Source organism: Microtus oregoni, unplaced genomic scaffold (assembly GCF_018167655.1).
Source record: "Microtus oregoni isolate MIOR12 unplaced genomic scaffold, Mior012 000017F_ref0000208, whole genome shotgun sequence".
In the NCBI taxonomy this organism is placed as follows: domain Eukaryota; kingdom Metazoa; phylum Chordata; class Mammalia; order Rodentia; family Cricetidae; genus Microtus; species Microtus oregoni.
This window is the reverse complement of record NW_024543076.1, coordinates 22,947,800-23,018,900: the sequence shown is the minus strand read 5'-3', so window position 1 is coordinate 23,018,900 and position 71,101 is coordinate 22,947,800. Positions and strand designations below refer to the sequence as shown.

The window sequence follows — 71,101 nt, the reverse complement described above, 5'->3', positions numbered from 1 at the left end:
GTCATATGCTGGCCCTTTTTTTAGTTTTGGGGAGAACCTTCACACAGACTTCCATAATGGTTGCATTAGTTTACATCTCCCGAGTAGTGTGAAAGGGTTCCCCCATATTCTCACCAGCATTTGATATCTTTTTCTTGATAAGAGTTAGTCTCAGTCCTGTGAGATGGAACCCCTAAGACGGTATAGCTCTCTGAAGGCTGAGGATGCCGAACACTTTTTCAAATAGTTATAGGACATTTGTACAGGAAATAGTGTTTGAGAAACCATGTGTAGGATGTGAAGAGGGAGTCTGTGAGTTTAGTGGGAAAAGAAGTGAATCTTAGAAAATGTCTCACTGGTTGAAAGATTCATTTCCCTCATTTGAGAAATGAATTGATACAAAGATGAAATGAGATAATAAAGATTGAATTACTTGAATGTTCTGAGGTAAAACTGATTCTCTCTCTTGTATGGAATATTAACCAACATAAAAATTATAGAGTCCCAAATCACCAATTAAATTTATTACACAAATTGATTTTCCAAACAGGGGAAACAACATGTGTACAAATACCTATAGATGCCAAAGCCAGTACCCTGGGACCAGATTTCAGCACGTTAGCCTTAAATCATTTAGAAAACCCATTCTATCAGCTCCCTGAGTATCTTCTTCTCTTCACATCATCTTGATTGCTGAGACGTTTCTTTCTCCTGCTCTCTGAAAACCACAAAGAAGCTTATAAAACGCGACAGCCCACACGGACTCACTCCTCATTGGAGTGACTGTTAGCATACCTGAAAGCTTTGTATAGCTCTCTCTTGTGTTCCTCTGTGGCCCAATGCCCCCAAGTTAATCTGAATCCGACCTGGTCCTGTCTCCATTTTCCTTAAGGCAATAATAGAGGAATGAACTTCTCAGTGTCAGACATAAATTGTATCTTCCTGCTTCTTTTTCAGTAGATGTATAAAAAAAAAAATTTAAAGAAACCTTTGACCTTCACTGTCTCAGGTACAGCCATCTGTTGTCGCATCTCATTATGTCCCCCGTCGCACAATGCATTTCCAAGCACAGCTTTCCAGTCTACATCTGAGTGCCTCCCATTTGGACACAAACTGTGGCAGAACCTTAGATTTTAAACAATACACTGCTTAGGGTAACTTCAGGAACATTATTGCACCGGCAGCATGAAAGATGGGAAGTGCGCATCTGCATTCATGTCTGCACTAACAAACTAGGAAGAAGTGCACATGAATAGGGAAAGGTGAAGACAGGATATTCAGATAACTTATACATTTCATTTTAAACCAAATTTAAATTTATTCAACCTACATAAAAAAACCTTTGTCATTATCTGTTTAACTCAAATAATCAAATCTCCCTTTGGTGATATGACTTGTACATTTTTCAATAAACTTGTCTGTTAGGTTTTTGATCTATTTACATAACACGTCTAAGTTTAAATAACATGTTGTACTGAAAATGAAATCAATGTCTTTAAAAGGGCTATCCATCCAATTTTGGTCCCTTTTTATAGGACCCTTGGATGGTTTCCAAGTCAAAGGCATTAACAAGTTGTCTGTGGCACGTTTTCCCCTAATTTGAATTAAACCCTAGTTGCAGATGACAGAAGCTCGCCTTTCATATTTTATAGAAGGTCGCCCAGCTCCTAGCGAGCAAGCCGGGAGCTCCTTCTGGAACTAAACACTTGGGCTGCGCCGTCTGTTGAGTCCTCCCTGTGTTTCTCACACCTGGGTGGTCAAGGGTCACATATGACCTCGGCCGTGCGGGTGCCTCTGCCTTCTTCCCTTCGGTGGCAGATGGCGAGAGCGTAGGGCACTGGTGCTCAGCTCCCCGTCGCAGCCAGGCAGGGCCCGGAACCGAGACAAGCCGGGCTGCGACCCCTCGCCTGTCAAGGGTCCCTGGGGTTTTTCAGAGCGCTTTTGCTCCAGAGGTTCCTGGGCTGTGCTCTCAAAGGAGGTGAAACTCCCATTCCATTGCCCAACCCTGAAACTCCTGTTCTGGGGAAACCGAAGCTGAATCACTGAAACTGCACGGAGAGAGGCTCTGGCACCCGGTACCCGGGGCCGTACACCGTAGCAAGGCTTCCGAAGTACCGCGGCCGCCGCCCGGGCTCCAGCGCACTGCTGGTCCGCCACCAATAGCAGGCCTGTCTGCAAGGGATGAGCCAATGGAAGCTATAGAAATAAGGACAATGACCGCCCATTCGGCTCAACTCCGCCAACTCCACAAGCTCAGCAGCGCTAACCATTCTCTTGCTTGGAGCTCAGAATCACTAAAAGCTTTTTCCCCACCACAACCAGACCTACAGCTCTAGTCTTGGCTTTCCTCTGGACTAAAGCGTGCGCGTGCTCGCCTCTTCCCTGCACTTCTGCTTAAACTCAACCCTCATAGACCAGCCAAGCTTTTCAAATCTTAGTAACTGGAAACGAAAACAACATTCACTTCTCGCCATCAGCCATTGAAACTGGTTTCTGGGCTTACAGTGGAAACCAAACAAGAAGTCTGAAAATGTTTCTTCAGGTTTAGAAAGCCTCTATTTACGGAAAATGTTGTGGCTTCTCCCAAAGCTAGAAGAACAAAACTAATGTCCTGCACAAGCTGTCACTACTTAGAAAACCTGGCTCCAGCCCTTCTCTTTGTGGCGAAATCTTAAGTGATAGCAGATATCAGCTTACTAGAGTAGAAGTGAGAGCTTTCTGTGCACCAGGCATGATGCTAAGTACGAGCATCACCTTAGAGTGCTCAAAACTACCGTATTTTACCCTGTGTTACAAATGAAGAAACAGTAGCAACAGAGGGTCTGGGCCAAAATGCGACGCTAATAAGTGCCAGCGGCAACATCAAACCCCAGTTATATCTGACCTATTTAAGTTAGCAAAACTTTTAAATATTCAACTTAAGTAATGCTAAACAACCTGGAGCCTTTCGCTTTAGAAAGACGTGAATCGGCCTCCTCTTCTTCTTTTTATTCATTTATATTTCATACCATGGCACAGAATATTCTGTTAAAAATCTAGGAAGTATTCAGTACCTTTGGCGTTGCTCTCAATGAGTTAAGGTCACCAATATATTGAGTAAAAGGGAGTAAGAAGAAAGGGACGGATGCTTGAATTCCATAACTAGGGAGTCTGAGGCACAAGGATTCCCTAAGTTCAAAGCCAGTCTAAGGCACACAGAAAAATCTTGTCTCAAGAAAACTTTTCTGAGAAAAACTAAGAAAGCTTCATTTAGCTGACTGTGTTTGCTGGTTGGACTTGGATGGAGAGATAAACAATGGCATTAATTATCTCTGGAGTTAGGATGCAGAGCATGAACAAAGAACGGGGCTGACTTAGTTTATGGAGAATTACAAACAATCTCCAATTAAGAACTTTGAAAATCTATGTTTAGTTTTTATTTTTAATGTTATAATCTAGTCTAAAAGGGAGAAACGGGTGGCTGGAGCTTTGTTTTACCAAATCAATATCAATCCTTAATGTATTTCATTTAACTAATTCACCGTGTATTTCATTTAACCAAACAATTCTTGTTTGTTTGCTGACTATTTTTCCACCAAACAGAAGTTACAGTAACTAGTACTGATCTAGGAAATGAAGTGCAGGCTATAATTTTATAACTAATAGAATATTTTCCCCCATGTTTTAAATCTGGACTTCTAATTTTCCCTTGAGGACTTAGAAGATCTGATGTCAGGAAAAAAAAAAATTCTTTCAACCTTCTGTCCGAGGATGTATCTGCTTTTGAGTGACCACTATTACAAAGGACAAAACCACAAAGGACAAAACATGGTAGCTAAGCAAGTGGTGGAAAACTGATTTAGAGAGCTTAGGTTCCTTTCTAGTCAAGCGTATCAGGACCATCCCTGAACCTTCTTCCTTGAGGAAAGAAATTCAAGGAGCCCAGAAGAGTTCCTCAACAAAAGTGTATTACCATTATGTTCACAAAACTAATCTCTGCCTCCCTGTCTCTATATCTCTCTGTCTCTGTCTCTTTGTGTGTATCATCCCCTCTTTATGCTTTCTCTTGGACAACAAGACAATCTCTAGTCAGCTAACACTGAAAGACTATAATTCCCAGCACACATCTTTGCATCTCCTCATAAAAGTAATCTTTTGGAAGATCACCACTAATAGAAATCAAATGTTCTTGGCTGTGATGAAAAAAAAAAGTTTCTGCCATTACCTAGTGACCAAGAGGCAGTGTTTCCAGCTGGAGACAGCACTGGGGACTTGCAAAGCATTCAGGATTCAGGATTCAAAGGACAAGATTGGGTGACTGTGGCCATGAGAACCCTGCAAATTGTCTAAACTAACCTCTGAGAAAACAGCTGCAGGCCTGGGCCCTCAGTGCACCTGCCTTTAACTAAGGGCCTAATTCCCTGTTTCTAAAAGTGGGGGGGATTCTTTCTAGAATGTATATCTAACATCACTTTTTAAAAATAGCAAATACAGTCACTGCTAACAATTTTGCCATTCTAATTACTGTCTGTACACTGTGATCAAATTATATTTCCTCTTCTGTAAAATGGGGCCAAAACTAACAGCACAAAGTTGCTGGAAGAAGAACAAGGGGGAGGGAGACCTAAGCACCTCCAAAAAACAGGTCCTCTTCTAGTGTTTGTTGAATTAATACTAAAATGCATGACTCATAAAATGCTTAGAGCAAATTTCCTTTTATAGTTCCAAGGTAAACTCTGTCAAAATGGTAGACAACAAGAAATACTGATTCTGGTTCCATGATTCTTTGTGACAAGGAAATATTTGTATATATGTAAAGGTTATTTTTTTTTGTTCGTGTTTGCTTTTCCTTGAAAGTCCTTGAAGTGAACATAATACACTTAGCATAGTTAACAATGGTTTAGAAACCAATGGGCTTTGCCTGCTCTCTGTAAACCCCGATTAACATTAATTCTGTGAATAATGTAAATCTTCTCTGACTTATCTTGTGAAGTTTCCTCAGTGGTTGTTTTCGAATTGAACTACTTCTTCCAAGGGTCCTCTGAAGTTGCCAAGTAATCGAACTCTCGTCTGTATCTTTATTAGTCTTAAAGATTGCACAAGATGGAAACAAGAGCAAAGTACTGTATCCACTATAGATCACTCATTATAAAACAACATACACATCTGGATTCTACCAAATAGGATATTCTTTAAAATTTATATATTGCGTGCTCTTAGATTCATGCGTTATTTTACATTTATCATTATTCTCTCATAAATAATTGCAACTTGACCAATTTGTGTATCCACTACCACAGTATACACAATGTGGCAAGGAGTGGTCTTTGACAGGAGAACGGCTTTTAAAAAAAAAAAAACGGAAACAAGTATGTGGGTGTCACAGCTACTGTTTGGCCTACGAGGTGAAATACTAACAAAATTGACCCTAAACATCTTTCCAAAAGGCACGATTTCCTCCACAGAAAAGAACGTTTTCAAAAACGTGTGGCAGATAAAATCATCACCTTTGAGGGCACTGAGATGCTTATATTGATGTGATCCTGAACCCCAAGACCAGAATGCCTGCAGGGAGAGGGTCTATGCCAGAGTCTAGAGGCCTGAATTACGGAGACACACGCCCAAAGGGCTGTTCGTTGACTGTTTTTCAGCCCATCCTTAAACGTTGCTCCATTCCAGAACTGGAGAAGCTCACTGTTCCAAATCCAGTACCCTCCCCAGAATAAGGACAGTATCAGCAAAGTCTTTCCTGTCACCACCTCTCTCTACTTTGTCCACACCCCTCCCTTTCCACCGAAGCGTTAGGAGTCGCGCTCGCCTCGGCCCCCAGCCTCGGGGTCGCTCTGGTCATCCGTGAAGCAGACGTCCACATCACTGTCCTCGCTCTTGGGATCCCCAGGCTCCAGGGCATAGCCCGGCTCCGCGCCCGGGCCGTCGCCCGCCTTGGCGATCAGGCTCTGGCCCGGGTGGCGGGATTTGACGTGACGCTCCAGATCCCGGCGGCGCACCAACACCTTGCCGCAGAACTCGCAGCGATAGGGCGTATTGCCCTCCGCGTGCAGTCGGATGTGCTTGTTGAGATTGCTAGGGTCGCCGAAGGGCCGCAAGCACACTTTGCACTTGAGCGGCTTGTAGCCCGTGTGCGTCCGCATGTGGATCTTGAGCCCATACTTGCGCGAGTACAGCTTGCCGCAGTAGAGGCACAAGTGGCCCGTCTTGGGCTTGCCTGCTGCGCCCCCGCCGCCGCTGCCTGTCGCTGCCACGACGGCCGAAGGCAGAGTCCCCGAGTCCAGGCGGGCGCGACCCTTACCGGCCGCCATCTCGGAAAGCTGCTGCGTGTGCATGGCGATCTCGCGGTCGATACTGGCCAAGGAGCCCAGCTCCGCCGGGCCGATCGCCGCCGCCGCGGGCCCGCTCAAATAGGAGATGGACTCGGGGTATTTGAGAAGCCCGCCCAAGTGCAGCTTGAGCGGGTAATAGGCGGCAGGGGGGCCGTAGAGCAGGTCTCCGCCGTACACCGTAAAGGCCGGCATGACGGCGGGCAGGGGGCTGCAATCGCCGCTGGTGTAGGCTTTGAGCCCGCCCGCGGCGTCGAGGGGCGGCAGCGCGCAACGCTCCAGGGGGAGCCCGGGTGCAGGGAGAGCAGCGTAGCGCGGGGTGGGCAGCGCAGCAGCTGCGGGCGGGGCGCGCTCCACGTGCTTAAAGGCGGACACCTCCTCCGTGTGACCCGCCAGCAGGGGGAAGGCTCGCAGTGCCCCGGGACACGCCAGGCCGGGTGGCGGCGGGTCTCCCGCGAGCAGACACTTGGGGTGGTGGTGGTGGTGGTGGTGGTGAGCGTGGTGGTGATGGTGGTGGTGGCCAGTAGGGCTCTCCCCACTATTGGGGCGCCCGCCGGCCCGACCCCCACCCAGCAGCCGGCCCAGTGCCAGGCCGGGCCCCTTACTGCCGCCCTCTTCCCGGTAGGGGTCGCCCTGCGTGGCTGCCCGGGCTAGGCCAGCGGGTTTGAAAGCCGAACGCACGCCGGGGTAAAATGCCAAGCCGCTGCCGCCGGCTGCGGAGCCGCCCACGATGCCCAGGAAGTGACTGTGTGCGCGGGCCACCCCGCTCCCTTCCAGGGTGCGATCTGGCTGCTCCTTGCTCTTCCTGGGAGTTCCCCACTTGCTCGGGGACGGTGAAGTGGCCGTGGGCGCCAGGGAAACCTCCCGCTTGATGCTCTCCCGCGCTCCGCAAGCCGGGGCGAGTTGAGGGGCCTGTGCTTGGGGCCTCAAAGCACCTGCCTGGAGGGGTGCGGTCAAGTCCGGGGCGGTGGGTTTCGGAGGGAGGCCAAGGGCTTCTGCGGCCGGGCCAGCGCCGGGTCTGGCCGCGTGCTCCTGATGCAGGAAGGCGCGGCCGCTGCCGCCGCTGAGCACGCAGTGGAAACGCAGGTGTGCCTTGAGACTGTTAGGGTATCGAAACGTCCTCCAGCAATACCAGCAGATGTAGCGCTCCTCTCCTGGGCAAGAGACAGTGGGAAAGTAACCCTGTGAGAAGCAAGGGAGCCAGAAGGAAAGCGCGCCCGGGCACCAGGCAAAGTCCAGGTTTTGACCCATGGTGCTGCAGAAGCGGGGATGGGGGTGAGGGTCTTAGGGCTGACAGATAAAGTTCAGTAACCCTATCAAAACCCTCCCAAAGCGTGTAAATGGCCAACCCTTGTCACCTCTATCCTCAAAGGCCTACTCAAACAGCAAACCAGGTAATTGGGGCTGTCCAATGAAGACTTCCTCCAAACCCTCGTAGTAAATACCCTTTGGAAGAGAAGGGCACAGGAAAACTGACTGGGAAGGGCAGAGAGCAGCTGTTGCCTTAAATCAAGTGTTGAAGCTGTGCTGTGCCTGTGCCCATCTGTTGGCGTTTACAGAATAGGTGGCGTATGTCAAGGAGTTGGATAAACTGAACAAAGGCCAATCTAATAGTCGTGAGCGCCTCATTACCAGGCGAGACAATATCCTGTATGTATGGGCCATATGTAATCATTCCTTTTCATATAACAATGTCTTTTGTGGCGGCTCTCCGCCCTTTCTACCCCCTCCCAGACTTAAACACTCGCCTGAGGTTTTCCTGGAGCGTGACCAAATGAATCCCCACATAAGGATTGTGATTTGCTACTCTTCAAAATTATATGCGTCCTCATTTCTTTTAGTAACTTTATCGGACTGCATTGAAGAAAAAAAAAGTTCTACGTTTTGATATCCTACGATGGATGATTATATCCTGAGAAGGATGGTGTAGCGTTATCTTCTCAGTTCTACCTGAAAGTTAACTAACTCCTAGATAGGTGCAGAGATACAAACCCGGGCGAGATATATTTCACTTAGTAATTATATAAAAATGAGAAAGGTACTCTGCTTTTAAAAGTGCAGAGTTCTCTACCGTAAGTGTTATGCTGGTGTGTGTGTGTAGTTAGTGTCAATTCTTTGTGTCTCTCCCACTGTAAGTCTTGACTTACCAGGGTCATTGAACACAATCCAGAGACAGATGTGTGGCATAGCTACTAATCAGGTACTAAAAGCTAATTTCTATGTACCACTGTGCACACAAATGCAGTCCTGCAGTTTGTTGTGTTTTTAAGTGATTGATTGATAAAATTAATGATGTCTGTGAGAAAGAAGTTGATTGGGCCACATGGAAAACCCGAAGTACACGGTAGATTTCTTAAGGTTTACTGGAAAAGTTCCATTCTCCCTCTTTATATCCACTCAGCTCCTGCTTTTAAGACATTCCTAAAGAGCTTGTCATGGTGGCACAAGACTTTAATCTCAGCCCTTGGAAAGCAGAGGCAGACAGATCTTTGTAAGCTGGAGATCAGCTTGCTCTACATAGTAAGTTTCAGTCCAGGGAGGGCTCTCTCAAAGGAGGGGAGCAGTTTATTCCAGTAGAGGTCAAAGGAGAGCTGGGAGAAATAGGGGGACAGACGATTTGCTTATACTACTCTATTCCAGGTGTTTCTCAAAGACTTACACAAGAGCATGGCAATATTCCTGCTGCCTGCGTAAAACACCTATGTAAAACAACTCTTAGAAAAAGAGGAGGACGGTCCCTTGGTTTTCTTGGAGTGTTTGAAGTTCAGCTGCTCCTTTACATCCTCTCTTCAAGAGTTTTCAGTCTGCTCCAGAATGGCTCTGCCAATGCAAAGCCAAGGACACTTTGTTCTTAAAATGAAGGGCAGTAACCCAATCTTTCTGTGAAACTGAAACTAACTGAAGTTAGCTGGTATTGGAAAAAGAGATGTTATCCCTGATCATTTCTTCCTCTTCCCAAAACGTAGGGCAAGTGTGTGTGTGTGTGTGTGTGTGTGTGTGTGTGTGTGTATCCCAGCTTATCTTCATCAACAGGTCCTGCAGATCCTAAGGTTCAACTCTCACCAAGTGAGTCCCTCTTCATAAATGACTTTGCTCCTCCCTTTCATGCAATTTTAAAGATTTCAGACATGCCAATCTAGAAATGTCAGGTTCAAAATAGGCTATAACCTTCCCCAACAGTAAAATGATGGATTTTTTTATTATCAGTTGCCATATGGCATTTGTAAAAGTAGTTGGCTGAAATAAAATACATGGGTTAAACAAGCAGCCTTTCCCTGTTTGGTTGTCCCTATGGGAAATGTTCTGTGTAGAAGTGGCTGGCACAATTTGTTGTAGAGTGGCAAGCTTGAGACTTCCCTTACAGACAGCTGTGCTTATTCCTGGAAGGACTTGACAAAAGATTCTGATAATGTAGTTCAAGGAACAAACTATATTAGGATAATTCTTATGAATACTAGACATAAAAAATCTATTTTAAAACAAATAGAATTGATTTACAGAAAACAGTGGTACTTTGAAGTGAAATGACTCGTTTCTCTAAATAACCTGTCCAGCCCAAGAATTGTTTCCAAATAGCTACACTTTTATCAATATTTACCTGTTTCTGAAGGGACGCAGTGGAGTAGCCATTCTGGAGGAAATTGTGTTAAAGTATTTTGGAACACTTTTGTTGTTGTTGTCTATAAGTAAATAGCTTCTTGGGAAAATTATAAACAAGCTAAAACAATTAAGGAGTAGGGGGAAGGGCAGAGGAAGCCGAATGGAGTAAGAGAAGGGAGTCTCAGAACCTTAACTACTTTAGCCTTCTTCCCACAGGAAGTGTCCTTCAGTGCTGTGTGGGGAGGGTTTGAAATGTGGTCCTCTCTAGCGGCTACCCCTTAATTTGCATTAACTGGCTCTTGGCTTGGAAGGAATCAAATAAATCTGAGAAGAAACTGGGATACATCCCAGATTCAATTTAAGTAGACTTAGTAGGGGGAAACGGATAAATACCATTTTAAGCAAGAACTTTAGTACCTGCCAAGGGACCAGCTGCTAGTGCCATGATGCTTCTAAAATGTTATCAAATACACTGCTGTCCTGTAAAACTAACAGAGAAAGAGCACCTTTGTACCTTTTTAAAAGTATTCTAGGTTTAAGTTTTGAGGTCTAGAACTCAAGATGTATTTGTTGTGGCATATTAAGTCTCCTCTATTGGTTCTTCACTAAGTAAATGCTTGTCATTCGGGGTACGTAATGGGAAAGAAAGAAACCATGAAGTTCCTAAGGAGTATTCCGCTGCAGTTGAGGACAAGATTACTACCCACTTTTGTTACCACTTGCTAATAGTTTTAAGGCAGCAATTCCCTCTTTGCCTGTGTAAGGAGCATGAATTCCGCTTCCATGGAGCGGAACAGAAAGGTTCTTCAGGTCTGGGATCACCTCCCACTACCCAGGAGAAGAGTTGAACTCTACACTTGCTCACCCTCACTGTTGGGGAGACCTTCTCAGAGGCAATACCTTTCTCATCATGTGTCGGGGTCGCAGTTGTGGGGATGTCAAACCACTGAGCCAAAGAGTTAGAATACCACACAGTCAGCTCTTCCCCTGGCTGGACATCTCGTAATGCTCGATAGAAGATCTAGGATGCAATAATAATAATAATAATAATAATAATAATAATAATAATAAAGCAATAACAATAATAGTAGTAATAATAAGGTTCTCTGTTATTTCCTGGTGCTTGAGAATAGAGGTTTAAATGCTGACATTGTGGCCCTGGAGAAGCTACTGGGTAGCTTTGAATCTCATCCTTCTTCCTTTAAATGGCAAACCAAAAGTATCTTCCTTGCAGGGTCATTGGCACGTTTAAAAGGAGAACTCTTGCCTTTCAAAGTTCTTTACTTACAAAATGCCCGGCTGCCTTAGGGACCATTAGTGGATGCAATTGGAATTGACAAGGATGAGGGTCACTGACAGTACCTGTCCTCCAGGTAAGTCTGCAACAGCTTCCAGAGTCTGTTCCTGGGGGTTCCTGGCTGCCCGGATTAACCCTATCCACTCCAGAGGGGAGCCCCCTGACTCGTCCACCAGCTCCCCTCTCACCATGCGCACCTGCAATACAAGCAATGGTCATTTCCCCACATGCCACAGCCAGGCTCACAACCCAGAGGGAAGACTGTACTCCGCCCCACCCAACTTCGGAAAATGCTCTTTGACCCAACCTCTACGAGCTGTTGGGAGAATAATTCCTCAGTGCCTCAGTTTAGAGGATGGAGAAAAGAGAAAGGTTGAATGTTAGTCAGCACCACAACCATCACCACAACCACACACCTTGGAAACACCAGCTGAAAAAGGCATTCTCTGAGAGCTCCCGGAGGCGTACAGTCATAAAACACTCGCCCACCTCTCTCTATGCGCGCGGTTCTAGGATCCTTAACACCGGGAGGGAAGTGGTTCCAAGTTCAAGCCCGTTCTGAAGCCTGTTTCTCAGCCTCCCCATTCTATAGAACTGCTCGTAGGTGCAAGAGAACTCCGCGGTGAAACGCTCAGAACAAAGCCAGCGCAGAGAAATTTTGCCTGCAGCTAGCAGGCCATTTAAAAGCAATTAAATTGCGTTTAAAGAGAGAGGCGTGGTTAGCTACAAAACCGGCTGAAGAGCGGAATGAGAGACCAGAGGCTTTCTGGCACCTGGAGTAAGGTGCAGACCCTGCTCCTCAGACACGGAAGATACTTCTTGCAAAAAAGCTCTAGGCGCTGGCTAAAACCGCGGTCTTTCCTTTTTAAACAAGCTTTTGACTTAATTTCCCGGTCCTGCCTGCCAGTCCTTGACTGCTAAGGCATCCCCCCACCCTCTGCGGGCAAGAGTCTTTAAATTCCCCCTCTAATCAGGGGTCAAGACTGTGGGGGTGGGGGAGAGGAAGCGGTCAGCTTTGAAAAGTTGTCCCTGCTGATCTCGGACTCTGAGAATCAGCTGCAAGGGTCCCAACTGGGTGTCCCCTCGAGGGTGGGGCTCAGCTACCTCTCAAACGGCATCAAGATTAATCACCACAAGACTCATCCTCTCTCCATTTCCTACCCAAAACCAAAAGTAAATAAATGGGAACTTGGTATATTCCGAGAACTAATAGCCTCACAAGAACTGTCTCCTCCGAGAAAAGGGATTGACTTGTTTAAAACAAAATTTAAGCCTCAAATGAGTAAACAGAACCGCGGAAAAAGTCCTTCCCATCCGATGCCTCCAGAGAAAAGGGTATGTTTGCCCAAAGAAGCAAGAGCCCAGGTGAGAGTTAGGAACCTTTACCACCTTGCTGAGGACACCCCAAGAGCGCTGGGGAAAACTATCAGTTCCCACAGGCCCCCATCCCTACAGATCCTGGCGCACCGATCTAGAGTCTTGTTTCCACTCAGCTCTGTCCTCCCTTCAACCCACCCGACGTCCAGCTCAGTTATGAGACTTTCTAAGGCTAATCGGATAATTCTACTCTGCAGAATTAGCAGGTATCCCTTTTCTCCGCTTTTCCTCTCTATCCCTTTTCTGGGTCGGAGCAACGGGAGGCGAACCGCAAGGGACGGAAATCCAGAATGGCCCAGTACCTTTTTCTTGGGCCCTGGTTCCCTGCGATCTGACAGGTACTTGCCCAACTTGAAGGTGCCAGGCACGGGCCCCAGGCGCAAGCCAGCCGGGATGCAGCAGTCAGCGTTCACGCTGGTGGCCGGAGTGCGTGAAGTTCCATGCATTGTTGCCACCGCCGCCTGGCAGACGCTGGGGCTCGCGGGGTCCTCCACGAGGAGAGAGTGACAGAACCAGGAGCAGCCTCATGCGACGAAGGAGCCGCACCCCGACGTGCGTCTTCTGCCCGCAGAGTGACGCGGGCGGGCATGCACTGCGCCTTTTCAATCCGGGCGGGCGCCTTTTGGCACAGCGAGCGTAAGGGCGCGGAGTTTGGTGAGAGAGTTGCGCTGTGAAGCAGCTGCAGAGTCCCACCCGAGAGGGTCACATGGAGTGGTTCCCTCAGCCCCCTGCATAATCGAGGCCTCTGAATGGCTAGCACACAATGGTCCAGGCGACCTTCCCATTCCTAAAAATCCAATTTGTCAAGGGCGAAGAAAAGGCGCTGGTGAATCAAAGGTCCGGCGGGACCATTAATCCTCAGCATGGGGTATTGTCCCTGAGACAGTTACGATATTTTAAGTGACAAATCCACTGTATAATTTCTCCATAAATTTTACTTCCTTTTATTGTTCGCCGACAAACCAGTTTTGGAAAATAAGTGACTACTTTAAGTCTACTTGGCTGATTCCTTTGAGCCTTGGTCTACTTCAAAGATTCTTAATTCTCTCCCCTTGGCTTTATTGTAAAGGAGATTAAACAAAGAGATGGAGACTGTTTGGAGGACTTGTTAACTTCTATTGATTTCTGGCGTGTGCCATACAGAAATTAGGCAGGTACTTGATGGGAAAACACCAGAAAATACCTACACTTTTCAAATAACGACCATAGTTCCATTTCAGGGATTGGGTTCAGGCCAGTCCACCATTCAGAACCACGTTGGCTGTTCCCTCTACCCGGATTTGCCCCAAAATATGAAACCACCGGAACAATTTGAGAGGGAGAAGCCAGCTGAGCATCACTGCCGCTCTTCACACTCAGGGCCGTGAATTTTCTCTGAGGGTAGGAAGCAGCCACAAAGCTTCCGTAGGAGCTGCGCTCTGTGGATCCAACTGTGGCCTTGAAGAGGAGGAAGTTCTCTGCAGGGCTGTTAATCACTTATTCCCCGCCGCCTCCCCCCCCCCCCCCCCCCACACACACACACCGGCCTGCGACTCATCAATTCAAACCTTGTTTTTTAAGTTTAAAACCGGGAGAAAGTCCTGGCACTTACTTCTCCAGAACCAAAAGGCTGGATTTTTACTTATGTTTAAAGCAAACAAAACAACAAACAAACAAAAAAGACCGCAATCTCTCAGCAGGGTGAGAAGAGCCATAGCAGGCATTTGGGTCAACTTGGGGCACCTTTCCGCAAATCCCACGCTGCCACCACTGAAGTCACCAGGAAACTCCTGCAGTGGCTCCAGTGATGTGTCCTCACTCCCACCCCATTCCCACCCCCTACCCCATCATAGAAAATAGAACAGAGGACCCTGTGCAGCACGCTCATTAGTGCCTTGCCCAAGAAGATGCAGTTGTGCTGTCTAGATCAGAAGTGACACTGGCTAACAGGATGTCCGGACAATCGAAAAGGGCCTTTAAAGTCGCCTCCTAAGCTGCTATCTGTTGGAAACCTGTATTTACAACCTAGGCAGGGCCAGAAAACTAATTCAAGCCCCGAGACAGCTTCGGTGTGAATTATTCAGAGCCTCAGTCTCCAGATCTGCAAAGTGGAGCGGCTGGGTGCTAAGGGTCGCTTGCCACGCCATCCACTATTCCCCCCCCCCCCCCCCCCCCCCGAGCATGTTGGGAAAGTCACAAACCTCGTTGCTTGCATCAATGGGAAAGCCAGGCCAGGTCAAAGGTCTCAAGTCTACGCAAATCAAGACAAGACCATGCTGAACACAAAGAAAACAGACTCGGTACCCAGTCCACAGCCTAGGGAGCTATGCCTCCTTGGGACACCAGAAAGTCTCTTGGTGGGCTTTAAGCAGCTGTGCTCATGTGACTGTGCGTTTTGCCCGGAACTATTTTCTAAGACAGCAAACTCTCAGTTTCACGCTCAACCTTCCAATTGCTCCCCTCCAGAGATAGAAGAGGGCCTTTGATCCCAGGGCCCATGAATGGCAAAACCGGGGAAGGGAGAGGGAGGGGGCCTGAGGAAGCCTCTCCGATGAGTCCAGGGCAATAAATTTTAAGCCATGAACATGCCCCTCTAACCTCTGGCCTGGCAGCTCCGGATGACACCCAGTTTAACTTACCAGCACTGAGAACGAGAAGGGGGCGAGCTCAGGGCCTGGGTTCGGGACGCCTCCCTAGCCCTTCTTAACCAGTGAAAAAGCGTGAACGACACGCGAACAATTTTATCAATAGGACCATGTAAAGGCCGACTGTGAGGAAAGTTATTTATTAATATAGCCAATTGTGGCTGGTTCCCAGCCCCGCGAGAAGAAAGAGACTGCGCCAAAGGCATTCACACCAGCTCGCCGAGTTTTATTCTGTCCTGTGGCTCAGAGTTGCAGTTCCCCAAGTGAAATAAATTGTCCACAAAGGAGAAAAGGAACACATTTTCTTTTATTTTTCTTCCCCTAAAAAGCAAGGGTGAAACCAATCTAATGTGCCCAGTGGAGCAAGATGGGCCGTGAAAGGCTGGGTGTTAAAAGTAAAAGCGGGCTGTGCAGCAAATGGGATGGAAAATTAAATGAAATTAAATAGCTTGAACGGCCGTATTGTCCCTTATTAAAAAGACACATTAATTACATGGTCTCAGCCTTATTCAAAGACAATGTTGAGACTCAATCAAAACATTCCACTCAGCTTTTTTATCGACTTAAAATGGGCGTCCAGAGGCCCTGTTAAAGCGAAATCCCTCCTACACGGAGGTGCATGGAGAGCGTGGTTTGGGGCGGTCCTGCAGCCTGCCCAGCAAGGCTGGCACTCGGCTCCCGCGTCGGTTAACAGGTTGCCTAGGGAGGCTCGCTCTCACAGGGCTGCAGCGGGCGGGAAAGGAGGGTTATTCGACCTGGCCCGCAGCTTCCACCCGGCTACTGGCCGGCTTAGCTCGGCCACCCTGCGATCCTCCTGGCAGGAAAGAGCAGACCTAGGCCTTCCTGGACGAGCACGGTGGTTCGTCTCGGATCACGCTTTTGGGGACGGTCAGTCTCGGTTCTCGGGGTCCCCTGGGAGGCTGACCTGGCTGCCCCGCGTAGGTCCAGGAGTCAGGTCCCCGCTATTGCGCCACACAGTCCTCATCCGAGATGGAGAGAGCCCCGGCTGGCCTGCGCAGGCCCGAGCCGCCAGACTCAGCGGTTGCCAGCGGTCCAGCGCTGGCCCGGGAAGCGCCCCCTGCGGGTGTCTGTGCCGGCCGAGCGGCCGGGTCAGAGCAGACCAGCTGCTCTGCCCCCGAGGCGCGGGTGGGACATTAAGGCCGGTTCTGAATAGGGAGACTGCGACCGGCTCTGGGAACGCCACCAGATGACGCGCCAGCGAAGAGGCCTTTTCCCCCTTAATTACGCGGACGATGGGTGCGCGGCGGCCAGAAGACTTCAAACTTGTAGTCAAGGACGCAGCCCTGACACCGATGGTGGGTTTTGTGGTGCCTTTTTTTGGTTTTGTTTTCTTTTTTTTGTTTTGTTTTGTTTTGTTTTGTTTTTTGGGGTTTTTTTTTTTAAGTCTGCCATTGGAAACGACTCAATAAAAGTATTCAGAGTCCCTCTCAAGTTGCCTTTTAACCAGAGTTCTCCAACTTATTTCTTAGTTCTTTCGGTTGACATGGTGCAAAGAAAAGTCAGCGAGCGTGCTGCTGAATTGCAATGTCTTGGGGCACCTCCATATTCACGCTTCTCTGCCGGCCTCTGCCCGAGGAGCCCGCGCTCAATTCGATTTTCCTTGCTATTGGGCACATTTAGGAGAGCCTCTATTTGTGAAGTTCATTTCTAGGCAAATGTATTCAAGAGCTGATGGGAATGAATAGGACCGTGTGTCAGCCGCCCCTAATTGGGATTAAAGCACTTAGGAGCATATGCAGAGACTGACAGAAATTCTCAGGTTGCATTGTCTTCAGACTTCCACCCGCTCGGACGCTCCTCCTCCAAGGGAGATTTATAAAGATTGCGGGGAGAAACTGAGGAAAGAAAGACGAAAGGAAAAGAGCCAGGCTAATAGCTCAGGATGGGGCTGCAGCTCAGCTAGTGGAGCTGGCGGCTTCGCAGAAAAGAGGCTGCAGGATAATTGAATGCGGGCGGGGGAGCAGGTCCGAACTCTAATCTGAAAGGTGGAGAGTTAAAAGGCGAAATAAAGATGTTCTTGAAGCTCCCAAACGCCCCTTCCTTTTTTCTTTCCCCTGAAGAACCTGCCTTTATTTCTCTTCATCTCTGCTGCCATTCTGCACCCCAAAGCACATACCCTCCCTCGAAGAAATTTTACACAGGTTGATACTTGAAACGGAGAAGTATCCTCGCATAGGAAATAAAAATAACTTCTGCATGTTGAAAATTTCATGCTCAAATAATCCTGGAAAAGTTTCCTGGTGAGTGTGTCAAATATATGTAAGTGTGTCAAAATACAAACACAGTGAGTTCTCCTGTACATACAAATAGTGTTTGGATATGTAGTCCACCTGTAAATCTCAGTCCAGAAGTAAACAGTGAGGTTTGGGGCTGAGGTGACAAATCCTTTGAAAAACTGGGATCTGGAATGGAGCTGAGACTGAGACAGTTTTCTAAACAGAGCAATGGCAGCCTCCTTAAGCATCCTCCCCCAGGAGCAGAGAGGCCTGAAAGACAAACCAAACACTAAACAAGAGTGAGGATTTCCAGTGTTACCAGGATTGTTTGGTTTCGGAGTTGTTTGGCTCACCTGGAAGCACTGGTTTCTTAGAGGACTCCGAGACTGGGTGTCAGGACACAGAATCAGAGGGAGATTTCTCATCACATCCTTTGCGGTAACGTTTTGGATTTGATAAGGTAGGCATATACAAGAATATAGTTCCAGTTAAAAGTTATTGTTCAGTCATAAAGAAAACTCTTCATGAGTGTAAGGGGGAAAGAAATAGAGGCGGGATGAGGCTCTGGAGGGGACAGTAACCAGTAGCTTCTGTGACAAACTTCTATTCAACACTGACTCTCACGCTGATTCCAGGGATCTTACTAACCACACAAAACCCAGAATCCCCAAGTCCTGAAGAAGCTGTAGTGGAAAGCTGTGCTCACCAACTATGATGGGGATCACATGCCACAAGAACAAGCTCCAGGAGTGACTGGACATTTTCCTTTGCAGTTCCTCAGCAGAACTAAAAGCTTCTTTTCTTCCCAGGGCAGCTCACCTCATAATTACATTGCACAAGTTTGTGTCCTATAGAAAGTAGGTCTTCCTTGAATCCGATTTTTCTTTTGTTTGTTGTTGTCATTACTCCTTATTCTTTTTTTTTAAAAAAGTTATTGCATTTTATTATCTGCTTTGTGTGTGTGTGTGTGTGTGTGTGTGTGTCTGTGTAAGTGTGTGTCTGTGTGGGGGTGTGGTGTATGCACATGCCAGGGCACAGCTGTGTAGATCAGAGGACAGCTTACAGAGTGAGTCAGTTCTCTTCAAACATGTGAGTTCACAGGATCAACCTCAGGGCATTAGGCTCAAACCTTCTCGCCAGCCCTCTTTGCATCTTTTGATTGGCATAACCTAATTGTACCAAGTAATGAGCTTTGCCGTGGAATGTTGATAAATTCTTGTCTTACTTTTAACATATTCATCCTACTTATTATTACCTACTATTGTCTAACTTCCTTGGAAAGTGGTACATAATGGAAAGAAGCTAACTGTGCAGGCAGATTTATAGGTAAACTATGAATAATGGAAGTTCACCAGATATTCTTTACAGTGGTAATAGGAGCAAAGCAATAGAAACCACCAGCTATATCACAATCAATAACCAAACTCAACTGCATTAGCTCCATCGCCCCAAAACAATGAACAACCTCACCACCAGTATCTAGCACCTTACTGATCATGGCCTTGTCTCATGCATGGCTCCATCACATGTGTTATCCATGTTCGTATTCTTGTATCCGTAAGCAATTGATATGCTTAGATTCCTGAAATTCTGTTTGAATGTTATATTTTCATTACACTGTAGGGGTTCACATTCAGATAATATTTCAGATAGATGGAATCATGATGTAAAACTTGGATGAGATTATAAAAATGAAAATTTATGCAAATGCATGGAAACATTTTTTTTTCCTTTCTAAATAGCTTTATAAAGGTACAGTGCTCTGGGGGGAGGTACAAGAGATCAAGCCTTGGGGTCACATGTGCTCCACTACTGAACTAAACTTGTAGTCCCTGGGATATATATAATATCCCACATTATAAATTTACTCATTTAAATTCACATTTTTAGTATATCCCCGGACATGTGCAACCACTGTAATTTTCTATTTTTAGAAAGTCTCTATTCCCAAGTGCAAGAACATGTATCCTAGGCAGTCACCAATGTATTTTCTATACCCAAAGATTTGCTTTTTCTAGACATTTCATGTATCCAGCTCGTACAGTATGTGACTGGACTACATCGTTTTAGCATCATGCTATAGGACTTTGTCTTAGTTCACTTTCTACAGACTGATATCTTTATTGAGAGAGAGAGAGACAGAGACAGAGAAATAGAACGAGAGAGTGTGTGTGAGAGAAAGAGAGAGAGAGAGAGAGAGAGAGAGATTTGGGCTCAGATTCTGAAAACAATGAATTTCATGATAAGTTCACTGTATCTGGTGTGATGTAAGGGTTCTTCAGAATTCCAAAGAAGCCCAGAACATCACATGGTGAGCTAGAACACGGTGGTCAGCCTGGACTCTCTTCCTCTTACAAAATTTATAAAATTATATTATGGCAACCCTACTCTCATGATCTCACCTAATCTTTTCCTTTAATTGAAAATAGATTCTTTTCATACAGTATATTCGGATCATAGTTTATCCTACCCAACTCCTCCAAGATGCTCCAAACCTCTCGAAATCCACACAATTTCTTTCCTTCATTAGAGATACAGGCATCTAAAAAATAATAGTAAAGTAAAATAAAATAAAAACAAACAAAAATGAATAGGACAAAACAAACAAATAGGAAAAAAAAGAGCCAAAGAAAAAGCACAAGAGATAATATAGATGCATAGGTGCACACATTTGCACACAGAGAAATTCCATAAAGACACAAAATCAAAAAACAAACAAAATGTATAAGCAAAAGATCTGTAAAAGTGCAGACAAAACAGGAAGGGGGGAAAAGCTCCAAAAATATTAGAGTTTGCTTTTTGAGGACCAACTACTGCTGGGCATGGGCCCTGCCTTTAACTGTGGTTTGTAAACCCAGTGAGATGCCCTTGGAGAAAACTAATTTTTCATTTCTGAGGAGTTGTCAACTGAAGATAGCTTCTGGATTAGGAATGGCGGCTTGTGTCCCCTTCCCCTCTCAGTGCTGAGACTGTGCCTGACTTGAACCTGTGCAGGTCTTGTGTGCTGTCACAGTCTCTGTGAGTTCATATGTGACTCCCTCCTGTTGTGTTCGGAAGACACTGTTTCACTGGAGTTGGCCATCACCTGTGACTTACAATCTTTAGGTTTCCTCCAAGTCAACTCAGGTTGGAGGAAAATATTAACTTTACATCCCCTCAAAAATATCACCTAAAAGAAGAGCTTTAGGAAATGTTGGACTCCCCTAAACTCCAATAGTTGACTCTTGATTCCCTTAAGTCAGAAATGACAGTGCTCTTCTTGTTTATGAGTAGAGTAGTTGTGTCCTTGTCTGGCCCAAAAGGCATGAGAACAAGCTTTTGCGGATGTGCATTGCTCTTTTTATACTAAATCTCAATCTTATGATTTTGCCAGTAAAGACTCAGGAGTCAGATGTTGGGGTGAAAACATGTTAGCTCGGAAAGGCAGAGGAGCAACCAGTTGACCTTTTTCCTTAGCTGGCATCTCAGAAAGAGCTTCCTTTCTGCCATCCCAAAACAAATGATCACCAGACTCAAAGTCCCTCCTCCCTACTTCCTGTGAGTTTCTCTAGTCAATTTCCAGACTCCGCATAGCTCTCTACGGCTACTTCATGCCAACCAGTTGTTGACTCTGCTTCTTGGCCCAAGGTTGATTTTATTTAATTGATGCAAACTCAGGGCCCACAGTGTAATCAAATATCCTGCAACAGAACATGGCCAGTACTTTCCTTTATTTTTGAAAAGAATGTTCAGGGGATGAGGGAAGCATAATTGTGACATATGCTATCCTATTGACCATATCAGGTAGGAAGGAGTCTTACATTCCCTAATCACCCCGTGGGCATCCTTCATGGCACTCTGGGCTCAAAAATGATAGCCTTCCCAGATAGAGGAGAATCAACTATTCTCCAAAAGGATTCATGAATAACTGTGGTCCCTGCTAGAACACACAAATAAATTCCAAAGAAATAACCATTATTTTCTTTCTTTGAATGTTATATGAAAACATTGTTTCTAAATAGCATTGGTCATCATAAAGGACCAAACCCGAAGACAGACATCAGAATGTAGGAGTGTCCAAATACTCGTGATTGGACCATTCTGAGCCTCTAATTTAATCAATTTTACAGCAGATACACCTTTATATAAATAGTATTTCAGGTGGTAAGTTTTTTTATTTAAATTTATTTATTTATTTATTAAGGATTTCTGCCTCGTCCCCACAACCGCTTCCCATTTCCCTCCCCCTCCCCCGATCAAGTCCCCCTCCCTCATCTGCTCGAAGAGCAATCAGGGTTCCCTGACCTGTGGGAAGCCCAAGGACTACCCACCTCTATCCAGGTCTCGTAAGGTGAGCATCCAAACTGCCTAGGCTCCCACAAAGCCAGTACGTGCAGTAGGATCAAAAACCCACTGCAATTGTTCTTGAATTCTCAGTATTCCTCATTGTCCGCTATGTTCAGCTAGTCCGGATTTATCCCATGCTTTTTCAGACCTAGGCCAGCTGGCCTTGGTGAGATCCCAATAGAACATCCCCATTGTCTTAGTGTGTGGGTGCACCCCTCGTGGTCCTGAGTTCCTTGCTCGTGCTCTCTCTCCTTCTGCTCCTGATTTGGACCTTGAGATTTCTGTCCGGTGCTCCCATGTGGGTCTCTGTCTCTGTCTCCTTTCATCGCCTGATGAAGGTTAATATTCATGAGGATGCCTATGTGTTTGTCTTTGGATTCACCTTCTTATTTAGCTTCTCTAGGAACATGAATTATAAGCTCAATGTCCTTTATTTATGGCTAGAAACCAAATATGAGTGAGTACATCCCATGTTCCTCTTTTTGGGTCTGGCTTACCTCACTCAGGATAGTGTTTTCTATTTCCATCCATTTGTATGCAAAATTCAAGAAGTCCTTGTTTTTTACTGCTGAGTAATACTCTAATATGTATATATTCCATACTTTCTTCATCCATTCTTCCCTTGAAGGGCATCTAGGTTGTTTCCAGGTTCTGGCTATTACAAACAATGCTGCCATGAACATAGTTGAGCATATACTTTTGTTGTATGATAGGGCCTCTCTTGGGTATATTCCCAAGAGTGGTATTGCTGGATCCAGGGGTAGGTTGATCCCGAATTTCCTGAGAAACCGAAACACTGCTTTCCAGAGTGGTTGCACAAGTTTGCATTCCCACCAGCAATGGATGAGTGTACCCCTTTCTCCACAACCTCTCCAGCAAAGGCTATCATTGGTGTTTTTTATTTTAGCCATTCTGACAGGTGTAAGATGGTATCTTAAAGTTGTCTTGATTTGCATTTCCCTGATCGCTAAGGAAGTTGAGCATGACCTTAAGTAGGTGGTAAGTTTCTTTAGTTGGTTGGTTGGTTGGTATTTATTTTTTGTGGGGGAAGTTCAAGACACAGTCTCACTGTGAAGCTCTGGCTGTCCTAGAACTCATTATGTATACCAGTCTGACCTAGAACTCAGAGATCTGTCTGCCTCTTCCTCCCAAATGCTGGTATTAAAGGCATTTACCACCATGCACCGGGTTCTTCAGGTAATAAGTTCTATGAAGCAGAATAAAGCAAGGCCAATACTGAGGAGGGTGCTGTTTTATATGGGGTGGTTAAAAAAACGATCTCGCTAATGTTATTTGATTGGAAGGAAGGAAGAAGACAGTCATGTAAAACGTTGGGGGGTGTATTAATGCCCTGTCCTAGCTAGTCTGATGTCAGCTTGGCATTCAAACTAGAGTTATTGGAAAGGAGGGAACCTCAGTTAAGAAAATGCCTCCATAAGATCTGGCTATGACACATTTTTAAAATTAGTGATGGACGGAGGGGAGCCCAGCCCATTGTGAGTGGTGGTGTTATTCCTGATGGTCCTGGGTTCTATGAGAAAGGAGGCTAAGCCTGGTGGTCGTGCATACCTTTAATCCCCACACTCAGGAAACAGCGACAGGCTGATTTCTACAAGTTCGAGGCCAGCCTGGTCTGCGGAGAGATTCCCAGGACAGCCAGAGCTACACAGAGAAACCTTGTCTTGAAAATAAACAAGCAACCAAAAAAAAAAAAAAAAACCCAGAAAGAAAAAAACAGGCTAAGCAAGTCATGAGAAGCAAGTCAGTAAGCAGCACTCCTCCATGGCCTCTGCATTAGCTTCTGTCTCCAGTTTATTGCCCTGTTTGACTTCCTGTCCTGACTTCTTTTTTTTTCTTTTTACTTTTATCTGCATTTATTTCATGTTGAATTTATTCCTGTGCCATAAGTTTTTGTTTCTTCAGTTTCTTCTGGGATATCTTTTTCTTCTGTGCAATCTCCTCTTCTGGCTTTGGAACAATCTGTTCCTTTTCAGTGAGGATCATCTTGATGTGGCAGGGGAGATCATGTATGGGTTAATCCGGCCATGAGCTCTGTAAGTTCGTCGGCGCATCTTAGGTGCCTTGTTCACCTGGATGTGCTCAATGACCAGAGAGTCCACATCTAAACCCTTCAGTTCAGCATTGCTCTCTGCATTTTTCAGCATGTGCAGCAAAAATTCTGCACTCCTTTTTGGCCACCGACCCTGTGTCCAGCCCCACTGTTTGGCCTGGGCGCACCTACCGACTCCACCATTGTACTGTCGGAATGGCACACACTGCTTCTTCAAAGTGACATCTTTCAGATACTTGGTGGCTTTTCGGATATGCATACCCTTGATGGCCTGGGCCGTTTCACGGGTGTTCTTAAAGTGAACCCGAAGGTTTGATCCTCTCAATTTGCATGATTTTGTAGGGTTTTCTGGGTCAAGAGAGTAGTGAACCATCTTCACGGGTCACCTCTGGCCGCTTACAGGAAGAGGCCTGTCCTGACTTCTTCAATAAAGAACAGTCATGTGGAAGAAGAAGCCAAATAAAGCCTTTCCTTCCCCAACTTGGTTTTGGTCATGGTGTTTGGTCACAGCAATAGAAACCCTAACAAAGACATGCCCCAAGGTAGATGTACACCTTGTAGTTTCAAAGTTTAGCAGGAAGGTCAAAGTGAGTGGAACAGAGAATGTGAGGTGTATATGAGGATGGAGGTAGATGATAGCAGAGAGAAAACAGTGATGTCTCATTGTGTAGGTTCTTCTGAATTATACTAAAGACTATAGACATGTGTGTTTCACTAGTCCAAGTTCTCATAGAGATGTTGGGTAAGACGATCAGGTAGGAGACAGTGACTTTAATATCTTTAATATGAGATTTTTCTATATAGGGAACTAAAAGAAATAGGATGATAACTAGAAAGAGACATAGGATTAAAGAATTTTAAATTTGGTGGACATACCAGCAAACCTGTGTGGTGACAAAGGCTAAAGGTATTGATGCTGTGGGAGAGAATTTCAGCCACTCAGACCCTGGTAGTTCCTCCACATTTACATCTTACCAAATCACGAAAGTGAGAGAACCCTAAAGATCAACTTATCCATCCTTCTTCTTGTTAGTTTGTTCAAAACGGAAACACAGAAAAGCTACGCTTGCCCAAAACTGTGCAACCGGTGGGAGATTCAGCTTCCCCTTTGTACCTCACCATGTTTTCCTAATGTAGTCTTTTATTAAATATTTTATTTAATATTCATATATGAACATAATTTGTTTGAATCCAACCCATCCATATCCTCTCCTCACTGTAGTCTTTTTCCCGATTTAATTATTCATTAATTCCCACTTAGATCACGTTTAAATGTAGCATTCAGTGCATTAAATACATTCAGACCATTGTACAAGCATCACTACCTGTTCCCCAAACACAAACTTTGTGTTCATTAAATAACAGTTCACATCCCCTAGCCACCCAATCTGCACCCACTGACGTGCATTTTACCTTGATGCTCCATGAATTTGGCCGTTCCAGGTCCCACATACAGTAAAATCATAGAAAAAATAGTGTCTGGGCTATTTTCATCTGGCACATTGTTTTCAAGATGAACATCATAAAATTGTACAATACAAAGTATACATTTCATATGCAAAACTATGAAAGTTTAACCCTGTAATCAAGTGGCAGAGGTATCACCAGGAACAAGCACAAAGCAAGCTCCTCCAGCTGGCATCGTTTCTTAGTGTGGTCTGTTAGAGGGAAGAGGAGAGAAGGGAATGTTAGCTTTTCATCCTGGTACTCTCATGCCTCCTGTTGGGAAGCAAAGGAATTGACTCTCTCCTAATCACTGTTAAAAAAAAAAGCGAGAAGCAATTCATAAAATTCAAATAACTCTGAACCAAGGAGGCATATCAAAGTGAAATTTCACATAGTTATTTGTGATTCAAACTACCTGGCAGGTGATGTGCATCTGAGATTCAAACACTCAGAAGGTGGGCAGGAGGATTACTTGAGCCCGAGAAGCTGAGAAGGCTGCAGGGTATCCATCAGAGATGACTGCTTGGGCGGGCATGGATTTAAGCAATAGAAAGTCTTTATTAGTCGCTGGTGACTTCACTGAGTATTCAGGATCCCAGTGTAGCCCTGAGCCTTTCTCGGGGGTGAACTTTAAAGCAGAAAAACCATAACCTGGGTTGATATACTTCGGTTAACAAGAACAGTTAGTCAGAAGCAGAGCTGCAGAAGCCAAAAAGCTTGAACAGTATAGATTTTGATGGAACAGGTCTTTGTTTCAGTTTTGGCAGGTGGTGTTATCCACATGCTGAGTTTCATGGCCTGAATGTGTTCTTCCACCATGGAGTCAGTTATGCTAAGAGCTGGGGCCTGTTATGTTCTGTTGAGTATGAGTCAAATTGTGCATTCATCTGGGGGCAGAGTGTTATGCTGTCCTTTTAGCATTAAAAGTGTAACAGAATATATTCTCTGCTTATAGGCATTTGAGCAAGCAGAGTCCTATACTGGGAGACAGGAGTAAAAGGATCACTGGCCCAGCCATGGCTCTAAATACAGTATTTAACCAGGAGAACAAAGATTGGTGCTAGTTGTTAGATTCTTGACATCTCCTTTTCCTTCCTGAAGGTTATTTTGTTCATAACTAATTTTTGTTTAATTATCCCTGACTGATCGGTATAAAAGCAACAAGTTTCTCCCAGTGCCAGAAAGAAACTTTCTTACTCATAAAGAGGAGGTCTGGACCTCTTCAATTCTGAACAGCTACACTAAGGAATCTAAGTGGGCTTTCAAATCGGAAGCAGAATTTTCTAGATGGCCCAGGTCTATAGTTACTTTAGTATTGAGTTTCTTAAAGTTTTTAACCCCTGTAAGTAGGGCTGACGTTTCAATTGCAGCAGAGCCTGATACCTGCCTCCACCGACAGGGGGAATGAGAAGGGTGGTGGCTCATCTCACATGAGAAAGCCCAGATTCTAACTGAGGTGGGCCCTGCCTTCTTTTTCATTATAGGTTAAAACTGTGGTTTAACATGCATGAGGATACAATGGAGTGAGTTTTCCTTCTGTGAGTAAAAATTCAGAAGAACCAACCCAAGAGTCTTTTGGGCCTGGAAATACATTATACTGCCATTTCTGGGATTAACCAGATGTGTGTGGCTACAGAAATCTACATGAGGGAACTATCTTGGGTGACATTAAACAGGCACCCTTCCCCTGAAGGTCCTTGTGCTGGCTAGTCTTGTTATTTTGACACACAGAGTAGAGTTATCTGAAAGGAGGGAACCTCAATTAAGACAATGCCCCCATAAGATCTGGTTGTAAGGCATTTTCTTAATTAGTGGTTGATGGAAAGAAGGCCCTGTTCATTGTAGATTGTGCCATCCCTGGGCTGGAGGTCCTAGGTTCTATAAGAAAGCAGGCTGAGCAAGACAGGGGAAATAAGCCTGTAAGCAGCACCCTTCCTTGACCTCTGCATCAACTTCTGCCTCCAGGTTCCTCCCCTACTTGAGTTCCTGTCCCAACTTCCTTCAATGATAAACAGTGATGTACAAGTATAAGCTAAATAAACCCTTTCCTCTCCAACTGGCATTCTGGTCATGGTGTTTTCATGCAGCTATAAAAACCCTAGAACTGTTTGTTAGGGTGATCTTAGGTTGAGCCCATTTACAGCTGTGAGGGTCAGAAGTGGAGTGTATTGTTTGATTAGTTCCAATTCCAACATAAGATGGTGTCCAGGCACAGCCAGCAGTCCTGACCTAGGTCCAGTTGAGTATGGTTAATAAAATGATACACTCTTTCTAGCATCCTGAACACTGACGGCCTGGCCTCCGCTGCCTCCTGGACATTTATCTTTGAGTTTACCGAAAGCATTCCCGAAGAAATTGTAGTTTTGGAGGTAGGTCTCATATTTCAGAGATATCATGATGGGTCATTTTGGGCCAATGGGCACAATGACTCTGTGTGCAGGTTTCCTTGGGATCCAGACCACTCAGGTATAACCTGAGCTATGTTCTGCTAGCTTTCCAATAATGATTTTTTGCTTCCTGCCAGACCATAACTTTTATGGATATGGAATTGCATCGCTGGTGCCCACAGTTAAGTACTATGAAGGAATCAGTGTGCCCCCAGGAAAATTAGGATTTGTAACCTCATGGATCACAATGGTATTTACCTGGTTTCTGGCAGCCCAGGGAAGAATCAGCTGGGCAGGCATAGCACTGGATAGATCAAGCCCCTTCTCGTGACCTGTGAAACCACTGCACAGGGGTATGCTCCTCCCTAGAGTAAACAAACCATCCCCCAGTAGCCTCTGAATGTAATATTTTAGAGAAATCTACCTAGAAGGTAGGTAGGTTGTGTCTCATTGGCTAGATCGGCTATGAACTTCATGAGCTCCCCAGTTTCCATCTTTCTTAATTCTCATATCCCAGGTAAATAGGACAACCTGAGATCATGGTAACAACTCATTCTATAGCCTTCTTCAGCTGGTACCATTCCTAATGATATACTATAATTATATTTCAGCAAGAGAAGAGATGGGGTAATTAACAAGTGATTATTTGCTGGGAACCTACTAGTAGCTCAGGATGTGGAAGGGCCTGTAGCCCTGTGGTATTATTGATCCTTAACAGAGTCCACATTGCTACATATTCAACACTATCTTCTTTGGGCATCGACACTATGATATAGAAGTTACACACACTCCAATGCTGTGGAATAATCCTTCTGTACACTGTGAATATATTGGCCAAGCATTTGTAATTAATATAAGCTTTCATGTGTTTATTATGTTCAAGCTGGGCATGGATTATGTAATTGAAACCTGTAGTCCCAGTACTGGACAGCGAAATACAGAGGAGGTCAGCTGACTAGATGGCATCTTCCTTGGCTTAAACTGAAAATGAAAAGAAGTGCTGTGAGATATTTGAGCTGTGTGAAGATATGCCGCTGTGATTGGTGTAATAAAAAGCCTAGTGGCCAATAGCTAGGCAGGAGAGATAGGCAAGACCTATCTCAGCTACTTGAGTTTCTTCTCTTGAGAATTCTCTGTTTAGATTTGTAGCCATCTGTTCACTTATATTTGGTTTTTCGAGATAGGGTTTCTCTGTGTAGTCATGGTGTGGTGGCACATGCCTTTTAATCCCAGCATTCTGGAGACAGAGGCAGGGGTGTCTGTGTTTGAGGACAGTTTGGTCCACACAGTGAATTCTAGGCCAGCTAGGATCACATACTGAGACCATGGCAAAAAATGAAAAACAAGAAAAAAATAAAGAACTAAAATGTCATGCTTACTATGTACCTGTATTATTATTATTTTATTCTTTTTCTAAATTTATTTATTTAATATGTATACATTATTCTGCCTCCATGTAGAGAGCACCAGATCCCATTACAGATGGTTGTGAGCCATCATGTGGTTGCTGGGAATTGAAGTCAGGACCTATGGAAGAGCAGCCAGTGCTCTTAACCTTTGAGCCATCTCTTCAGTCCCATACCTGATACTATTTTAATATCATTAAAAATTTACAACCACTGGACGTGCAGTGATGGCACATGCCTTTAATCCCAGCACTCGGGAAGCAGAGGAGGAGGATTTCTGAGTTTGAAGCCAGCCTGGTCTACAGAGTGAGATCCAGGTTAAGTCCAAAACTACACCCTGTCTTGAAAAAATTTACAACTATCAAATGACTCAGATACCTTGATTGTCCCTGTCTCACAGATAAACTGAAGTTCAGGGAAGCTAAGTGTTTTAACTAAGGTTACATGAGTGGCAAGTGGCAAAGCCTAACAAAAGGCACACATAGTCATGCCTGGTTAAAACTGAGTTCTTAACTACTACGCTTTACAATAATTTTAAAATCTAGCTATCACCAACAAAAATATCTATCCAGGATTTAAAATAATGCAGAAATGGTGAATAATCAGGTATAGGGAAGTAGGGAGATAGATAGGTAGATAGATAGATAGATAGATAGATAGATAGATAGATATACAAATACTCTTAGTTTCAAGGCAGAATAGTGAAGATAAAAATCTAATTAAAATTATAATATGATCCCTAATAATAGTATTTGAGAGGGCAAAGATGTACAACTTTAAAATAAGGGGAAAACAGAGGCGGTAGAATCTTTGAGGCCGGCTTGGTCTACAGAGTGAGTTTCAGGACAGCCAGGGATACACAGAGAAAGCATATCTTGAAAAACGAGGAAAAAAAATCAGTATGTCACCAAAATAAAATAAAATAATTCTCTGAAAGTAGAGGGGAAACTGAGTAGGGAAATGAACTGACACACACCTTCAATCCCAGCGTTTGGGGAGGCAGAGGCAGGATATCTGTAAGTTTGAGGCCAGTCTGAAATTGTCAAAAAAAAGAGAAAAAGGAAGATTAGTTTCTGATTCAGGTCAACTTAATTCAACCTACATTTCTAGAGTACACTCAAAGGTTATTTACTGCACAGCTCAAGAGTTCTCAGCTTTAGGCCCTTGACGTACATGACCTGGAAAGCACCGCACATTTGGTGTTGTGGATTGGAAGCAGAAACCAGGACATAAACAAAAAAAAAAAAATCTGAGCTCTTTTTGGTAAGCTGTGTAAAGGTGTTCACAGAAGAAAGGTGCCTGGATCTTCATGACTCTAATAATGTGTTATCTTTTCTTTTTGCATTCACAATTCAACAACTCCACATTATTATATCAAAGCATCCCCTTAAATATGTAAGAGTTGAAGACGTGGCTTCGTGGTTAAGAGCACTTGCTGCTTCTCCAGAAGGCCTGAGTTGGATTCTCAACACTCATGCTGGGAAGCTCCCACCTACCTGTAACTCTAGCTCCAGAGGATCCAAAGATCTCTTCTACACACACACAATCACCTTTAAAAAATTCCAAAACCCCACATACATCAGCATGTGCTGTGCCTTTTATTAAGTGGTATGTCCTTAACTAATGAAGATACAAAGATGAAGACACCGGGGTATGGACAAGTACAGGCACAAACATAAAGTACACGTCAGTGCCAGGGTAAAGACAGAAATAAAATGTAATGGGAGTGTGTGGAAAGGTTGGGCACGGTAGTGCACACCTGCAGTCTGAGCATTGAGTGGGTGCAGGCAGCAGGATCAGAACTGTATCATCGCTAATGGCGTCATAGTTAGTGGTTAATGTGATACAAACCTCCATGCACTTGCTAAGAGGAATCTCAAGTGAGGAATCACCTCCATCAGCCTGGCCTCTGGGCACATCTGTGAGGCATTTTCTTGATTGCTAACTGATATAGAAGGGCCCAGCCCACGGTGGGCAATACTACCCCTGGGCAGGTGGGCCTGGGATATATAAGAAGGAAAGCTGAGTAAGCAGTTTTTCTTCATCTTCTCTGCTCTCTGGGGGTCTCAAATTATGCCCCCAGGTTCCTGGCCTGGCTTCCCTCGATGATGGGTTCGCAAGATGAAAGGAACCCTTTCCTTCCCCAGTTGCGTTTGGTCAGTGATTTATCACAGCAGCAGAGAAGCAAATAAGAACACCTGACTTCGCAGGGAGTTCCTGGCCAGCCTGGGACACATGTTATAGGAGCCAGGTGTGGTGGCTCTTACTTTTAATCCCAGCACAAAAAAAAGGGAGAAAGGCAGGTGAGCTCCAGGTCAGCCCTGAGCTGTGTAGTAGTAAAACAGGGAGGGGAGGGAGGGGGAGATGAGGGGAAAAAAATAGAACCTTCACTGGGCTGTGGTGACCTTTGCCTTTAATCCTAGCACCGGGAGGGAGAGGTGGGTGAATCTCTGTGCGCTCAAGGCCAGTCTGGTCCACCGAGCAAGTCCAAGACAACAAGGGCTGTGACACAGAGAAATTCTATTTCAAAGAAACAAATGTGTGTGCGTCATAGGAGCACACGAAACATTGGTAATAGGAGTTTGTTACAGAATCTTTATGCATGGCTGACAAAACTAAAGGCAAATACCGAGATCTGAAGACATTTTAAATTTCTATGATGTAGGACATGGCTTGGGTGGTGACAGTGTCTCAGAAACAGATAGTAGTGTTCACAAATACATTACACACTCCTCAACACTTTTCTGGCACCTTGACAAATATGTTGGAGTCACGTAGGTGGTGTCCTGGTCAGTAGGTCATGAGAACTGATTGTGCTTTTTCTATTTTAAGACTCTTAATGCTATTTAATTAAGAGCTAGTATGAGTTCTCTGTAAAAGGAGACTGCTTGTTCATTTTCTGGCTGCCCAGACCCAAATAATCATACAGAAACTATATTAATTACAACACTGTTTGGCCAGTAGCTTAGGCATATTCCTAGCTAGCTCTTCATCTTAAATTAGCCCATTTCTATTAATCTGTGTATCAGCACAAGGCTGTAGTCTAATGATAAGGTTCTGGTATATTTCTCCTTCAGCAGCTACATGGTGTCTGCCTGACTCCACCTTCTTTCTCCCAGCATTCAGTTTAGCTTTTCTGCCTAGCTCTATTCTGCCCTGCCATAGGCCAAAACAGCTTCTTTATAAACCAATGATGATAAAACATATTCACAGCAGAAAGAGGGGAATCCCACATCAGCTCTCTATTGTCTATACAGAAAGACTTTGATCTTGGAAGCCAGGAACCTTGAGATGAATAGTTGGGAGATAAAAACACACTAGTTCTCTGAAGAGCTAGAAGACAACTGTAAAGAAGTTTCCAACTTTAGGGAACTTCATGGGAATGACATGTATTTTTATGCTAAGTGGGAGTGAGACTAGGGAGATGTTAGAGCAATTTAGCTTAATCTAGCTCATCCAAATTCATGAATGTATTTCACAGGATGGTTGGGTGTGTACACAAGTGGACCGAATTTAAAAACATCTTTTCTATAGCTGGCAGACTAGTTTCACTTATGAATTTCTCACTCCGTTGGTCTCCACCCACAAGGAAAAAATATTTGTGCTATCTGCCTCAGAGTTCTTGAGTAACTCTGAGGTGTGTCCATTCATTCAGAGACGGTAATCCCAGGCTGACCTAAATCAGCAGTGCTGAGGATGATATTAACATGATGGTGTTATGCAGTGCTGGGATTGCACCCAGGGCTTCTGGGGCACCAGCAAGCACTTCACTAGTAGAGCTACATCCTCTGACCCACTTGTTTCTTTTCTGAGACAGGTTTCAGCATGAAACAAAGACTGACCTGAAACTCCTAACGTTCCTGTCTCAGTCACCAAAGTGCAGTACTACGTGCAATGTTACAGAAACATGTTTATTTTATTTTCATTTTGTAAAATTAAATTATTGCATTTTTGCAGTATTTCAATTTGGGGCATGCATGAGCATCCATGTGGCTAGAAATATGTTCATACGCTCATCTATATTTTTAGGTGTACCAATAGACGGCTCTGACTTTGAAAGATTGCTATTCTAAAAAGTCTACACTTACCACACTGAAACACATTAACTCATTAGGCTTGATACCCGCAAGAACTTCACCAAGAGCGCTTAGATCCTAAGGCCAAAATTATTTTCATTTATTTCTCCTTTAGATCTTAGGAAAACGAGCATCATAAGTCATGCTTTCTTCCAATGCCAGGGTGCTATTTCTGAAGGCCTACCAAGTGGACTAACAAAATCCCTAAATGGATCCAAAAGAAGAACAAACAGCACCGGACCAGAAAGCCAGGTAGTGGCTGCTCTAGGGCCGACCTCGCCGGAAATCTCGCGGGAGAGCGTCTCGTTACTCCAGTTCCGGTCTCTGCCCACCGGCGGTCTATCGCTTCCACCGCTGCTAGGGCGCGCCGGAACTTTTGTCAGCAGGAACCGGTGTTCGCTGCTCAGTGTTGTCGGCCGGCGTCTAGGCGACGAGGGTGCTGGTCTCTTCCTCTGGCTGCGGCCGCTGTGGAGCTCAGCCCGACCAGTCTGGTTGAGGTGCAGGGTCGCCTGGACTGGGTCTATGGTCGCTCCGTGGGCCGCTCTGCCGGCTGGTGCTTTTGTAGTAGGGCAAGCAGAAGTCCATGGCAGGGAACTTCTGGCAGAGCTCCCACTAGTGAGTGAGCTTCCATTTTCTCGCGCGGGACCGGTTCTGGGGCACTGGGAGGACTGGGCCTGCGGCTCCCTCGGGGCTTCCGTCCTGGCGGCTCTTGGAGAGTGGGTGAGCCCTCCCCGAGAAGTTGGGGGTCCGAAGCCTACTGCGCTTGGCTTGCCGGCTTTCCTTCTTGGGGCGGATTTCGGGAGCCGTGTGTGTTGGGGGGGGGGGGGGGGGGCGGGAATATGAGACTAGTAAGAGGACCGATCTCTGAAGGAAGATTTTGAATTTTGGAGTTAGCTGAATGGGATGATGTGGGCACAGGCACATTGTAGCGTTGTGAGAGTATAGCTTCCTTTTGCTAGCCTTTGTTGAGAGAAACGATATTATAATCTCTTGTCATTCGCCTTACTTGAAGATTTAATATTTATTTACTCAGAGGAGAGGAAAGAGTCGTCCTTGATTTTACCTGCTGCTTCCTGGCTCTCCTTTATGCCTAGGTTGTCGATCCGTTTGTTCGCCGCAGCCGCCGCTCCCCCCACCCCCCATCCCAGGGTATCTGTGTAGCTCTAGCTAGCAGTCCTGGAACTCCCTCTGTAGAGCAGACTGGCCTCGAGCTCAGAATCCCAAAGCCTGGGATTAAAGCAGTGTGCTACCACTTCCCGGCTTCTAGATTGGTGTTTGTGCCCCTAGAATGTAGCAGGTGCTATATAAAATGTAGCGCAGGTTCTCTCCAAAATGTATCCATTTTCTTTTTTTTTTTTTAAAATATTTATTTATTTATTATGTATACAATATTCTGTCTGTGTGTATGCATGCAGGCCAGGAGAGGGCACCAGACCTCATTACAGATGGTTGTGAACCACCATGTGGTTGCTGGGAATTGAACTCAGGACTTTTGGAAGAGCAGGCAATGCTCTTAACCTCTGAGCCATCTCTCCAGCCCCTCCATTTTCATTCATTAGCCAGTGTCTTCAATTTTGCCTTAAAAGTGTGTATTCTCCAGATTTTTATCTCTTTAACCATTTAAATGAACGGTGGTGTCTGTCAATGAGCATAGAAGGACTAAAGTAGTATTTGAAACATTTATCACTAAATGCATTTGTTAAACACGCAGGAAGTTGTGTGATTGGGTCAAGCTTTGAGCAGGTTTTCCACTGAATACTTAAAAACTGAATGGGACTTGATAGAAGACATCTTAGTTTAAGCAAACTTTATGGTAAAGAGAATAACAAAATTTTAGTTCTGTGAATTGGATTGGCTCTTTTTCCTCTTTGCCTAAGAACAGGAGAGAAGACAGTGAGTTTGGAAACCTAATTCTGGAAAGCATGTTTTCCGTTGCTACAAAGTGATTCTAGGGAGATAAAATGCTCATGAAACATCCCTATGGGACATGTTATTTTCATTGTTTTCACTCACTGAGATATCTTAGTTGAAATACAGGAGGAGACTCAGAAAAGTGAGGTTGAGTTTGAGCCTGTAATCCTGGTACTCGGACACTGCCTTGATTGTCTGAGTGATGTAATTCTGAAACAAAGTAAGTCTTTGGATGTAGTAAGAGTCTGTCTTTGAGGAAGGGCCTTACTATAAAGGGTCTGAGAACCTGTGTGCTGCTGCTTTGTACAAATGGCAGGATGGAGGAAATCCAGAAAGAGGTAGAGAGTCTTTGAAAAACATCAAGAGCATTTTCAAGAAAGGGTTTCTCTGTGTAACAGCTCTGATTGTTCTGGAACTCGCTTTGTAAACCAGGCTGCCCTTGAACTCACCAGCCTCTTCCAGGATTAAAACTGGTTCTTTACCCTCAAGTTCTCCTGTTTTTCCTCACATGACCTTGCTGAGACTGAGGTGGGCTGCTGAAAAGCTAGAGAAATCAGATGAATAACTTCCCTGAGAGTTTAAAATGGCATCCATAGCATCCTTATTTATTATTGACCTGACCTAACGTGAGTCAACCACAACAGATTGGCACAGAGTTGTTTGAAAATAGTCAGCAAAGCAGTCATAAGTAACGTCAAAAACCTAAGGGTTTATTTATGTATTTATTTATTTATTTATTTATTTTGTTTTTTTTCGAGACAGGGTTTCTCTGTAGCTTTGGAGCCGCCTGTCCTGGAACTAGCTCTGTAGACCAGGATGGTCTCAAACTCCTGCCTCTGCCTCCCGAGTGCTGGGATTAAAGGCGTGCGTCACCATCGCCCGGCTAAACCTAAGGGTTTAAATTGGTTTACTAACAAGACTGTGAAACTTTTAGGGGCGATAATGAAAATGCTAGCTGAAAAATATTTCCTTAGAAAAATGTTTAATCTCCTCTGAGGCAGAATGTACTTGAAACAGGTGAGCATGTTTTGAAGAACTCAAGCCTTTCATTGTTGAATCTAGTTTACTCAATATTTTAGAGACCTATTTAGAAGAACGAACGCTGAGGCTATAATGTATGTATGTTTCAGAAGTAGGCTAGTGTTCTGTCTCCCTCTGAGCTACATTCCTAGCCAAACCTGTCTTTTTCTTAAGGATGTACCTTCAAAAAGAAAAGAGAAGAAGCTGGGTGTGGTGCCGCATGCCTTTTTTCCTAGCAGTGATGGCTGAGGTGGGTTAGGGGTGTCATTGGCAGGAAGATCTCTTGAGTTTGAAGCCAAGCTGGTCTACAGGGTGAGTTTCAGGACAGCTATGGCTACACAGATAAACCCTGTCTCAGAGGGAAAAAGGGGGGGACAGTGGAATAAGAATATGATCAGCTTATTAAATCTTAGTATTACAGGTATTTTTGCTTGTTGGCTTTCTATACCATGGTTTAACATCTTTACTTTTTCTAGTTTGCAGTGGATTTTGGATAAACAAGATCTGTTGAAAGAGCGCCAGAAGGACTTAAAGTTTCTCTCAGAAGAAGAGTATTGGAAGTTACAAATATTTTTTACAAATGGTAAACTTTAAATTGGTTGAAATGGTATAGTATAGCTGGTCACCTTTGAAACTCTTGTGTGGTAATTTTCAATGGATTATTACAGAATAGTTAGTGATTTTATTTGTACATTTATTATTTTACTGTTCTGGGTAACACTTTACACCTTATGTGTCAGAAGCACAGTTTTAGCTAATCTCAGGCATTTCTAGTGCAGTCCCTTTTTTTTTAATATTTATTTATTTATACAATATTCTGTCTGTGTGTATGTCTGCAGGCCAGGAGAGGGCACCAGACCCCATTACAGATGGTTGTGAGCCACCATGTGGTTGCTGGGAATTGAACTCAGGACCTTTGGAAGAGCAGGCAATGCTCTTAACCGCTGAGCCATCTCTCCAGCCCCTAGTGCAGTCCCTTTTAAGGTTGACTAAAACAAAGTAAAAATAAATGATTCTTTAAACTGACATCCTATAGTTGTCATTTTTACCTTATAACTTCACATTAGCAAGAAGGGGATTTAATCAAGATGCCTTTACTGTACTAGGATAGCTTTGTTGCTTGGTATTTTAAAAACAAATTGTATTTGTTTTATGTGTATGGGTATTTTGCCTGCATGTGTATATGTACACTGTATGTTGTGCCTGGTGCTGAGGAGGTTTGGATCCCTAGGGGCTGGAGTTACAAATGGTTGTGAACCTCCATGTGGGTGCTGGGAACAGAACTCGGGTCTTCTGCAACAGTAGGTAGTGATCTCAATCCTGAGCCATCTCTCAGTCCTCTCACCATGATCTTTAACTGTCACTTTCTGCAAATCTACCTTTCTCTTGTATAGAAGAGTTATTATGGATTTCTTGGTAAATAACAATATCTAGTTTAATTTTTAAAACTTTTTATATAGATAATGTGAAAAACATTAAAATGCATAGAATGTTTTCTATTCAACCTCCTTATTGCAAGATAGCTTGTAGGCAGTTTCTTTGTCTTGTTTATGCATATTGCTGAATTTGTAAGTCTTAGGCAGCTGTAGTTCAGAAGGTGTCAGAAGACCAGGTGGTGGCACGCTCCACTAATCCTGCACTGGGAGGCAGAAGCTGGAGGAACTCTGAGTTCAAGGCCATTCTAGTCTTTCAAAAAGAAAGATAGAAAAAGAGAGAGGAAGGAAGGAAGGAAGGAAGGAAGGAAGAAAACAGGGTGTCAGAGAGTACATAGGTTGGGTTGAGTGGACAGAATCCTAAGATATAGAAATTTTGTTAGATGTTAATGTTATTATAATGCCAGATGATACATTTAAATTTTATTATTTCTCTTTTAGTTATCCAAGCTTTAGGTGAACATCTTAAATTAAGACAACAGGTCATTGCTACTGCTACAGTCTATTTCAAGAGATTCTATGCCAGGTATGGCTTTTATTTATTTCTTTGTTTGTTTTTGTTAGCCTGTTTGAAATTATCTTCTAAGCTGGGCGGTGGTGGCACATGCCTTTAAGCAGGTGGATCTCTGTGAGTTTGAGACCAGCCTGGTCTACAAGAGCTGGTTCCAGGACAGGCTCCAAAGCCACAGAGAAACCCTGTCTTGAAAAAACAAAAAAAAAAAAGAAAGAAAGAAATTATCTTCTTATTCCCATCTGCCATATATAAGTAAGTCACTAGTTTCTATAGAGTTATGATTTCCTGCTCCCCTATCTCCCAGTGGGTATTTTTTAAATGGACATTATTTAATTCTTGTCTAATTATGTTTTAGGTATTCCCTGAAAAGTATAGATCCTGTATTAATGGCTCCTACGTGTGTGTTTCTGGCATCCAAAGTAGAGGTATAAAACAATTTTTGTTCTTCATCAGAGTATAATCCTTACATATGTCTTTTTTAATATTGCCTTTGTATAGATCATAGGGAGTAATTTATACAAGAAAATATACACATCTTGAAAATGTACACATATTTATTAAATATGGCACTTATATCATCAGGTGCTTTAATGAGACCCTTTATACGTTTTTGTTTAATCCTATAACATTGGCGTATACAGCAGTAGTATCTCTGTAGGGTAAAAGGGCCTTGACCTTGACTTGAAATGAGACTGAAGCCAGTGAAAAAATACTCTGCCCCTGACTTGATCCCAAGCCTGAGATGAGGACCATGAAAAAGAATCTTGGAAATCTCTGCTAACCAAGAAACCCTATATGAAGCCTGTCTTCTACTCAGTTTCCTGCTGCTTCTCATCCAAGCAGAGGCAGCCACTCTCCTGGGTTCTTCTCTCCCAGTAAATTTCTTATGTAAGGTTTGTTGTGCGATGTGACTTTGTGGTATGCCTGGACTCCCAACTGCCAGGATGCCTTTCCGGGAGAGATACAACACTTTCATAAGGGAAGCCTTTCTTCTCAGAGCCTTAACCCTTGCTTTGGGGAAATCTTCCCCTCGGCTGCCAATACCTCCATCAAGTAAGCGTTTCCCCTCAGAGCCCCCTCTAATGGGCAAGCTTTTCCATTGAGAACTGTAATATTTTGATAGGGAAGCCTTTCCCCTCAGAGCTATAACACTTAGAATCCCCGTTTTATAAATGAGACATAGACAGAGCAGCAGTCATGCACTAGTCGGTGGCACAGCCAGTACTGTGCTACTAATAATCTGGTTCTTTATCTTAGGACTTAATTGCTTTGCTACCTTTGAAATATATTGTTTGGCTGACTGTGGTGTGTACACCTTTAATCCCAGCACCTGGGGGCAGAGGCAGGTTTGTTCTCTGAATTTAAGGCCAGTCTGACCTAATAGTGAGTTCCGAGTTCAAAGACAGCCAGAGCTACATAGTGAGACCCTGTCTCAAAGCAACAACAAAAAGACATTGTTTGGTGCTAAGTACCACAACTTACCTGCTATAGCCTAAGAATGTCTCTGCTCCTCTCCCATATGCTTTTTCTTTATTCCTGTCTTTTCTGGCAACAAGCAATAGAGGGAAAGTGAAAGGGTAGGCAAGGAATAGGAAATATATATAGATAGCTCTGTAGACTCTAACAAGGAAGAGTGTGGGTAGTGGGAGCAGAAAAGGTAATTAAGAGAGAAGACAAATAAGGACTTGGCCCAGCAACTGGAATTCTGCCCAACTTACTTTTTCAGTGTTGTTGAGAAAGTTCATCTTTCAGCTGTAACCCAAATAGTAGCAGATTCTGAGAACTACTTTTCTTAACTGATCCACACAATCTTTAATCTGTTGTTTCTATTCTTGGTAAAGTTTTTAGATTAATAATTGTATTCATGTGAATTGAATGTGATCTTAACCTAGTAAGTTTACATTTCTTTTGTGTTCATTTTGATTTAGAAGCATCCATGGCATCTTTTTGAATTATCTCCCAAGAAGTACTAAAATCCTTTATAGGAGCTTTTGTTCACTCTGCCCATGGGTTTTGAGATAAAGTTTGAATAAATCTAACTATGGAAGGCAGTTGTAGACTGCTTGCCTAGCGTCTATGAGGCCTGGTTTCAGTCCTTATGGCTGGATTTGTGAAGGGTTTTTTGGAATAAAGAGGTGTTGTAGGTGAGGTATATTTTCAAAGTTGTTTTTTTTTTCTTAAAAACCTTTTTCATACACTATATCTTGGTCATGTCTTTCCCTCCCCCAACTTCTCCCAGATCCTCTTCCCTTCCCACCCAATTTAGTGTTTTTTTTTTTCTCTCTCAAACCAAATAACATAAAAAATCAAAACAAACCAAAATGCAGAAAGAAATGGAAAGCCTGCAAAAAAATAAATAAATAAAACAGTAACAAAAACTATGAAGTTCATTTTGTTGGCCAACTACCCCTGGGCATAGCGCCTGCTCTAGTGTGGTCGACGTGCCCAGTGTCATTCCATTGGAGAAAACTGACTTTCCCGCTCCCAGCAGGTATCAATTGAGATGGCTTCTTCATTCCCCCCTCAGTGTATTGCATTACATTTTATCTCTAACTATGACCAAATCTCTGTTTTGTCTAATTGAATAGAAATTGTGTACAAATCATATTTAACATACTGTCTCTAGTTTTTAGTTCTACATATTAGGGTTTGAAGTTTAAATTTAAATATATATATATATATTTATATACACATAGATTAGGTTGTAGAGTACAGATTATTCCCCCACCTTACCCCTAGTTTTTTGAGACAGGGTTTCTCTGGGTAATAGTCCTGGCTGTCCTGGAACTAGCTTTGTAGACTGGCTTCAAACTCATAGAGATCTGCCTGCCTCTGCCTCCCAAGTGCTGGGATTAAAGGCGTGTGCCACCACCGCCTGACTAGAATACAGATTTTTAATCGAACGTGTTTGAATAGTTTTTAATTTGTTAAATAAAGAACCAATTCTTTTCTGACTTTAAAAGGAAGCAAATGATTTATATCTTGAGTGATTTATATGAAATTAAATACGAGTATATTTAAATTACATTACATGATAAAATTTAGTTATTTTATAGTGGTAGTATATTAAGTTGAAAAGCCTAAGAAGCCTTATATTCCATTATAAGCTTCATTCTTTCAGAAAGGTTGGTGTTATATGGTCTTCTGAGTAATATCGCATTTGTCTGTTCATTGACTGGTTGGTTGATTAATTGTGCTAAGAATTGAACACAGGCAGGCCTTACACATTCTTGGCAGGCAAGCAATATACTTCTGAGCTATATCTCCAACCCAAATTATTGAAATTTTAAGGAAAGGTAATACATTTAGAAATTTAAATACTTCATAGATTAAGTAGGAAGAAACTGAGCAGACTGTGAACATGAGAAGAGCTTGGAAAAACTGTTTTGGGTAGATCTCAGGTATCTTTAATGTTTATTGGGTTAGTAAGTACTTGATCTCATTCACTTTTCTCTAGGAATTTGGTGTAGTCTCAAATACAAGATTGATCGCTGCTACTACTTCTGTATGTAAGTGCAAAAAGTGTATTCTGCTTTAAGGCTGAAATCTAAAGAAAGCTCCGTAACATACAGATTTTGTTTTTTTTATGAGCCACATGTAAGTGGGTTTATTACACAACTCCAAAGAATATCTTTAGCATATTAGACAGGAAAAAAAAATGCTTGAAAAGATGTTTTTACTGATGTAGTGGTGCAGACCTGTAATCTCAGTGCTTGGGAGGTAGAAGTAAAGGATTAGGTGTTCAAGGCTAGCCTCACCGACATAGTGATTATTGGACCACATGAGACTATCTCTAAAAAACCAGGGTTCTTTTTTGTTTGTTTAAGTTTATTTTTATTTTATGTTCATTGGCGTTTTGCCTGCATGTATGTCTATGTGAGGATGTCAGAAGCCTTGCATCTGGAGCTAAAGACAGGTATGAGCTGCCATGTCGGTGCTAGGGATTTAATCCTGGTCCTCTGGAAGAGTAAGCAGTGCTCTTAACTGCTGAGCATCTCTCCAACCCTGAAATTTCTTTTCAATTTATTTCTATTATTTTATGTGTACGAGTGTCTTGCCTACATGTATATCTGTGCACCTCATTTTGCTTGGTGCCCAAGGAGGTGGTGAGCCTCCTTGTGGATGCTGGGATTTGAACCCAGGTCCTAGGCAACAACAAGAAATACTCTTCACCACTGACAACTCTCCAGCCTCAAAAACAAGATTTTTGTGTGTTTTTTGCTTTTTCAAGACAGGGTTTCTCTGTGGTTTTGGAACCTGTTCTGGAACTAGCTCTTGTAGACCAGGCTGGTCTCGAACTCACAGAGATCTGCCTGCCTCTGCCTTCCAAGTGCTGGGATTAAAGGCGTGCGCCACCACCACCCGGCTCTCAAAAACAAGTTTTTACATCCATTATGATACTACTTTTTTTTTTTTGATCAAATCTCATCTGAAACTTAGGCTCCTCCAGCTTCTACTTACCAAGAAGTATTATTAATCTCCTGTTGAGATTACAGGTATGGGCCACCATGCCTAGTTTAAGACAGTACTTTTCAGTGGTGAAAAATGAGCTGTATTGATGGGAATTATGTATTATCAAACCTTCAAGTTGTGTGGTACAGGAAAGAATGCTGACTGTGGGCTGGAGAGATGACTCAGCGGTTAAGAGCACTGACTGCTCTTCCAAAGGTCCTGAGTTCAGTTCCCAACAACCACATGGTGGCTCACAACTATCTGTAATGAGGTCTGGTGCCCTCTTCTGGCCTGCAGGCATACACATAGATAGAATATTGTGTACATAATAAATAAATAAATTAAAAAAAAAAGAATGCTGACTGTATAGTCAGTCAGCTGAGTTAATTTTTGTTTTTTTGGCATTTTGAGATAGGATGTCACTTTATAGCCCTGGTTGTCCTGGAACTCACAGAGATCTGTGACCCGCCCAGCAGGTCCTAAGTTACTCCAGGGTCCTGAAGAGGCACTATCTGAAAGATGGGGGGGGGGGGGGGGAGGGAGACGGACGCCAAGCAGTATTCCTTGTCAAGGCATCCCATTTATTGAAGCAAGTTTCATGTCTTAAATACTCCTCAGAAAGGAGCTAGGGAAAGGGGGAAAGGAAGGAAGGGCTCGGTAGCTAGGCAACTAAGTAGGGCAGTTTGGCAGCTAAGCAGGGCAGTTGCAAGGTCAGTGGCTTCTGCTGTTAGTGATAAGCAGCAAGCCTTGCAGACACTCTGTGGTGCTTTCCAGAGCTTGAGTCTCCACGATCAGCACATAATGTTTTGGCTAACTTTAAGTTTTCTTGTCTCAAGATTTTTACTTCAAGGCCCTATGAGATGTGAGAAAGGGGAAGCTTGAAATGGCGCCTGACAGATCTGCCTCCTGAATGCTGGGATTAAATTGAATTAAAATTAAATTAAACTTTTATCATTATGTCCAGCAACTCTTGTGTTTTTAAAGCATTCTTTTAAATTATGTGTAGGTGTGTGTTTGCATGTGGGCACATGCATGTGAGTGTAGGTGCCCAAAGAAGCCCAAGGCATCAGTCCCCTGCAGCTAAATTTTCGTGTGTGTGTAGTTGTATGTGGTGGGCATATGTACTTGTATAAGTGCATACATGTCAAGACCTGAGGTTGATGTATAGAATCATCCTACATTTCTCTTGTACCTTATTTGTTGAGGCAGGGTCTCTCAAACCCAGAGCTTGCCAGTATGACTAGTCTTGTCAGTAGCCAGCTTCCTATGCGGGAACTCCTGTCCCTGCTTTCTGAGGCTGAATCAGAGACGGACTGCCACACATGTAATTTATGTGTCTGGGGATCCAGACTCTGGTTTCCTCATGCTTGTAGCACTTCAACTGCTGAAACATCTTCCTAGACCACTTCTTAGGCTGAAGGGTAGAAGTTGGTTGTAAAAGTTGGTAATAAAACCATACATATGTCACCTTAATGGTGCTTTGAATTGTTTTATGGAAACATTTAATCTATTTTCTCATCTGCAAGATTAGAGGTATTATGAAGATAAAATCAGTTAATATGTACAGCATGTTGAACAATGCTTTGCTATTTCTTTTCTAGAATTATTATAAAAAATACCCAATTGGATATTTAAACAGAAAGGTATTTTCTCTAAGCTCTAGAGTCTGAAGATCCAAAAATCAGGGCACCAGCAAGTTTGGTTTCTCTGTGGCCTCCTTTAGCTGTTATGGCTGTTCTTTCATTGCCCTTTGTGTACCTACATCCTTTCTTTCTCTTTGTTTTCTAAACTTTGTTTATTTTATACATATAAGTATCTTGCCTTCATGTATGCCATGCTGGTGCTGTGGAGATCACCCCTGAAACTGAAGTGATAGATGTAAATAGTGGTGGCCATGTGGATGCTCGGAACCAAACTTAAGTCCCCTGCAAGAGCAGAGTGTTCTTAACCACGGAGCCATCTTTCTAGCCATCTCCCGTGTGTCTTCAGCATCATGTTAAAACAGCAGTAGTCGTGTGTGGTGACACATGCCTTTAGTCCCAGCACTTGGGAGACAGAAGTGGGCAGATCTTTGCGAGTTTGAGGCATCCTGGTCTACATAGTGAGTTCCAGGACAGCCGGAACCACATAGTGAGACCCTGCCTTGGGTGGAGCAGCAGTTAGACATTCTGTTGCTGTGAAGAGTATTGAGTGAAGCAGCTCTTTTGTTGTTGGTGCCGGCTTTTTTGTTTTGTTTGTGAAGCAGCTTTAAAGGAAGGATTCGCTTTGACTCATAGCTTCAGTTTTCTGTCTGTGGTTTGTTGCTTCCATCACTTTTCGCCTCTGGCGGTGCAGAAACATCACAATTGAAGGGTGTGGTAGAGGGGACTAAGGACAAGAAGGATCTCTTTAGACACTCTCCCAGGGATCCACTTCCTCTGCTTCCACCACCCACGGCTCTACCGTCTCCCATTTGGATGTCAGTATGACTCAGTCAGTGTTCAGCAACTTCATCTTTCAGTGAAAATCACCTTTCAGGGATTATATCGTCCAGCTGATGACTTGGCCTTCAACATATGAGTCAGGGTGATACTTCAGTCCAAACCATATCAAGCACTCCTGTAGAATTATGTTCCACTCTCATGTTCTAATTAATTTAACCTTTACCTCTTTTTAAAAGTGATTTATTTGTGTGTATGTGTTTGGTGTTTGCCTGTGCATGTGCATATGGGCACCTGAAGAAACAAAAAAAAAAAAAAAGTGTTCCATTCCCAGGAGCTATAGTTACAGACAGATGTGAGTCATCTCACGTGGGTGAGAACTGAACTCTGGTCCTCTGCAAAAGCAGTGAGTGTTCCTAACCACTGAGCCTCCTTATTGCTGTAAAGGTCCTCACTAGGTATAATCCCCTTCTGAGGTAGTACGGATTAGGATTTAAGCATGTACTTTATTGTTTTTGTTTGTTTGAGCTTTTTGAGACAGTGAGTTTTACTACATAGCCTTGGAGAGATGGCTCAACCAATGGCCTGAGTTGGATCCCTAGATGTCCTCTGAATTCTACCCATACCGTGGTGTACATGTGTGTGCGTGCACAAACACAGGATAAATGATAAATGTTTAAAAATGTGGATCCAGTAGTAGTAGCATCTTTAATCCCAGCACTTGGTGAGTTTTAGGTCAGCCAGGGCTACACAGAGAAACCCTGTTTCCAAAAGCAAAACAAAACAAAAAATGGATCATATCATTTCAGCATAGGTGGAATAGAAGCTGATGGCATAAGGTGAATCTAATCTCAGTGCAGGTGTTGGGTGTCCGAGTCCAGGGATTAGTGACATGTATCAATTACAGAATTTTTGGAAGCAGGATTTTACTCTCTAGACCAGATTGGCCTCACACTCAGAGAGACCCACCTGCCTCCCAATTGCTGGGATTAAAAGCATAAACCACTGCGCCAGTCCTTTACAGACGTTATTTTGCTTTGTTGATTCTCTGCCATTAATAGGAACCTGCTTTATTTGTATACTTTACATACTGCTTACATATGAAGGAATTCTAAAACCCAGAAACCTTACTAGGGATATTTTCAAAATGAAACAAAAAATGTGAATTTCCTCATGTTTAAATAGTTCTAGGTTTCAGATCTTGTGAATTTCCTCATGTTTAAATAGTTCTAGGTTTCAGATCTTGTGAATTTCCTCATGTTTAAATAGTTCTAGGTTTCAGATCTTGGCAGATGTTACCTAAATGAGTTGTAGAGAACTTCATTTATAAAATAACTTTTTTGAAAATTTAGTACATAAAATGCACAGAATTCCTTATATTGAGTGAAGGAAATCATTTGTACCAATGGAGGGAATTATAAACCAGAGTTGCTGGGGCTTCCAGTTGCTACTCTAATTGATTTAAGTATGCATTCTGATGTCTTAAATACTATTTTCTCAATAGTGCTTAAGTATGTATAAGACTTCTTGAGGAGATAGTTAACAGGTTTTCCATTTGTACTTTATTAGTGAGTACAAATGGTAACTGTGTTGTATAAGAAAATGACCTTGCATGTATCATGGATGCAGCCGAGCTCTATTAAGTTGAGGCCTACATAGCAGGTTCCAGACTAGCCAAGACTACATAATGATACCTTGTCTCAAAAAATAAAAAAACTAACAATAAATAAAAACATGTATGTGTTTCTTTATAAATAAATACATTTACATGTTTTTGTATTTTGGTAAAGAAACAGTTATAAGTTCAGAAAGTATCAATTAGTTTAAAAAAATTCCTTTAGTCTCAGCACAGCTAATTTTGGTATATTGCCCTAACTTCTTTCTCACCTTGATTTTTTTAGAACTTGCTTTATAAGTGTATTCATTCTAAGATAAATTACAGGCAAACAGAAAAATACTACTCTAGAGTTAAAAAGATTTTAGAGATGATAGGATCTAGTGATTTTTTTTCAGTCTTTTAATCTTTTAAAAAGCAGTAAAAGCTTTTTCCTTTTCTTCCTCCTTTTCCCTTTTTCCCTATCCTTCTCACCCACTTCCCCTCTTTCCTTTTCCTTTAGCTTTTCAGTCTTCTTGCCTCTATACTCCAGAGTACTGAGAGTGCAGGCACATGATACCATTCCAGCATAAATGTTTATATATATAATTGTAGCTCTCCAATTGTATAGGCAAGTGTGCTTCCAACCACTCAATCATTGTCCTCCCTAGAAACAAAGCTCTATCTTTTAAGTAGTTCTGAGATCTCCTACTAAAGGTAATAAGTACAACATACTGTCTAAGAGTTTATGCTGCATTAAAGGAATTTTGGATAAATTCATGTTGGCATTTTCTTGGTTTTAATTGTTTTGTTTTGTTTCTTATAGTAAAAACTAGATTTTCATATGCCTTTCCAAAGGAATTTCCTTACAGGATGAATCATGTAAGTATATTATATAAAATTATGTATTCTGTATTAACTAGCTTTATTCTATATTAGAATAAACTTCATAGACTCTTAGAAATTGTAGCTTTAAGTACTATAAAATACAAACATTATTTTACATTAAACCTCAGTAACTTCTCTCTCTATATATATATATATATTTTTTGGTAATACTTAACAGTAGTGATTATTACTCTCGAATGCCAGTTAAATCACCTTAGGAAGTTTTTGTTGTTTTTTGTTGCTGGGATTGGTTTTTTGAGGCAGGGTTTCTCTGAGTAGCCTTGGCTGTTCTTGAACTCTCAAACTCACTCTGTAGACCAGGTTGGCCTCTCCCTCCTAAGTGCTGGGATTTAAGGCATGTGCCACCATGCCCAGCTTAAATTTGTAGTTTCTAACAATTCTAACAGGATTTTTTTTTTAATAGTAAGAATTCTGGGATTATATCTCAGTAGTAGAGTTAATTGCTTAGCATATTTGAGACTTTGGGTTCAATTCCAAGTTACTCCTATTCCTCAAAAAAGAAAAATATATGATATTGCCTTTTTTGTTTTGTAAGGATTAAAAACATATAACAGTAAAATGCAATTTTTTGCCAAGTTCCCAGTACTGGGAAGGCAGAGGAGGCAAATCTCTGTGATTTTGAGACCAGCCTGGTCTACATAGTCAGGCCTGCCTGGTCTCAAAAAACAAACGAAACTTGTAATTTTTATTGTGAATGTTATTGATTATATGTTTCTGCATTTATTTTCTTGATTTAGAAATTTCATATAAGACTGGTAAATTAATTTATCTGTATCTATAAGTTATTAATTTAAGCAAAGAATATTTACATAATCATGTTTGTTCTCACTGGATGATTTTTTTTAACAGATACTAGAATGTGAATTTTACCTTTTAGAATTAATGGTATGTATATATTTTTTATAATACAGTAAAACGGTATAATGAATTGTTCTGAAGGGAGGTAAATTTTAAATTTATCAAAATGATATGTGATGACAAATCACAGAAATGTATAAGCATAATCACTTATGAGGCCTGTAAAATGATTTCTATATCTGACTTGAGCTTAAAGAAGTAGTTTTATTATAACTATAATAAGGATTGCAAGCAAATAAGTCAGAAAGTTAAACCACTGTAAACTTTGTGCACAATTTGTGTGTGTGTGTGTGTGTGTGTGTGTGTGTGTGCGCGCGTGCGTGCGTGTGGGTGGGCGGGCGGGCGGCGGGTGGGCAGAGTTAAAGATAGATTACTCTTGGGCAGAATTCTGCTCCTCCATTGAGGATTATGACTTTACAGACTTATACGAGGTTTCAGTGTGTTGCAGATGTCACTTTGAGTCTCTAAGGGAAAGATGGATGCTAACTGTCTGCCACCTGATTTACCAAATTATATTCCAGACAGATCACTGCCTTCACTGTCATAGTAGCTCAGGGTCATATTTGAGCAAGAAATTAAGACGGAAGCAAGTATAAGAGAGAAATTAATTTGAACTACATAGAACAATAAGTTGGAAAATGATATTGTTTTATGTTGTAATGAATTTGCTTTTGTACATATATATTTTTTTAAACTGTCTCTAGGATTGTTGCTTGATAGTGTATCATCCTTATAGACCTTTGCTCCAGTATGTGCAGGACATGGGCCAAGAAGACGTGTTGCTTCCCCTTGCATGGTAACTAGAACAGAAGTTACTCGTATATGACTTGTTGCTGACAACTAATAACATGGTTTAGTATTTTAAAATACCTCAAGATGTTTTGTATTCAGCAAACTATCTGCTTGATAAATATTAATAGCTATAGTGGCATAAATTATAAGGTCATACCTATCTTGAATTACCTATTTGATAAGTATATCATCTGTTAATGTTTTGTATCAAAACAAGACTTCACATGAAAATTGAGAATAAATTAATTTTTGAAAATACTTTTTGGTTGGATTCAATACAAATCCATTTCAAATTATATCTTTAATTTTACTTCTCATTTTTCAAAAATGTGAAAATTTTTATTTAACATAATTTGTTGTGAGGTCCCAAAATTGAAAATATACTCACTAATACATGAAAGTTATGTTCAGTAATGTGTACCTCTTTATTGTCACATTCATGGGTCCGTTGTTTTGCCTCTGTTTTCATCTTTGTAACTGCTCTTAGTAATAGAACAGAGATGTAAGTGTACAAAGATGGGAAATCTGGCTCTCTCTGGGAGGAGTTACATAGTCAGTGCAGTGGTTGTGCTGTTAGTGATATTAAGATTTACATTTCTACAGGAGGATAGTGAATGATACCTACAGGACGGATCTTTGTCTGCTGTATCCTCCTTTCATGATAGCTTTAGGTATGTAAATTTGGAGTACCTTTATTGATTAAACTGTTTTTGCCTATTTAGGTCATCTTAAAATACAATTCGCTTGATTGTAATTTATGTTTTTATGAAGTAGTAGACTAATGTGAGCTCTTGATAATATATGCTACACCCCCTTTCTTGGTAATTTTCACCCCTCAATTCATTTAAAATATTTTAATCAGACCTAAACAATTTTTTTGTTTGCTGAAAGTGGAAAATTCAGGTTTAAATCTGCTGATATTAGTTTGTCTTAAGTAACTGGTTCTATTTTCCATTTCTGGATCCCATTAAGTGCTCAAGAGCTTAAGGCAGAGGCATCTGTGCTCTTGTTGCTAGAGTTAGCTGGCGCCCACAGTGTGGAGAAGGCACGCAGGGTTGGCTAGAGGTATCTCTGCAGAAGACTAGATTTAGACATTGCTTTCTTTACAGTTATTGAAACACTTATCTAATTTTTCTGAGTTTGTGAAGTTGTGGGAGGGATAATAACTTTATAAAAAATTGTGTCAATAGTTAAGTGAAATGCCCTATAGAACCCAGAATGTCTGTTATATCGTAGGCATTTAATAGTTTATGCTCTTTTCTCTCTCCATCTGTTGATTTTCATGGCTCCTTTTCTATAACCTCCCCTCTTTTTAAAAATTAATCCAGGTTTTTTTTTTAATATTTTCTCCATACTTAATTTCACTGGATGGATTTTCCCTCTCCTCAGTTTTGTTTTTTTCTTAATTTTATATAGAGTGCTCTACACATGCACCTGCAGGCCAGAAGAGGGCACCAGATCCTATTATAGGTGATTGTGAGCCACCCTGTGGGTGCTGGATATTGAATTTAGGTCCTCTGAAGAGTAGTCAGTGCCCTTAACTTCTGAGCCATGTCTTCAGCCCTTAAGACAGTCTTAAAAGCTTGTCCAACCAAACATGACTGTAGTGTAAAGGTCAATAAATGCCTAAGTGAAATATAGCTTTTTAAAATTTAGGTTTTATCCCCTGAGGTTGGGTTCCATTGGTTGAGAGCTAAAGATCAAGTTCTAGGGAGGGAAAGTCTGGGATAAGCATCCTGGGGTATTGGGTGTGGTCTGTCTCTATAGATAGCAAAGAGGTCACCAGATCATTAGTGATATCAACTCCTAGCTTTGAGGAGACACCCTGCATGATTAAGATTCCTGGTTTCTTCAGCAGTCTGTTGATACAAGAACTTTTGTACCCCCAACAAATTTTTTTAAGGCATAGCAGTACGTTGGTGAGGTGGGGCTTTATTTTCTGTCACTAACTTCTGGGTGTGATTTGACTACTTTGCACTAGTGTTCATGGGTGATTTTTTTCCAGTTTAATTTCTTGGACTTGTTTCTCTTATTAAAAAAAAAAAAATCTACCCTTAAGGTACTCACACTGTGACCAGTATACAGCGAAGACAGGGTGTCAAGAACTATCCTGCAACTAGAGATTTTCTTCTGTATCATTAAGTTGATAAAGTGGTTTGTTAAATGTTGGTTCACAATGTAGTGTGTGTGTGTGTGTGTGTGTGTGTGTGTGTGTGTGATCTCAACTAGTATCTAGACTTTTAAAAAAATTGTATTGGAAAATAAGATAAAATCTTTATGAAAATCTTTAGTTCTAAGAGTGTTTGCTGTTAAATTTGAACAATTGGTTCTCATTTTCTTTCTAGCTTGCCTACATGTAGCCTGTGTTGTACAGCAGAAAGATGCTAGGCAGTGGTTTGCGGAACTCTCTGTGGATATGGAGAAGGTACTTTTTTTGTTTTGTTTTTTGAAGATACAGTCTCACTGTACAGCCCTGCTCTGCCTGGAACTCTGGAACTTGCTATGTAGATCAGACTGGCTCGGATGCATGGGAAGTCACCTGCCTCTCTCTCCCAAGTGCTGGGATTAAGCATGTGCTACGAGGCTCTGCGTGATGTATGTTCTTTACATATTAATGCATTGTTAGTTTTTGCTACTGAGAGCTTTTCAAATATTTTCTTCTAGATTTTGGAAATAATCAGGGTTATTTTAAAACTATATGAGCAGTGGAAGAATTTTGATGAGAGAAAAGAGATGGCGACTATTCTTAGTAAGATGCCAAAACCAAAACCACCTCCAAACAGGTATATTTTAGACTTAATTACTAATTTGATTTCATTGTATAGTAAACTCTGTTATATTTTTCTTAGATTGTGTTATATCTTTTTCTAAAAATTTACACTAAAATTTCTTGATTTATGTTTATGTAATTTGTCTTGATAAATTAAGGATGTCTCAGTTTTAAGATAAATTTTCTGTCTAGTAACTTCCTAATGCAATGGAGGTCTATTACAGGTATCCCTCAACATATAGCCACATTCTGTACATAAATGGAACTGAATTAGGCAAATTTATTTCAAATTCAGATATAAAATGCTTGAAAATAGTCTTTCCATTTGGTTCTCTGCCGTTCCTCTCCCCTCAGTAATGATTATTTTATACATTTCAGTAACCATTTTCAAAAAATTTGATGATACTAAAGATAATAAATTTTGGCTTCTGAGTGATCCTATGATCCTTATAGCACACAGTTACATATAATTTTGCCATAAATGAACCTCCTCTGCTAAGAAGTTTTTGTTGTTTTAAATTAATCTGTTTAGTTGAGTGATCTGTGTATCAGATCATTCGAGGAAGAGAAACAGGTGAGAAGGAAAGTCAATTCTATAAGCTTAGTTGTTACTTAAAATGTTTACATGAGCCGGGCGGTGGTGGCGCACGCCTTTAATCCCAGCACTTGGGAGGCAGGGGCAGGTGGATCTCTGTGAGTTTGAGACCAGCCTGGTCTACAAGAGCTAGTTCCAGGACAGGCTCCAAAACCACAGAGAAACCCTGTCTCGAAAAACCAAAAAAAAAAAAAAAGTTTACATGACACTGAGACGCATTATAGACGCTGCTGGTTACAGTGATGTTACAGTTGAGAAGAAAGTGATGCTTAAGTGTTATGAGGAGCTGCTTAAGGCAGTCACTCAAACAGCTACCTTTGGATGCATTTTTTACAGAAGTTCCCTGAGTGATTCTCCACTAATGGCAGGGCCTGAAGCTGCAAGATGATGGTGGACAAGATAAGGCAATCTCCTATTGTCACAGTTCCTGGTATTTTCAGCTTTAGTTCTTTTTATTTTTATTTTAATAGTCAACATTTTTCTAGGAAATTACCATATTTTTGATGTATAAAAGTTTGTTGTCTTTTCCATATGATTTTATTATATCATTGGACAGCAGGTTGTTGTTGGCTTTTTTGTTTTTGTTTTTGTTTTTTGAAAAACACTTTGGATTTTCCTAAAGAATAAAAGTAGAGTTTTACATGTCAGATTTAATTTTGTAGGAAATTTGTCCAGAAGTTGTAATCTCTATGTTGAGTGATACCTGTAATAATAGTGAAATCTCAAACGCTAACTTAAGTCTTTGAGTGTATATGGACACTAACTTCCAGACTGCTTGTTGTGTATGAGGGCCCAAAGTTACAGAAGAATAAAAACATGAGACCAAATGCTAGTTTGCTGGGTTTTAATTTTTCTACAACTGTGTCTTATAATACAGGAATGTCTTTGTTCTGTAGAATAGTGCCACAGAATAATAAACTTCAGAAACTAGTAGTATCGGGTGTTGAAAATGAATCTTTTAATTGGCATAAACTTTCTTTCTTCCCCGTTTGAACAGCGAAGGAGAGCAGGGTCCAAATGGAAGTCAGAACTCTAGCTACAGCCAATCTTAGAACACCCGGAGGAATCCTGTAGTGGACCACTTGGAAGTAAAGCATGCAACAGTTTGAGTAAGGTCTTCACTGGAAATCAGATGCAAGCTATTGGGAATTCACTTAATTTTCACAAAATAAGTTTTTCTTACTTAATTTGATTCTAGTGTATAATTTATTAAATCTTAATTACAAAATTTTGTAAAGCTCTAAGGGGACCTATTTATACATACACAGACATTTCAAAGTTAACTTGTCTCACACAAATATAATAGCTTTTTCTTTTAATTAAGGCAGGAAACCTAACATGAAATGTCATTTGTTTAAATTTTTCTTTAGACATCGAGGGACCAAAAAAAAAAAAAAAGGACTTGTAAACTCAATAAGAACTCCCTACCCTCCCCAGTTAAATTTTAAAACGTTTTTTGTTTGGTTGGGTTTTTTTTGAGACAGGGTTTCTCTGTAGCTTTGGAGCCTGTCCTGGAACTAAGTAGACCAGGCTGACCTTGAACTCAGGGAGATCCACCAGTCCACGTCTCTGTCTCTGCCTCCCTAGTGCTGGGATTAAAGGCATGCACCACTACTGCCCAGCAAATTTTAAAGGTTTTTTTAAGAAATTAAATCTTAGGAAAACCTGGGATGTTTTGAGAATTATATTTATAATTTGGGGGAGATTAATCGAGAACTTAACTGATTTTTAAGATGTATTTTATTCAGTACTTTTTATATCATCACAGAAGATACTAGCCCAGCCTGTTAGAAAAGTGCAATATGTATGGTCTACTTTGACATTTTGAAGGTTATATTGACTTATTAGCTGTTTTGAAATGCTTGGAAACCTGAAAGAAAATTATTTGCAATTAATTCACAGTTAATAAACATTTTAAAAGTTTAATTTGGTTAATCAATGAAGGTGAAATTTTATTTACTTTTTTTTTTGAAGGTGAAATTTTAATGTTAATCTTTAATCTGTCCTGAGAATTTTTTATGAGATGCATACACCCCAGTCTAGTTTTGTGCTTTAGTGTGAGCCGACAGATGTGCAGCAAGTGTTCTGAGTCAAGAACCTAGTCAGGTTTTAGGCCAGTGTGATACTGGCTAGTCTTAATTTTCATGAGTATAGACTTGAAAATAAATGTTACATCTGTGAGATTGGTATCTCTGGAACTTCATAAATTACTCTTTTTCTTCAGACTTGAAGGAAATGACAAATAAAATTTGGAATAATGGGGTATGAGTGTGTAGTCTTGCACGTTTAAAAAATAAATCATGAAATAAATTACTAAGCATTGACTTCCTAGATAAATTGGAAGAATAAAAGTTAAGTTCTTCAGCTGTATTTACTAGTGTCTTAAGTTCATCTTGTTAAGAATCTTTCTGCATGCTAAATTAAAGCCCCCCCCCCAACTTTGTAAAGGGATGATTCCATATGGTTTATAATTAGATTGTAAGGAAAGTCTTGATTCCTTATGGAAAGTATCAAATGAGCTAGAAAGTTGACAATACATTACTACCAATATGGGCCCTCCTAAGATTGTGTAAAGATAAGAAACAAGAAAACACGCTCTTGCCAGGTCTTAAGTTCATCGGAGCTTAGCTCGATGCTTGGTGATTGCTCATCAGTCATTAACTATGTTTTGTCTTCAAGCTTTTTTTTCCAGTTTATTTTTTCAGTCAGATCTTCTGCTTCGTAGTTCTCTTTGCAATCTCTTATTGTAGAAAATTGAAAATTTACAAGAGCAGCCAAAGCAGTACAATAAACCTCCGTGTGTGTATGATCTAGCTTCAACAGTCACTGGTTCATAGCCAATATCATCTCACTTCAAATTCCACACCAGTCTCCAGTTTGCATACAATTTTGAAGAAAATTCCAGATATATTATTTCATCTGTGAATATTTCAGTATGTACTTTGAGAGGTAATGGATCCTTAAAACACTATAAAAGTAAAAGTGCTTTTATAGTTTTCTATAATTTTTTTGTACTTTATCTAAAAGTTAATAAAAATAATTATCAAATGTTATATTAAAAGTTTCAGTTCCCTTGAAGTTGCAGAACATTCTATATATTCATTTATAAATCCTATTAGTTTTAGATTCATGAATTCTTTCTCCATGTTATTAAAAAAAAAAAATCCCTGTTTTCACTTGTACATCTATGAAGTTTCCCATAGCCTAAATTTTGCTGTGGGCATCTTTAGCATGCCAATTAGTGTGGGTTTTCCCCTTTGTATTTCTGTAAATTGGTAATTGAACGTGAAGTCTGATCACAATGAGATCATTTCATTTTTGCTAGACTACTATATAAGGTGGCAGTCACTTCCGTTAGTAACAGATAGTAGTGTTCTGTATTGTCACCCACTTAGGACAAATACTGTTTTTCAGAATCAATTACTGTCTTAAGCACACTGTCCAGTATCATAGCCAGCAGCCCCTTAGGGTGGAGTGGTTACCATGTGGCTTGTCTGAATGCAGATATGCTGTAATGTGTAAACGTGTTGGTTTTCAGGTACTTACTGCAAAAGCAAAAGAATGTTAAAATCTCAATTTGTTTATAACCATTATGTGTTTTAAATGGTAATATTTTGGAGATATAGAATTAAATAAAACATTATCAAAATTAATTTTTCTTGTTTCTTTTTAATTTTTTTAAATCTAGGAACATTAAAATCGCAGAATGGCTTGCATTTGACAATGATGCTGCCAGATAATAATAAAACGTTAAACTCTGTCTCATTCCATATGCCTCTCATTCCCATTTCCTGCTTTTTCTTTTAACTTTTATCATTTTTCTGCTATTTACTTCAGAATTTCCAATTATCATTCTCTTAATAGTATCGTTAATTTGAGCACTCACTATATGTCAGGTGTGCTAAGTTTGAGCTAGTTCTCAGAGTAGGTTAACTCCACAGATGAGAACTCATTCAGTTATAGTTGAAGTAAGCGATCGCTTACATACAGATTCTAATCCATAAAACCTGGTGACTGTACTCCAGATACGTTACCATGCTTAACCTCTTCTGCTTACCCTTCCCTATTTATTTATTTATTTGTTTTTATTTTCAGTTGTAAATACTGCCCTACCATGGAAGGTGAAAGGTCTTGCTGTCCGGCACATTTCCTCTTCACTCCTACAGTGAACTTCTGTCATTTAGCTATACAGCTTGAGCTGGCCCACACCTTTAGTACTAGCAGCTTAGGGTATGGAGGTAGGAGATCAGAAGTTCAAATCTGCTAGGTTGAATTCTTAGCACTCACGTGGCCAGTCTGTAATTCCAGTTCCAGGGGGTCTGATACCCTCTTCTAGCCTCTGCAGGGGCCAGTTATGCAAGTGATACATGACATGCATGGAGGCAAAATACTGTGCACATAAACATTATAATTTAAAAATAATGCAGTACTTATTGTTAGAGAGGTGGCTCAGAGGTCTGAGAACATTTGCTGCTCTTGCAGAGAGCCTGAGTTCAATTGCCAGCATCCTCATGGCATCTTACAACCATCAGAAACAACAGTTCCAGGAGATTTGACTCTCTTTTCTGGCATCTGTGGGCACTGCACACATTTGGTGAACCACCAAATGCAGAAAGAAGTCATAAAACTATTCACATAAAACATATAAATCAATTTTTAGATCTAAAACTTCAATAGATTAGATGCCGAACCTTTTTCCATTAAGTGTTATGATACATACATGGTAAATAGCAAAAGAATACATTCTCACAGAGTCAAAGAGGCCCCATGGAAATCATGAAGTAGCTGATGAATGACGAATGAAGGGAAGCTGAAGCATTTGGTTAATATAGAATTTGGTCTATTGATGCCACGTTTCCTATGGTTACCTCTGTTCCCTTGTGATCTACTTAAGAAGTGATCTCCCACGATTGAGGTAAAACAACTACTTTTAAAAATTAAAGGATCAAATCATGTTGTATCTTTACATTTCGAGACCTCTGGCACCATAATAGTTCCATGGAACAGATGAAGATTGCAAACTAAGAAGCTTCCCAATTGAGGCATCTCTGATTGTCTTTTCCAGAACGTGGTTCCCAGAATAGTACTGGGACTGTCCTGTGTCTCATACCTAGGCCTGCTTGTTTATGCTCCGAAAGAACTTGTTGGGACTTGCTGCGGTCCTAGGATTATGCAGTGAGAACTGAGCTGACAAAATCACAAAGCTAACCCATCAGGATCACATTCCGATGGAGGAGGCTGACACACAGGCAGTGGGAGTATTTGCTTTATGAATAGCTGCTGTCTTGCTCTAAGTTCCCCATGAAGCCATAGTGCTTCCCTCTCTATAGTGGGATTCATCCCGAAAACCCCAGCAGGGTATTCATCAATTACTGGGCACAATTCCTCCTATGCATTGGTATATTGGATGACTTCCCAGCAGTGCGTGATTCTGGCAAGAAAATCAGTCAACTACTCTTATTCTCTCAACCAGGTTTTTTTTTGGTTTGGTTTGGGTTTGGTTTTTAAAATAAACTTAGAAGTCTGCCCTCCTGCAATTATCTTCCTTGGCAGACAGTTGATCAGTGCAAAGAGACTTCATTTGAGACGGTCACAGATGCCCACGGACAAGAATTACGGCTTATCAGATAGAGAACGAGTGTCCTGGATTCCCTCTGCCAGCAGATCGGAAAGCAAGCTAACCTCGCATTGGCATTAAAGCAAGCCTATTCTTTGCTAGCCAAAGACCCAAGTCTCAAAGCTTATCTAACTGTACTCCCACCCTCTGGTCACAGTTTCACTTCTGTAACCTTGGACCCTTGTGTTGCCTTGGTAATGGCCCTGCCCTTAGCGCGGTGAAAAGCAAACTCTTTTGCTTCAAAGCCTCTGGGGAAAGAGATTTTGAGAGGCAAGACTAAAGAGGCAGTAGCTGGCAGAAATTAGACATGTAAAAGGATAAGAGTGTAGGAAAGGAAGAAAAAAGCTAGGAGGGATTAGAAGTAGGACAGGATTATTAGGGTAAACACAGAACAATAAGGAGCATGGTCCTCAGATTGTGTGTGAAGTTACAGAGATCTTTTACCCCCTCTGCTCCTGAGAAGCGTTTTATCTTTGGAACCCTAGGTAGGGGCTGGAGCAGGAAAACATTTAATTATGGTGGCTCGCTAACTCAGTCCGTTATCATTGTGGTGGGGAGCATGGCAGCATGCGGGTAGACATGGTGCTAGATATATCTTGATCAGAAGGCAAAAGGAAATGGACTTTGTGTCAAACTGAGGACTGCTTGAGCAAAAGAAATCAAAGCCCATCCCCCACAGTGACACACTTCCTCCAACAAGGTCACACCTCCCAGTAGTGCCACTCCCTGTGAGCTTAGGGGGCCAATTAAATTAAAACCACCACACTGACAGAATGGAAGTTTCCCCTCCCTAGTGATATATTTTCTTTTCTTTAGATTTTCTATTGTATTGATCTAGACGACCATAAACTGATTGGTGGCAGGCCACCATTTATGCTGATCCAGGCTGTAGCTGGTTTCCTGGGCTTCCTCTATGTAGGATGGAGTGTGATGTATCAGTAGAAGTAAGAAGTAGTCCCTTAAGAGGGAAAACCTTTCATCTGCATAACAATTAAATCTTAAAAAAACAAGAAAACACAAGTTTACTTTGTTCCTATTAAGCCAGCACACTAACAAGCATATAATTTAACATTCTAAAAACATACATTGCACCCTAGAAGGAGTCAAGATGGTATAAATATTTGTTTTTATTAGTTTTCAAATTGAGGTATATTTCTTGTAATACCATGTCTTTGTGTTTGCTTTGATGGGGTTTGACACGCATACTCCTGACAATTCAGTCATACCATAGACAATCTACTAGCCTACAAAATTTCCTGACCTCTTCCAGGTTCGTTTGCCTTCCACAATCATAACCCATGCAACTTTTATCCTCACATTGACCTGAAGTTTTTTAATATTTATTTATTTATTATGTATACAATATTCTGTCTGTATGCCTGAAGGCCAGAAGAGGGCACCAGACCTCTTTACAGATGGTTGTGAGCCACCATGTGGTTGCTGGGAATTGAACTCAGGACCTTTGGAAGAGCAGGCAATGCTCTTAACCACTGAGCCATCTCTCCAGCCCCTGACCTGAAGTTTTAAAATTAGTTACATTTTTTCTATTCTGGCCACATGTCCTGAGTCTTCAGACACTGTGAATGTGTTTTCCTGTTCAGAGTTTTCTTTTTTTTTTTAATATTTATTTATTAATTATGTATACAATGTTCTGTCTGTGTGTATGCCCAAAGGCCAGAAGAAGGCACCAGACCCCATTACAGATGGTTGTGAGCCACCATGTGGTTGCTGGGAATTGAACTCAGGACCTTTGGAAGAGCAGGCAATGCTCTTAACCTCTGAGCCATCTCTCCAGCCCCTCCTGTTCAGAGTTTATGTCTCTGGACCCCAGATCTTTTTCTTTCCTTTTCTTTTCTTTTGTAACAGAATATCAAATTTATAGCCTGGCCTCAAATTTACAGCAATCTGCCTTTCTCAATCTACTGAGTATGGGAACTACAAGTATGGGCCTAAAACCAATGCTTAGTTATTGTTTAAGATCGGGACTGCTTGTTAACACGCCTGCTTATAACATGACTGCACATGATTAGGTCACACAAGCTACCTGATTCTTTGGAATACCAAACACTTAAAAATTAACTGTAGAGCCGGGCGATGGTGGCGCACGCCTTTAATCCCAGCACTCGGGAGGCAGAGGCAGGCGGATCTCTGTGAGTTCGAGACCAGCCTGGTCTATAGAGCTAGTTCTAGGACAGGCTCTAAAGCCACAGAGAAACCCTGTCTGGAAAAACCAAAAAAAAAAAAAAAAAATTAACTGTAGAATCTGTATATGTCAATGGCAATTCATATTATCACAGTTCTCAGTAGACTCTGAAAGTGTTCAGGGGAGCAGTCTCTTCAGTGCACAGAGGAGGAAAACAGTTGCTGAGCATATCCTTTGGTGCCGAGACTGGAGATTTCTTTTGCTTCATCCACTGTCCTTGGATGTATGAACACAGGACAGAGTTCTCTTATTCCAGAACTCAATTTTCTTGTTTCTTCTCGGAAATTTCATAGGTTACCCATTCTTTCCATCCCCCAGCATAGTGTTGAACACTGAAAACATACAAAATAGGGTTATATTTCATAGCAGAAGATCGGGAGGAACTTTGCAATAGCTACTCACCTTACTATCTAGTTCTATACTGCTTTTCAAAATCGTTGGTTTTTAGTAGGTGGGAAAGACACATGCCCTTGGTCTCTATACTGCCTTTATTAACAGTATGGGGTTTTTTGTTGTTTTGTTTTGTTTTACCCTTGCAGTAGTAGGGATTAAATCCAGGGACTTGGGCATGTGAGGAACATGGTTCACCACTGAATTCTATTACCAGCTCCAAGATACTCTTTTTTTTCTGACACAAATATCATGTAGCTCTGATTGACTTTAAATTTTTGTTCCATATGTGTGTAGGTGTTTTGTCTGCCTATGTGTCTGTACACCACATGCATGGCTAGTGCTCAAAGAGGACAGATGAGGGCATCAGACCTCCTGGAACTGAAATTACAGACAGCTGTGAGGTGCCATGTGCGTGCTAGGAGTCAAACCTGGATCCTCTGGAATTGCAGACAATGCTCTTAACCACTGAGAAATCTCTCCAGCCCTGCCCCCTCCCCAAGAGATTCTTAAGTAGACTAACAGATGTTTATTTTTGTTATGCCAGGGGTTGCATCCGGGGCTTTTCACATCCTAGGCAATTATACCACCGCTGGGCAATAGCCCCATCATCCCAAATGTCTGATTAATATTGCAATCTAGGCCGGGCGGTGGTGGCGCACGCCTTTAATCCCAGCACTCGGGAGGCAGAGGCAGGCGGATCTCTGTGAGTTCGAGACCAGCCTGGTCTACAAGAGCTAGTTCCAGGACAGGCTCCAAAACCACAGAGAAACCCTGTCTCAAAAAACCAAAAAAAAAAAAAAATTGCAATCTAGTGCTCAGTCTACCTGTTAAAGCCCAGTGATATTGCTGTGTCCATAGCCTTCTTACTTCTTACTCCAGCAAAACAAGAAAACACTAGACTGTCGGATTTGGATGGCTTCACTTCATGGTACTTCTCTTTGAAATCCCTTGAGTTCATCTGTAGAGCTTCCCCCACCTCATCCACTGGAAGAAAGTGGTGACACAGTTAATTAAGTTTGGGATACAATCACTTATTATGAATAGACCTGTTTAAAACACATAGCACTTACATGGTATGTTGATCGATCCAGGTATTTTTCCATGCTCAAGAACTTCCCACGTATCTCTAACATCAATTAACATAATGTTTTTGGAGCTCAACAGGTTTTTTAGTTCCCTATATGTGACACCCTTAGAAAGAGCAGAGCAAAAATGTTGGCTGCTTCCCCATATTGACTTCAAACCTATAAAAAAAAATTCAGACTTAAGTGACATTGGTATTAACAGCTATAAGTAGGTTATAGTTAGATAACATAACTGACTTCACCTTTTTGCTTTAACAAACTCTGGATACATACTCTGTTCTTGCTTCCTGACCTGGAAGTACATAGAACTCCTGGGAATGGGAGGAAAAGATACTTTTGTTTGAATGAGGTTGGCTCTGGTGCCCTAGACAGCTTCAGGGTAGCACTGATCGCCCAAAAGACTAAGCCGTGAGAACAACTTGGATCTTTCATGCCTGGACTTCTGTGCAGTGGAGCAAGGCTAGAAGACTGACCTAGCAGTCAACAGTGCTTCCGTTATGACGCTTCCATTAAAATCTTTCATCTATAGGGTTTGGAGATACTGGGCTAACACATCTACGCACTGGGAACATGCCACACCTCAGTTCCATGAAGAGGGAAACACTCTTCTAGATTCTTCTAGATCTCCTACCATGGCTTCTTCAGTAGGTTCTCCGTCTGTATTCTTTAATAAATCATTGAAAATAAACTGATAGAAATGCTTAACTGAGTTCCATTAGTGAATTATTGACAAAGGAGAAGGGGTCATGGGAAGTTCTGATTTATATTCCGTTGGTCAGAAATGTGGGAAGCATGAATTTGGGAATGGTGTCTAAAGTTGGCACAGTTTTGTCTGGTGTCTTCAGTAACTCTGGGTAGTTGGTTCAGAATTAAATTTTAAGACTCAAATAGAGAATTAGCTTGGTGTAGAAAAACTATACATTTGGTATCAGAAGCTATTTGTGAGGGGAGGCAGATCAGTAGTAAAGTGCCTGCTTCTAATATGAGGCCCCTGGCTCAGCCCTAACATACTTGAGAAGAGAAAGGGTTGTGAGCAGAGCACAGAAAAACGTTTGCCAGTGTGCACACGTTCTGACTGAGCAACACAACGCGGCCTGCCAACTTGCTCTGTGTGCTTCATAGCTGGCCTTCAGCCTCTTCGTAGGCCCTCAAAACCCCTTTAGCTAGCAAGAGCTTTGAAACATATGAGACATTTAATAATTGTTATGGGTATAATTTGCTAATCCCATTTGTAACTCAAGTGACAATATGAGGAAAAATTTAACTTCATTTCCCTTTGCAAATAAGAATAGGAACTTGCATATCATACGGTTTCTGCTGTTGTGATAAAAACACCTTGGCCAAAAGTAACTTGGGGAAGAAAGGGTTTGTTTCACCTTATAGCTCCTAAATTCATCACTGAGGGAAGCCAGGGGCATGAACTGAGGACAGGAATCTGGAGGCAGTTACTGAACAGAAGCCATGGAGGATTGCTACATATTGTCTTGTTCTCCATGGCTTGCTCAACCTGCTTGCTTATTACCACATTTACCTGCTCAGGGTGGCACACCTACAGTGGATTGGCTCCTCCCACATAAACCTTTAATAAAGATTTGTCCCTGCCAGACATGGTGGTGTACAACTTTAATCCCAGCAATTGGAAGGTAGGGCAGGTGGGTCTCTGTGAGTTCAAGGTCAGCCTGGTCTACAGAGCAAGTTCCAGGATAGCCAGGGCTACATAGAGAAACCCTGTCTCAAAAAACAAAAACCAAAAAGGTGGGTGGGGGAGTATAAGTGTTAAAACTTTGCATCAAACCAGTGAAGCTTCGATTATACCAAATACTGGCGAAGGTCTGAGGAAATGGATTTTCTCACACATTTCCAATAAGAACTCTTAAAGGAGGGCTAGAGTGGTTAACCCTGTCTTGAAAAACCAAAACTCTAAAACAAAACAAAACAAAAAAAGAGCACTTACTGCTCTTCCAGAGGACCTGAGTTTGATTCCAAGATTTGATGGCTGCTCAAAACAGTCTGTAACTTTAATTCTGAGGGATCCAGGACCACCTTTCCCCCCTCTTCAGGCACCAAGCACGTAGGTGAGACATACATGTGGACAAATTACCCTTACACATAAATACACACACACACACACACACACACACACATAGTTTTGTTTCGTTTTGTTTAAGACAAGAACTCTCAACATAGCCCTGCATATCCTGGAAATCACTATGTAGATCAGGCTGGCCTCGAACTCACAGATATCTGCCTGCCTCAAGCTCCCAAGTGCTGAGCCTAAAGTTTTAATAGATCTTTTGAAGGAAATTAGCGTAATAACATTTTAAGTTTGCATCTTCTTTTTCCCCTCATGGCTCTGCTTTTAGAAATCTTTCCTACAGGATCACGTGTGGGGATGACATTACAGCTTTGACGAGAAGTCTGTTCTTCCATCTTTTTTTGGGTTCCAGGATCAAAGTTAGGTCACCAGTCTTGCGTAGCAAGCAGCTTTACCCACTAAGCTGTCTTGTAGCCCCAAGATGATATTTTAAACAATTTTATTTAACTTTTAAGGTGCTTTCCCCCTGTGTATGTGTCTAGCATATGTGTGCAGAGGTCACATGTATCTATTCCCAGAAGCTGGAGTTGGAAGCACTTGTGAGCCTCCTGACATTGGCGGTGGGAACTGAACTCAGTGCTCTTAACCGCTGAGCCATCTCTCCAGTCAAGGGTTTATTTTTCTATGGATCTGTGTGTACATGTGAAGAGGTCTCTCCAGGTACTCTTGGAAGTCAGAAGAAGGTGTCATGTGCCTTGGAGCTGAAATTACCTGTGGTTGGGAGGTGCCCCAAGTGGATGCTGGTAACTAAACTCAGGGCTTCTTCAGGAGCAGTATAAACTCTTAGCCACTGAACCATCTCTCCAGCCCTCAGAATTATATTTTTGAACATCTTTTAAAATTTATTTATTTAGTATATATATATATATATACGCTTGCCAAAAGACAGCACCAGATCTCATTACAGATGCCTGTGGGCCACCATTTGGTTGCTGGGAATTGAACTCCGGACCTCTGGAAGAGCAGTCAGTGCTCTTAAGCTCTGAGCCATCTCTCCAGCCCCCAGAATTATATTTTTAAAAGTTTGGAATCAACCTATTCAAATTAGAGACAGCAGGCTAAATCCATACATTTTCTATATGTTATGGTAAGAAACTAGAAAACTATGTAATTCATAAATTATATTAAGCTTGGTTCTAGCCCTGCTTACCAACATGGAAAATGTACCCACAGCAAGCAACTCTTGAAACTGGATCAAAGTTAATTTTTTCCTTGTAATCATCAGACTGACTTAACTTCCTATAATTCAGCTATGCTCTCTTTTGAGGTAGTAGGAAATAAAGACAGGCTTTATTGCTCTTCCATTCAGTCATCAAAAGCTGATGCAGCAGTGTAAGTATCTTATGGCATGAGCCTGCACTACATATTATTTATTTGCATCAAGCGGTAGGTGTTTTGTGTACCATATCCTCTACTTGTAAATTGACCACTTGGTCTGGTGTTCAACCAAAGAAGTATTCAACAGTTCTGACACTGAAGAAAAAGATGTCTGAGCCTTAAGTTTTGGAGAATACATATAAATTATATTATATTTATTATATTATATATATCCCTTCTCAAGCCATGAGCCAAAATAAACCCTTTCTGAATTTGCTTTTGTCTGGTATTATGTTACAGCACTGAGAAAACTATTGAATATATGCTGTTGGATTTAAATAATATTAGTGTATACACAGTGCGATTAATAATTATTCCTGTTTTCATAATTATACCACACTGCTCCTTCTGAAAGAAATACCTCTCCCTTCATCTTTACAGGGAACATTTACTCTCCTTTCATATCTATTTAATATTTCTTGACATTTCCCTTTAACAATTCTGCTTCTAATCCATTCTACTAAAATACCTGTTTGTGTGCACCAGGCAGATTACACAATGATTATCAAATAATTTTATAATAAAATTTGGGACTTAAATTTTTTACAAGTGACTGGTTAGTAAACTGTAGTACATTCCCACTATGGAAAACATGCAGCTTTTAAAAGCTAAATACTTACGTGAGTCAAAATATAGAAGTATATACACAATACACACATATAATACAAACTTTTATCTATGGGTAACCATAGAAAAACTTAAAAGAGCCATTATCGTCCATATCTGAGGAGTGGGATTCGAGTATTTAAAGGAGATCTGTGGCTCTGCTATTCTTTTGTTTGCTTTGTTTTAGTGAGAATATAACTATGCACGATTTGTGTACCTTTTAAAATACGGAAAGTGCGAGGCAGTGATGGCACCTACCTTTAATCCTAGCACTCAGGAGGCAGAAGCAGGTGGGTCTCTGTGAGTTTGAGGCCAGTCTGGTCTACAAAGAGAGTTTCAGGACAAACTCCAAAGCTACAGAGAAAAACTCTGTCTCAAAAAGAAGCAAAACAAATACACAACGGCCCCTTCCTCTAGCAGGGTGTTCAAGTCAAGATTTACTCTGGATTGGGTTGCATACTTGTATCTGTCTCCATCTCGCCCATCCACATACAAATGGTGAACTCCTTGGGGAGCTAATTCTTTGCAGGAGGCCTGGCAGATTTGATCACCTACTTTTGCTACAGAAACATGAATGGTAACAATTTGCACAGAAAAGTCCATCTTCAGCAACAAAAGAGCAAGGGAGGCTAGCTTTCTGGGCCCATAAACCTGCTTCTTTGGAAGAAAATATTACATTAAAGAAGAGACTGTTTAAAATAAGAAGAAAAATAAAATAAAATAAAATAAAATAAAAGGGTGTGGAGGAGTGTTGGGAAGGACTGAAGCCCTGGATTGAGCTTTAGACCCAGCTGGGTCAATAGCGACATTCACTTCTGCCTTCTTCCAAATTTACAGAATTAATGGGAGAGGGAGTACTTTCCTAGTTCTAACCCCCACCCCCGCTCTCAGTGTGTGTGTGTGTGTCTGTGTGTGTGTGTCTGTGTGTGTGTGTGTGTGTGTGTATTTCATGAAAAGATGAGCTCTAGCCGCTGCTGGGTCGGGTCACAATGGTAAGTTAAAAGGGTGGGTTTATAATTAAGCCTTTCCGGAGCCCTCTTGCTGGCTCTTTTCAGTGGCGAAGTGACCTTCATCACTCAAACTTGCATAATTAATTTCCATTATAAATAACCTTGGTGCCATGTTTGCTCTGCCGCTGCGTTCATCCGCACATCTCCAGACACGGAATCCGGAGGATCAAAAGGAGCAAAAACTGCAGTGGGCACCAGATACCTACGTGCCAAGAGTAGCTAGAGGGCTTCATTTATTTTAACTGGAAGTCTAAAGACGAGCGCACGCTCAATGTCATCCCCTCCCTGGCACTTGATATCAGGTGGTTTTTGTTTCTCGGGGATCAAGCTCACCGCCAAGCGCAGCCTCCACCGATCCTAGCGCCGCCCTGCGTGAGGTTCCAAGCACCCGCCTGGCCAACATCACCGTGGGCAATCTGGGACCCCGGGTGCTGCTGACCACTTCCTCCTCCTCCTTCCTGGCTTCTCACCACCGGCGCTGTCTAGGCTCTTGAGCGCCCCGCAGTCAGCACTGACAGAACCGGGTACTGCCACACCGGGAATATTTGACTTTATCCGAAGATGGTCTTTGGCAGTTTTATAGTGTTAGCTTCTTACTGCTACATTGACAACTCGCCATATGTTTACTGACTTAAATCAGCAGAAATTGATTATTTACAATTTTGAAGTTACCACACAAATCAATGTGTCCAAAAATATGTGTATTTTTAAAAAAAAAAAAAAAAACACCAGGGAAGCTTTTTATTTTAATTTACTTTTACCTGTTTTCGTGTCTTCTCATGCTGACTTATCCCTTGGCTCCCGGTCTTTACTCATCTTCAGAGCAGGTATCTGAGCACCTTCACATCTCTCTGGCTGACTCTAGCATCTGCTCTAAGTCCTTTCATTTGCCCTCCTCTCTTCTTCCTCTAAAGACCACTGAAATAATCCACGCCAGTGTCCCCACTTCCAGAGAGTTAACACAGGATAATATCTGCAAAGTCTCTTTTACCAGATGTGGCAGTTTGAATAAGAATGGCCCCCATAGGATCATGTATTTAAATGCTTAGGGAGTGGCCTTAGGCAATGTTGCCTTGTTGCAAGAAAAGTGTCATGGGGGTGGGCTTTGAGGTTTCATAAGCTTACACGAGGCCAGGTGTGTCTCTCTCTTCCTGCTGCCTGCAGATCTGATGGAGAACCCTCATCGCCTTCTCCAGAACCATGTCTGCCTGCACACCACCATGCTCCCTGCCATGGTGATAATGGACTACGAAAGCCAGCCCTGATTAAATGTTTTCCTTTAATAGAATTGCTATGGTCATGGTGTCTCTCCACAGCAATAGCACTGACTAAAATACCAGGGAAGGTAACACATTACAGGTTCCAGGGATTAGAACTCGGGGCATATTTGGGTTGGGTGGGCTAGGACATTTTTTCCCCCTTATAAAGCTTCTCGCTTTACCTTAACTTTCTCCTCAGTTTAGTTCTCCAAACATCATAAAAGCTGCATTGAACTGGAATTTATTCAGTTAGAAATTAACATATTAACTCAAACTGATATTAAATTGTATGCCCAAGAAATAATTTCATTAAATACACATTTTGAAATCAGTACATTTTCTTTTTTGTCTTTGTCTTTGTATTTGTATTTGTTTTGTTTTTTGAAAAAGGGTGTCTTTGTGTCCATGGTTGTCCTGGACCTTGCTCTGTAGACCAGGCTGGCTTCAAACTCACAGAGATCTGCCTGCCTCTGTTTCCCGAGAACTGGGATTAAAACATGCTCCTCCATCGCCTGTCTAAAATCAGCCCATTTTCAATAATTTAGTACTTTTTATTGTGTGTTAGGTGTGTGTGTAGTTGTCTGTATATGTATGTGGTGTATGCACTAGTTAGGGTGGGTGTGTGTATAGAGGGCAGAGGTTGATGCTAGGTGTCTTTCCTCAGTCACTACACCTTTCTTTTTTGAGACAATGTATCTCATTGAACCCGAAGATGACTAATTGGGGTGTGTGTGTGTGTGTGTGTGTGTGTGTGCTAGAGAATAGTTCAGTGGTTAAGAACATTTGTTAGCAGAGAGCCTCGGTTTAATTCCCAACATCCATATGGTGGTTTATAACAATCTATAACTCCTCTGAGTGTACCTAGAAAGTACATGGTGCACAGACATACATGCAAGAAAACACTCATACATATAAATTAAATAAATAAAAAATTATTTTTTAAAAAAAGATGAACGCTTAGGCTAGGCTGACTGGCCACTGAGCTTCAGATCAGACTGTCTCTGAAATCCCACCCGAGCACTGGAGTTATAGGCACATTGTGCTTTCTAGATGGTTCTGAGATTCTGAACGCAAGTCCTCATGCTGTGCAGCAAGCACTCTGCCAACTGAGTCATCTCTCTAGATCCAGTAATTCAATAATTCATAAACTACATCAGATTCTACACCAGTGACATCATCTGCTATGAGGTGTTTCCTAATCACTTAGAGTTTAAGCTCTTAAATTTTGGGTTTGAGGGGGGCTGTGTGTGTGTGTGTGTGTGTGTGCGTGTGTGGAGAAGAGTACATATGTACCACAGCATGTATGTTGGAGGTCAAAGGACAACTTTGTGGAGTCAGTTCTACTTTAAAACATTTATATGGGGTTTGTCATGCGTAGTGACAGGCACCCTTACCTGCTAGGCTATCTTGCCAGTCCTATGTAATATACATTTTTTGTAGATTCACCACATGAGAGAAAACATGTGTGATTGTTAGCTTTAATTGTCAACTTAATGCAACTTAGAATCATCTGGGAAGTCTCAGTGTTGGATTGCTTACATTGTGTTGGTTAGTTGGTATGTCTTGGTGAACTTAATTACAGTAATTGATACAAGAAGATCCAGACCACTGTGAGTGGCACCAATCCCTAGACAGGGGGCTCTGAACTGTTTGAAGAGTAGAGAAATGGAAGGGCTTAAAGAGATGAGTGAGCCGGGAACAAGGATTAGAGTTCAGTTCCTAGCATCTATGTTGGCACTCAATGGCCTTTTCTGACTTTACAGACACACCTAGACACTTGGCACTCACTCTCAAACATACATACACATACATAAAATAAATACTCCATTATTTAAAAGTGGAAAAAAATCAAGCTGTACACGAACAAGTGAGCATCCATGTGTTCATTTCTCTCTGCTTGTGACTTGGTGTTTTATTAGAAATAAGTTCAGGGTCCCAAAGAAAGAGACCACCTTTCCAACCTTACTCTTGAAAACGAGGGCATTCTTGGAAAATTGACCAAAGACAGGAAGTGCCCTTGGTTTTTTGTAGTACTAAGAGCGGTGGGGCTGCGTTCCCCAGCACCCCGGCCGCCTGGCTACCTTATACCCTGAAATAATTACACGGAAACTGTATTCTTTTAAACACCGCTTGGCCCATTTCTATCTAGCCTCTTCTAGGCTAATTCTCACATATTAATTTAGCCCATTTCTAATCATCTTCATAGCACCGCTAGGTGCGCTTACCAGGAAGATTCTAGCCTACGTCCATCCTGGGTTGGAGCTTCATTGCGTGTGTCTGCCCAGGCGCAGGGAGCATGGCGTCTCTCTCTGAGGCGTCTTACCTCACTTCCTCTTCCTCACAGCATTCTGTTCTGTTTATTCCACCCACCTATGTTCTAAGCTATGAGCCCAAGCAGTTTGTTTATTACTTAACCAATGAAATCAACAGATTGATATATGACACTCCCACATCAGTTTTTACCCAACTTTTAATGGGGATTGCAGTCTCTGGAGATTAGACTAAGAGCATATCCGTTAGATAGCAAGGTTGCTGAATGAAATGGGGGTAGTAAAGAAACCAAACTAGCTACTCCAGGGTGAAAAGGGAAAAGGTATTTTCCAAACTGCAAGGCTGTCTCCTAGGAAAGCAAGGAAAAGCGACAGGGGAACGATTTCCAGTGTTAAACAGGAATAGGATTCTCATGAGCTGGGGTGGGGCTTGTGAGCAGGGACTGAGGGAGCCAAGAGGCTAGCATTGACCTTGACAAGTTAATAGGTACCTTTGCCATCTGTTAACTGAAGTGCCACTTGTTCCTCTTGCCAGAGATGAGAATGATTCCCTCTTTTAGCAAACAAGCACTTTCTTCAAGCCGCTGAGGGAATGGTGGCTTTTGTCTAAAGGCCAGATGTGGAAAAAGCAATTTCTTGGCGGACCAGACAGTAGCCATGGGACTTCATTAATTGTAAGAGAAATTTTAATATTCAGTGATTAATTGCAGAATTCTTAAATTTCTTTTTATTAAGAAGAGAATCTAAATTTTCATGTTTAAATCCAGCCCTTCTC

At 42.0% G+C, this 71,101-nt stretch overlaps 3 protein-coding genes and 1 pseudogene across 4 annotated transcripts; 1 reads left to right on the top strand and 3 right to left on the bottom strand.

Annotated features, from left to right (window-relative positions):
• Positions 1 to 5,759: 5,759 nt before the first annotated feature.
• Positions 5,760 to 13,159, bottom strand: Prdm13 (PR/SET domain 13). Its single transcript, XM_041667327.1, is given in 5 exon segments — positions 5,760 to 7,450; positions 10,797 to 10,917; positions 11,259 to 11,390; positions 12,873 to 13,096; positions 13,099 to 13,159. Coding segments are annotated over 5 exon segments (2,229 nt in total).
• Positions 13,160 to 23,647: 10,488 nt separating this feature from the next.
• Positions 23,648 to 24,202, bottom strand: LOC121458473 (annotated as a pseudogene).
• Positions 24,203 to 33,520: 9,318 nt separating this feature from the next.
• Positions 33,521 to 54,337, top strand: Ccnc (cyclin C). 2 transcript variants are annotated; one of them, XM_041667547.1, is made up of 13 exons: positions 33,521 to 33,758; positions 36,551 to 36,657; positions 37,949 to 38,033; positions 38,377 to 38,446; positions 41,479 to 41,530; positions 47,314 to 47,369; positions 48,246 to 48,281; positions 48,959 to 49,050; positions 49,650 to 49,717; positions 51,392 to 51,471; positions 51,711 to 51,829; positions 52,748 to 52,841; positions 53,409 to 54,337. In XM_041667547.1, the coding sequence occupies exons 1-12, from the start codon at positions 33,727 to 33,729 to the stop codon at positions 52,797 to 52,799; spliced, it is 849 nt and encodes a 282-aa protein (XP_041523481.1). In that variant the 5' UTR covers positions 33,521 to 33,726; the 3' UTR covers positions 52,800 to 52,841; positions 53,409 to 54,337. The 2 variants fall into 2 exon arrangements, with proteins under 2 accessions (XP_041523481.1, XP_041523480.1); XM_041667546.1 differs by lacking the exon at positions 52,748 to 52,841.
• Positions 54,338 to 58,909: 4,572 nt separating this feature from the next.
• On the bottom strand, positions 58,910 to 67,260 carry Tstd3 (thiosulfate sulfurtransferase like domain containing 3). Its single transcript, XM_041667663.1, has 4 exons — positions 67,131 to 67,260; positions 61,695 to 61,868; positions 61,449 to 61,608; positions 58,910 to 60,563 (listed from the first exon to the last, which is right to left on the bottom strand). Exons 1-4 carry the CDS (start codon positions 67,198 to 67,200, stop codon positions 60,491 to 60,493), a joined length of 477 nt encoding a protein of 158 aa, XP_041523597.1. The 5' UTR covers positions 67,201 to 67,260; the 3' UTR covers positions 58,910 to 60,490.
• Positions 67,261 to 71,101: the final 3,841 nt, after the last annotated feature.

Excerpts from the sequence above, each read along its gene's own strand:
- Ccnc (XM_041667546.1), top strand. The coding sequence starts at position 33,727 with ATGGCAGGGAACTTCTGGCAGAGCTCCCACTA. Across the intron at positions 48,282-48,958 it reads TTTACCTTTTAGAATTAATG|GATTGTTGCTTGATAGTGTA; the intron begins GTATGTATATAT and ends AACTGTCTCTAG. Across the intron at positions 51,472-51,710 it reads TCTCTGTGGATATGGAGAAG|ATTTTGGAAATAATCAGGGT; the intron begins GTACTTTTTTTG and ends ATTTTCTTCTAG.
- Tstd3 (XM_041667663.1), bottom strand. The coding sequence starts at position 67,200 with ATGTTGGCCAGGCGGGTGCTTGGAACCTCACGCAGGGCGGCGCTAGGA. Across the intron at positions 61,869-67,130 it reads GGTGGAGGCTGCGCTTGGCG|GTTTGAAGTCAATATGGGGA; the intron begins GTGAGCTTGATC and ends TTTTTTTTATAG. Across the intron at positions 61,609-61,694 it reads TGGATCGATCAACATACCAT|TGGATGAGGTGGGGGAAGCT; the intron begins GTAAGTGCTATG and ends ACTTTCTTCCAG.